This window comes from Sardina pilchardus, chromosome 5, assembly GCF_963854185.1.
Source record: "Sardina pilchardus chromosome 5, fSarPil1.1, whole genome shotgun sequence".
Lineage (NCBI taxonomy): Eukaryota > Metazoa > Chordata > Actinopteri > Clupeiformes > Clupeidae > Sardina > Sardina pilchardus.
Genome location: NC_084998.1, coordinates 28,713,829 through 28,785,917, shown reverse-complemented (window position 1 = coordinate 28,785,917; position 72,089 = coordinate 28,713,829). Strand labels below are relative to the sequence as shown.

General features: G+C 41.8%; 4 protein-coding genes across 4 annotated transcripts; 3 read left to right on the top strand and 1 right to left on the bottom strand.

Annotated features, from left to right (window-relative positions):
- The first annotated feature begins 10,926 nt into the window (after positions 1–10,926).
- On the top strand, positions 10,927–11,895 carry LOC134080877 (odorant receptor 131-2-like). The gene has a single exon (XM_062537488.1). The coding sequence runs from the start codon at positions 10,927–10,929 to the stop codon at positions 11,893–11,895; it is 969 nt and encodes a 322-aa protein (XP_062393472.1).
- A 27,617-nt stretch (positions 11,896–39,512) lies between these two features.
- LOC134080875 (odorant receptor 131-2-like) lies at positions 39,513–40,475 on the top strand. Its single transcript, XM_062537487.1, has one exon. The coding sequence runs from the start codon at positions 39,513–39,515 to the stop codon at positions 40,473–40,475; it is 963 nt and encodes a 320-aa protein (XP_062393471.1).
- A 7,995-nt stretch (positions 40,476–48,470) lies between these two features.
- On the bottom strand, positions 48,471–49,436 carry LOC134079637 (odorant receptor 131-2-like). The gene has a single exon (XM_062535729.1). The coding sequence runs from the start codon at positions 49,434–49,436 to the stop codon at positions 48,471–48,473; it is 966 nt and encodes a 321-aa protein (XP_062391713.1).
- A 17,408-nt stretch (positions 49,437–66,844) lies between these two features.
- On the top strand, positions 66,845–67,810 carry LOC134080874 (odorant receptor 131-2-like). Its single transcript, XM_062537486.1, has one exon. The coding sequence runs from the start codon at positions 66,845–66,847 to the stop codon at positions 67,808–67,810; it is 966 nt and encodes a 321-aa protein (XP_062393470.1).
- Positions 67,811–72,089: the final 4,279 nt, after the last annotated feature.

Here is a 72,089-nt window from a genome sequence, read left to right as displayed (position 1 = left end):
TAAAATATTTCATTTAACTTCTAGGCCTATTTGTATTGGCCAATCAGAATGGATTTGACGTGGTTGAGATTCCGCATTCACGCGTACACTTACACACAGCAACGAATAACACGAACCATAGGCTAGGCTACTTATCTGCACCTAATGTCTACAGTCATCATGAAGCGCGTCTATCTCGCAGTTATGGAAATACCATGCACAATGCCATAGGCTAGGCCTATCTAGCTAGAATAATACATGTTTCTTAAGAAATCATGTTTCTATAGAAAATATTGTTTCACTCTGTTTTACGTGGGCCACCGCACATCAAGTGCCCTTCATGACCACAGGCCAGGCCGCCAGTCATAGGTTATCACAAAACTCTAGGCTGATAACTAACTGATAGCCCCAATTAATTAACATCTTTCTAAAACTGCCGAATGTCTCTGCATAACATATAGTATAAAGACAGATATGAGTGAATTTACTTATTGCCTGGTCGGGACGACAGCTTTAGCCTATTGTCCCGACACATTCATGTTTCTTCTCGCATATTTTTCCTGCCGCCGTGCAGGCATAGACGACAGCTATAGGCCATTTAGTCTATTATAGACTGTGATAGCCTATAAACATTATAGGCAACGAGCAGTGTAGGCTATAACTTTGTTACTTTGTGGCACGGAAGTTTTGTGGTTTATGTAGGCTACTTCGTGGTGTGATTTTTTTTATTTATTGAAAATGGTTACATTGCGTGTTTTTATTATTTTATGTTATCTGGTTGATGTCGAAAATGATGAGGCATTGCATTGCAATAGGCAGCCTATCTAGATGTTGCGTTTATGCGCACCGGCGTCAGATCAGCTGTTCTTCATGCAGGGGAGAGGGAGTGAAAAAAAACGGGGACAGAGCGATCAGTGTAACATCGAACACATAGTAGGCTATCTTCACAATTCTATAAAGTTTACTTGTACTACCCTACGTGGACTGCACCCATACCCCCCCCCCCCCACCCACAGCACCCCCTGCCGAAAACATCTTCCCGCGCCTCTGAATATGATTTGACATTTTAATGTTTGTAGCGCGCCAGTTTACCCAGTGTGTGTGCATTGAGTAGTTCCTTAAAATACGGAACAAAGAGCGTCCCGTAGGCTATCTGTTCAATACAGAAGAAGACTTTAACTATTACTTATATATTTCTTATAACGAAACGCGAAGAAAAAATACGAGGACTGACCATCTCGCCTCTCCGCGTTTCCCCCAATATCATGGCGACAAAGAGAAATACATATGATTTGACATTTTAATGTTTGTAGCGCGCCAGTTTACCCAGTGTGTGTGCATTGAGTAGTTCCTTAAAATACGGAACAAAGAGCGTCCCGTAGGCTATCTGTTTAATACAGAAAAAGACTTTAACTATTACTTATATATTTCTTATAACGAAACGCGAAGAAAAAATACGAGGACTGACCATCTCGCCTCTCCGCGTTTCCCCCAATATCATGGCGACAAAGAGAAATAAATATGATTTGACATTTTAATGTTTGTAGCGCGCCAGTTTACCCAGTGTGTGTGAATTGAGTAGTTCCTTAAAATACGGAACAAAGAGCGTCCCGTAGGCTATCTGTTTAATACAGAAGAAGACTTTCACTATTACTTATATATTTCTTATAACGAAACGCGAAGAACAAATACGAGGACTGACCATCTCGCCTCTCCGCGTTTCCCCCAATATCATGGCGACAAAGAGAAATAAATATGATTTGACATTTTAATGTTTGTAGCGCGCCAGTTTACCCAGTGTGTGTGCATTGAGTAGTTCCTTAAAATACGGAACAAAGAGCGTCCCGTAGGCTATCTGTTTAATACAGAAGAAGACTTTAACTATTACTTATATATTTCTTATAACGAAACGCGAAGAACAAATACGAGGACTGACCATCTCGCCTCTCCGCGTTTCCCCCAATAGCCTATCATGGCGACAAAGAGAAATAAATATGATTTGACATTTTAATGTTTGTAGCGCGCCAGTTTACCCAGTGTGTGTGCATTGAGTAGTTCCTTAAAATAGCCTACGGAACAAAGAGCGTCCCGTAGGCTATCTGTTTAATACGGAAGAAGACTTTAACTATTACTTATATATTTCTTATAACGCTGGCTGTAGGCGATTTCTATAACCATTTTCATTCATTTCAACAATGGTTCATTGAAGTGTCGTTTGAATAATTTCGCCAGTCATCACCTTCATTTTAATGATTCAATGAGATTAAGGAGTCGACTACTGACGGATATGCGGTCTTCATCATTAAATGCAGTTGAAACTTTCTGCCACCTGGTGGTTGTTTGGGTACATTGCCTTAGCCTCGAAAAAAATCGGCTTGACGCACTGCGGGATCTCTTCGGGAGTCCCGCGGGAGAAGGTGCATTCTCAACCCGTACCCACTGTAGTACACAGAGCTGAAATGGAGAGTATGCTCACCTCCTCTCAGGCAACTGTTTGGGAGGGGGGCATGGAATACAACTGTCTTTGATTTGTCTGTTTGAGATTTGTCTGTTTGACTTGATGTTTTATGATTCTATGTTATTTTATGTTCTGATGTTTACTGTATGCTTTGTTACCATGTTCTTTATTAATTGTGCCAATAAATCTGACTAGACTTAAGCGGTGTTAATGAGTTTATGAGTTCCATTACATTTCTAATCAACAAACAGTACATTAACTATAAGTCACACATACTGTACATACAGATACATAAAAGCATTTGTGATGTCACTCTACTGAGCTACTCCAAAGCAAGATCTGCGCTGCCAGCTGACTGTTCCAGAAGTGGACACAAAATAGTCCTTGTAGGCCTCCCTAATCAAGAATGCTTCCCTTGATGGATGGTTCCCGCACTGGGGTAAGTTCACCACTGCTGCCTGTTGTACTGTTGCAGTATTGGCTGGTCGATGCTGGGTTGCTGGGTTTGATGTTTTGATTATGTAGTTGTGCAGAACACAAGTGGCCTTAACGACTTTGTCAACATTTTGTGGATGTAACCTGATCCGTCTTTGATATATCTCCCACTTTGATGCGAGGATGCCGAATGTATTTTCCACCACTCTCCTGGCACTTGACAGCCTGTAGTTGTAGATTCGCCTCGCTTCGTCCAGCTCCCTTCCCGGGAAGGGGCGCATTATGTTTTTCGACAGGGGGAAAGCTTCATCAGCCACAACAACACAGGGAACAGGCTGTGAGGTGCCAGGAAGTGGTCTTGGTGGAGGGATAGCCAGCGTGTCGTTTTTAATGGCTTTGCCTAATGCACTTTGAGCAAAAATGCCCCCATCGCTGCTAGAGCTGTGGCCACCGACATCGATGGTTGTGAAGCATTATTTTGAATCGACCAGGGCCATCAAAACAATGGAAAAACTGCCCTTATAATTAAAAAAAAACAGATCCTGAATTTGGCGGTGCCTGGATGACCACATGTTTTCCATCCAAAGCACCTATACAGTTGGGGAAATGACAATTTCTGTCAAATCCATCTGCAATTTCCAGCCAATCCCTTTCCGTTGGGCATGGCATGTAAAGAGGCTGTAGTCTGTTCCATATAGCACAACACACCTCTGGCAGTATTGCTGCCACAGTAGACTTCCCCACTCTATAATTGAGATAGATTGTTTTGTAAGAATCTCCTGTGGCCAAGTACCTAAACAACAGCAAAAATATGACAATCTGTTGGTACATGTTGTTATCACAAATCTGTTGCACAAATCTGATTTATTTGAGTTAATTAAATAACCATAAATTAAATTATTTGTGGTGTTTGTATTCATTCAATATCATGCTCAGACACAGGTGCCACAAAGTGAAGACGAAAATGTAGCCTATACTTCAATCCAAAAGAGGGCGCTAGCTACAATTGAAATCATGCCAAATTAAACATCACTCTTCGTTACTGTCCTAAAGTAAAGGGTTTAACGGTAGTGCAAGGCCTGCCAGGTAAACAATCGGCGAAATGTAAATGGATAGCAGCTACGGCAAATAAGTAAGTTTTGACTTATTATCACAACGTATTGCCTGTTTGTTAATCCAATTAGCATAGCATACTTGCACATCTACGTGGTGACAGTGTCATTGATGGCTGAAGTTTGTTGAAAGTCACAACTCGATATGGCTAACGTTAGTTTCATCAGTTGGGACCACACAAACACATGAAAAACAAATGGGACCTACCTGAGACATATTGCCAGGCGGTCTTTAGCACTTATGGGGTCTCTGTAGTTGGTTTTGTCCTTACATATGTCGTCTTTTATCATCTCCAGGATGCCATCAAATTGTTCTTCGCTCATGCGAAAGTATTCATAGAATTTATCCTGGTAAGATGACAACTCCCGTAACAAAGTATTGGATTCCCCTAACTCAGCACGGCTTTGTAGTAGGCTATTTCGTGAACCCATACCCTTCTTTTTGTTTTTCTTTTTCTTTGAGCCACATACAGAGCTAACAAGACATCGATTCAATCCATTTTTATTTGCAACGGATTTTTTTTAATAGCAGTCTCGATATCATGCACATCTCGAGCTATTATGTGTCATAGTAGGCCTATGTGTCATAGGACGATATCGTTGGCTGGTGTGAATGCTTTTATTAGAGGGGATGCATCCCCTCTATTGAAATCCGGTCGCTTCTTATTATTATTAGAGGGGATGCATCCCCTCTATTGAAATCCGGTCGCTTCTTATTACAGTGCATGCAAATGCACTGTACTGTTCTTCCTAGGCTTCTTATAGTTATTATTATTCCGCTGACCGATTTTTCTAACCGCAATTTCTCTTCAACCGTTTAACTTAGAAACTTCATTCAAACTTTGTAACGTAGGTATTCTAATGGATCGGGTTGCTATGACTTTTCAACTTTGTAACTTTTATACTTTTTGAACTATTAAATAAAAACTATTCAAAATTTCCCCATAGACTTAACATTGGCCTCTATGACATCACAATCGGGTCGTCAAGCAATTAGAATCTTATGCCAGGTGGCCAGCCCCACCTGCAGCAGCTCTCTCTCTCTCTCAGGCTTTAAGCATACAATCTCTCTGAAGACTACATTATCCTGTTTAACTGTTTCCTCTGTCCACAACTGTTTCAAAATAAAAGTCCTCACTGCAATAATACACTATTAAATCATTTAACCATTGAAACTACTCAACTATTTAACTGTTCAACCATTCCAACTGTCAGTTATCATCAACTATGCCTCCAGTCAACTACATGAAACCTCCATGTACCTAGCAAGCAACATAGCAACCATTAAAATTAAGCGTTTATGACTGTTTCCATAGCAACCAACATGATTATACTGCAGTAACTTCTTGTTTCCTGATAGTGGCCACAATGGATACCCTTGCAACAAATGTTTAAAAATAAAAGTCCTCACTAGCCAGTTAGCTAGTTAACATGGTTAGCATAGTTAGCATTGTTAGCATAGTAAGCATTTTTGGCATAACTGCTAGAAATGATTGGCTAAGTTAGCTAATCAACCTGGTTAGCATTTTAGCATAGTTAGCATTGTTAGCAGAGTTAGCATTTTTAGCATAACTGCAAAAAATCATCAACTAAGTTAGCTAATCAACCTGGTTAGCATTGTTAGCAATTTTAGCATTGTTAGCATAGTTAGCATTTTTAACATTACTGCTAGAAATCATCAGCTAAGTTAGCTTATCAACCTGGTTAGCATTGTTAGCATAGTTAACATTTTAGAATACCTGTTAGAAATCATTAGTTAAGTTATAACAGGAATGTTTAAGGGCAATTCCATATCAGTTGGAACAGGTCCGACACCATGGTCCTCAGTTTTTCCTGATTTTTGGTCCAAATGTTCCTCCATGTCTCATTAGAAGAAAACCAAAATTTTAGCTGGGTATCTTGTTTAGTTTCTGAGATATGGCTCTTCAAATGTGGTTAGACGCGTCCTAAAAAAAGGCTGAAAATTCTGGATTTAATGAGCACCACTTTTTTTTAAACCCCTCTCCTCTCTTAAGGCTACCATATTATTTTCTAAAAATTTGAACACTGGGGCAGTACCCTGTGTTGTTGTCCAAAATCATAAAGGAATTACAGTCCTTCCCACCATTGGAGACTTATTCATCGAAACAAACCCATATTTGTTTTGAAAGCAATGAAAAATAAAACCTGTTTTTGTTCTCTTATGGTCATGAATGGCTAGCACTCACAGTTTTAAAACTCTACATATATATAGTCCATGAGTAAGAGAACATGTTGACAAAAAAATGAGAATGTTAGTTTTCGTATTTCGAGGCTATGAGCCTTCAAAGTTGGCCAAAATGGCGTTTTTTCCTAAAAATGCCACTTTTATTGCCTTTTTCCAAGGACAAGATGAAATGCAAATCCAACATTTCTTTTTTTCTGCAATAGTGTGGCACTTTGTAGATCATGTGAATGTGGTAGATCCAACCTGTCCATTTTAATATCCCCACAGCACATGTCTGAAGTTAGAAAAAATGAAAAAATGTCTTTGCTGAAGGAGGTGTTGGTTTGATTTGTATGAACCTATTAGAAGGACAGTATGGGGTGTAAACCCATTTTGTCTTTTTGAGGGATCAGCATGCCATCCTGTTAACAGGATAAAAATCTTATATCCCATTTTTACTCTTTATTGATCCCTTAGAATATGTCCAAAAGTTGTCATAAATGAAAAAAGGCGACTAAATTGAGGGGCTTAAATGGCCAAGTGGATCAAGTCACACAAGGCTAAAAATGAAATATAAGACAGAAGAGATACTGAGGGAGAACACTGTGAAATGTATAACCCCTGCTATGATGGCCTTTGAACCCACTGTGTCCTTAACTGAGGTTCATTCTTATTAAACAAATTTCTTCTGCATGAAGCATATTGTCTCCTGGTTGCTGTTGGAGTTACCGGATGCAGCTTGCATTGTGATTTGTTCTAATGGTATCCCTGGACAATTAACCCGAGATCCACTTAGATAAACATAACCCTAGGACCAGTGAAAATCCTACACTTTTTGGTCATCCATATCCATCCATAAGTTAAACCCTAAGGGAGGATTTTTTTATGTCACACAAAGTGGGTACCAATCAACTCCAAATGGTCTGAAACATACTCCTACATAATATCTCAAACCATGATTTTGGCCTCAACACTTAAGCAAATTTCATTTTTTTGTTTTTTCCCATTCGTTTCAATGGGACATAGTTTTTTGCGAACAACTCTTGAACGGAAGGTCGTAGACTCAATCTGATTTGCTCCATCAGACATAATTCGACCATGAGGATCAAGCAAGAAGTAAATGTTTATTTCTATGACCTTTCGTTCTCTAGATATAGCCTTTTTAAAGTTTATTTCCTGTTTTAAACCAGCTTCCGGTTATCACAGGATATTAGGGACACAGTGGGTTCAAAGGCCATCGTAACAGGGTTAAACATTTCACAGTGTTCTCCCTCAGTATCTCATCTGTCTTATATTACATTTGTAGCCTTGTGTGACTTGATCCACTTGGCCATTTAAGCCCCTCAATTTAGTTGCCTTTTTCATTTTTGACAACTTTTGGACATATTTTAAGGGATCACTAAAGAGTAAAAATGGGATACAACATTTTTATCCTATTTACAGGATGGCATTCTGATCCCTCAAACAGAAAAAAATGGGTTTACACCCCATATTGTCCTCCTAAGAGGTTCATACAAATCAAACCAACACCTCCTTCAGCCAAGACTATTTTTCATTTTTTCTAACTTCAGACATGTGCTGTGGGGATATTAAAATGGACAGGTTGGATCTACCACATTCACATGATCTACAAAGTGCCACACTATTGCAGAAAAAAAGAAATGTTGGATTTGCATTTCATCTTGTCCTTGGAAAAAGGCAATAAAAGTGGCATTTTTAGGAAAAAACGCCATTTTGGCCAACTTTGAAGGCTCATAGCCTCGAAATACGAAAACTAACATTCTCAATTTTTTGTCAACATGTTCTCTTACTCATGGACTATATATATGTAGAGTTTTAAAACTGTGAGTGCTAGCCATTCATGACCATAAGAGAACAAAAACAGGTTTTTTTTTTCATTGCTTTCAAAACAAATATGGGTTTGTTTCGATGAATACGTCTCCAATGGTGGGAAGGACTGTAATTCCTTTATGATTTTGGACAACAACACAGGGTACTGCCCCAGTGTTCAAATTTTTAGAAAATAATATGGTAGCCTTAAGAGAGGAGAGGGGTTTAAAAAAAAGTGGTGCTCATTAAATCCAGAATTTTCAGCCTTTTTTTAGGACGCGTCTAACCACATTTGAAGAGCCATATCTCAGAAACTAAACAAGATACCCAGCTAAAATTTTGGTTTTCTTCTAATGAGACATGGAGGAACATTTGGACCAAAAATCAGGAAAAACTGAGGACCATGGTGTCGGACCTGTTCCAACTGATATGGAATTGCCCTTAAGCTTTAAAATGTCTACCTTAACACTATCAACTCTCTTTAAACTATGGAACCACCATGTTTACCCTAGCTACACCTTAGTAACCATATCTACATTTTTTTGCATTTTCATGCACTGGTAATTTCTTGGAATTGCATTTCTAGTTATTATTATTATTCTTTTTACCTTTTTGTGCGCGCTATTCAGCCCGAACCGCTTAACGTACAAACTTGGTTGAAACACCGTTCCGTAGATCTTCCAAATATCTACTAGACAATCTATTTGACATTTTTGAGAAGTTTATACTTTTTGAGATATTTGTAATTAAAAGTGTATTTTTCCCCCATAGACTTTAATGGAGAATGTGATGTCATAATGAGCCAGAACTCTCAGTTCCCAGTCTAGTTAGAACACTGCCCTGTGAATCCAACTGTCACTTTTAAGCAAAGATTCTAGAACAGAGCTCCACTATAGAATCTTTGCCTTTATGCATACAATCTGGCTCTCCCTGAACTACACATAGTATAGAAGTGTTTCCTGTGTGTCAAAATAAAAGTCTACCCAGCAGATTGCATCCCCTCGTGTAATTCCTCGGGAATTGCATTTCTAGTTGTTATCGTTATCGTTATCGTTCTTGGTGTGAATGGGCCTTAAAGCATATATGGCTGACATATAGGCTATCATGATCATCTTGCCAACAATGATGTAGAATTATGGATTTTCTCAGTTCATGTTTTGCTTCAACTTAAACCAACATAAAGTTCTAATGTTGACTACATTATTTAGTATAGGCCTATGATAACATTTAGCCTGCCCCCTTACAGTCGTCTAGTCCTGTACAATATAGGCCTATTGATGCTGATTGAAGAGGTTGCTTGAAGGTTATTGATATTCAAGTTTGAAAGAAAATCAAATTGCCACTCCCTCTCCTTCCAAAGTAACATGTCCTCCTCTACTCCTAAAATAAATGGCAGGCCCTACTGGTATAGGCTATAGTTGTTCAAGTGCACACTCTCAATGGAGAGCTAGGATTACAATTCAGACTGTGCCTTTAAATTATTTCATTAATTCATTACGGTTACAAGATGGCATTTCCGTGTCCGAATCTTCCGTGAATCTTGTCAAGGCGAAGACGAACATTTAAGCTGATTGTTGTCAAATTTGATGATTAAATGAGATTAAGGAGTCGACTATTGACGGATATGCGGTCTTCATCATTAAATGCAGCTGAAATGCAGGTTGAAACTTTCTGCCACCTGGTGGTTGTTTGGGTACATTGCCTTAGCCTCGAAAAAAATCGGCTTGACAGCCTGCGGGATCTCTTCGGGAGTCCCGCGGGAGATGGTGCATTCTCAACCCGTACCCACTGTATACAATACAGACTGGAAAAGAAATATGCACACCCACCTTGTTGGGTTTTCACTGCATTTCTGCCTCTGGTTCATTCTTGCCCTGCTACACTGTGTTCCACCTTGGCTATAGGCCCAAGCTATTTCATTGCTGTACCTATAAAAAAAAATAAGCAGTGTACAATCAGTTTTAGAAATACAGGAGACTTTACTAATATTTATAAAGCCTATTAAAAAGAAATTCATTACAATTGGATTTTAGGCTCTGCTGTACAGCATTACCACTAGGAAAGGCTTGTATGCCAGGTGAAAACCTGACTTAGAGATACAGTAAGTACACTTTTCCAAGTAAATTTCTTTATATATAAATCTGAACCTTGGCGTGGATTTGTTCGTACACACACTCTAAGATCAATGTATTTGAATTAAAATGTTTAGGTGAGGCCCCAAGGCTGTTGGACACCATGATGGGCGTTCTCCCTTTATTTTGCTTACATTTTCCTTGACTCTGAGGGAGGAGGGGACGGGGAGGGCATGTTTGAGAAAATGTGACCATGAAGGCTGGAATTGTGACACCAGCCCTTACATCACAGATGCTTATAACAAGCAACCCAAATCTGGAGGTTCACTTCAGTGGAAGGATGACTGGAGTTCTCTTCTTGTCGTAGATTGGGGACAGAGCAGCTCATCTGAGTCATGTTTACCAAATGACATCACTTTTCTGAACTGTTGAATTCACCACCTCAGCACGCACACATACTCACAAGCAAACCGGACTGATGCTCTTTTACTTGTCAAACGTGCCACTGCTATTGGCTATCTTAAGATGTTTTTTTTTTTTTTTTAAACTGCGTTTAAAACGTGCTTGCTTTGAGATACTGTATATAATCTGTAAGATATTTGCATTTTTGTACATGTCTGTGAATAGTGCAATATTGAACGTGTATATTTGTCAACTGCAGTATGCGTCAACATACTGCTGTCTGACATTGACCTGAGTGTTTGTTTTCTTGTTAAAGTCTGTTAAATATGTTGATGCATTTCCAGAATTACTTGAATCAAATTTGTTATATGCCAGACAGCTGTAGCAACAAGCTCTTCACATGTTTATAACCAAAATGTTGATAAATACTAAATAACATATGAATAGCACATGATGGATATTGCTAACCAGTCCAGTGAAGGCTCTGCCCTGGTGCATCAGCAGATGTTTAGGGTGAAACTGAATGAGGGGCCGCTCACTAAACTTGTTGTTGCCACTCTCATGTCCCTGTTTTTCACAGGCATCAACAGCATCATGTTTCACACTCTCTTGAGTAAGCCTATGTTAAGAGAGCTGCCTCGCTATATCCTCTTTGCCCACATGCTCTGTAATGATAGTGTTCAGTTAATGGTCTCCATATTGCTCTATATTTTGTCCTTGAATGCGCAACTGATTCCTAAGGCCGTCTGTGCACTGATCTCGTTGGTGGGAGTGGCAACATTTTGCAATGCTGCATTGAATCTGGCTGTGATGTCGCTTGAGCGCTACGTGGCTATTTGTTTTCCATTAAGACACAGTGAGATGGTGACCCGAAAAACAACAGGTGTTTCTATTGTGGTCATCTGGCACTTCAGTATGTTAAACATGTCGATCGATATAATTTATGGACTGATAGTGAGTCCAGCATCTTTTAAAGATCCCATGTTCTGTTATCGAGAGAGATTTCTTGTGTCACCATGGCAAATAGATGTATTTCAGGGCTTCAACATATTTTTCTTTGTGATGGTAACTGCCATTTTAATTTTCACCTACATTAATGTTGTGGTTGCAGCTCGATCTGCCTCAGCTGAAAAAGAATCTGCCAAGAAGGCTCATAAGACCATACTGCTTCATCTTGTTCAGCTAGTGCTCTGTGTTAACACATTTATTTACGGATCTATAGAGAGAGCCCTGGCTATGACCAGCAGCAGTCGACTGTTTATGGACCTGCGCTACCTGAACTTTCTCTTTGTTCTCATTCTGCCTCGGTGCCTGAGCCCCCTGATCTACGGCCTGAGAGACGATGCTGTTCGGCCCTTATTCCTCTACTATGTCAGGTGTGGAACCCAAAAGGTCAAGCCCTCTATATCTGAAAACTTATAACAAATATACCTTTGAGATTGAGTACAGTGATTTTAGTTTGTTAAAAATGAATGTAATATTCCATGCATGATATGTGAATATAAACATCAGCAATAGGGATTCAAGACTGCACTTCTGTTTTATTCAGCTTTTCACTGTTATGACACTGTTTGTCAGCATCACTTTAATAGTTGGTAAATTAGAATCTTTGACAGTGATATCTGTGCATATTGTGGTGATTTCAGGCATTCAGGATCTAAGTTTTAATCAAAGTGCCACACAGGAGTCTTTTTACCATAACATATGGTACGAGAGGGTACATCAATTCTAAACAGGACTTTTTCTGTGTTATGCCCACATCGCCTTTAACAGCACTGAGTAACTCTGGCTATCGGGTAGGATCACTTAACCCTCCCACCGCTCCCACCATCTTAATTAACGTAAATGTATATTGTTGAATACAAATTATACAATAAATATCTGATTGTGAAAAGTTGCAGATTACTCAATTGGCTGACAATTGGCTGACATTGGCTGACATTGGCTCTGTTCGAAACGGGAAAAATGTGAATAACTGTCAATTTTGAAGGCAGCTTGGATCAAGAGCGTCCTGCTGCAGCCTCCACTGTCAGGCCCGCTCCTCTACTCTCAGGCCCTCCACTGTCAGGACCGGAAGAAGCGGAGTCACGTGCTGTCACGTGACGGAAAGTAAGCGTAGTGTCAGCCCCAAATGAGGAAGTAGGCTAGTTTGTCAATGATCGTTGATAAGAATGTAGCACAAATTAGCAAGTGCATTGTCGGTACGCGATCGGATATGCGCGTGACTGAAAGTAAGCGTAGTGTCAGCCCCAAATGAGGAAGTAGTTTTTCAATGATCGTTGATAAGAATGTAGCACAAATTAGCAAGTGCATTGTCGGTACGCGATCGGATATGCGCATGCGCAGTTGATACTAGGCACCGCGGAGGTTGAGTTTCATTCATTCAAAGTTCATTATAGAAGAAAACGTGACGATGTTTTGTGAAAATATGCGTATTTTTTATTTAATACCAGTATCGTGAGTCATGTAACTACTTGCTTTAACTATTTCTCAGCATAATTATTTTACCTAACAAGAACCGTCTGTGCCAGTGTTAACTCCCTCTTTCCTTCACAACAGCAGCTGGTGAATAACTGCACGGTGGTTTCGATCACAGATTTATTTCGGGTACTCTTCTTTATAACCATATATTTGCTCCGGCCGCTGTGACCTGCCTGTCTCATCTCACACACACACACACACACACACACACACACACACACACACACACACACACACACACACACACACACACACACACACACACACACACACACACACACACACACACACACACACACCTCCCACTCTGCATACGAACCTGCGGCTTAAAGGGCCAGTCCCTAATTTTACAACACCTGTAAGGGGGTCTGGGGACATCCTCCCCCAGCAGATGTTTTTTTTGTTGTTGTGATTTTCACATACAAATCATATGTACACTGAGAGCATGATGCCACCATAGGTTCGCAGAGAAGAATATACATTATGCACACTGAGGGCATGATGCCACCAGTTTGCAGAGAAGAATATACCTACATTATGCACACTGAAAGCACCACCATAGGTTTGCAGAGAACTATATACATTATGCACACTGAGGGCATGATGCCACCATAGGTTTGCAGAGAAGAATATACATTATGCACACTGAGGGCATGATGCCACCATAGGTTTGCAGAGAAGAATATACCTACATTATGCACACTGAAAGCATGATGCCACCATAGGTTTGCAGAGAAGAATATACGTACATTATGCACACTGAAAGCATGATGCCACCATAGGTTTGCAGAGAAGAATATACATTATTCACACTGAAAGCATGATGCCACCATAGGTTTGCAGAGAAGAATATACATTATTCACACTGAAAGCATGATGCCACCATAGGTTTGCAGAGAACTGTAAACTTTATGCACACTCAGGGCATGATGCCACCATAGGTTGGCAGATAACTATATACATTATGCACACTGAGGGCATGATGCCACCATAGGTTTGCAGAGAACTATATACGTACATTATGCGCACTGTAGGCACGATGCCACCATAGGTTTGCAGAGAACTGTAAACTTTATGCACACTGAGGGCATGATGCCACCATATGTTTGCAGAGAACTATACTGTATACAGATGGTACGGGTTGAGAATGCTCCTTTCTTTCCCGCACATCGGGACTCCCGAAGCATCGGGACTTTAATTAAAACTGCAACCGCAAGGGGGCAACATAAGACCGCCTTAATAAAAGGAAGGTTCGGCTCATACCGGAAAACACGGAAAAACCCGAAGACACCGCGCTGGTGACAAGCGGAGAAAAGAGACATCACGCTCGGCATGTCAGATTGCAGTTTCAGAGTTTTCGAATGTTTTACAGCGTAGGCCTACCTCACAGCTGGCTCTCTCACTCGACGTAGCCTATAACTCAGTCAGTCCAGCAGAGATGCCAGAGCAACGTTTTGGTCAATGGAGAGGGAGAGAAATGCTCCGCATATCCGTCTCATTTAATCCGTCTCATTTAATCATTAAAATGAAGGTGATGACTGGCGAAATTATAATCAAACGACGTTTCAATAAACCATTGTTGAAATTAATGAAAATGGTTTTAGAAGCCTTCAATTCAACCTGAAAGACTCGATATAGGCAACCTTAGATTAATTCATTAATTCATTACGGTTACAAGACCGCATTTCCGTGAATAGCCTAGGCTATTATTGTCAAGGCGAAGACGAAAGAGATGGACAAGATGGACATTTAGGCTACATTTATGTTAGGAATACTTAGAAATGTGTAGGCCTATAGGCTATTTTAAAACGGAGGCATGTTCATTTTAACCGGCGACGCTGGGTAGCTTACCCAGCACTTTATCACAGATTTTGTCCCCACCACTTTTGACAACTGAAAATAAAACGTATTTAACAGAAATATATTTAATAGGCCTACATGCCTATCATGTCACTTTACTTATAACCGTAGGCTACATGATTGGAGAAGATCGCGCATTTTGTAACATTATAACAATGGATGGTCAGATATGCGATAGGGCAGTGAGGGTGATTCATTGTAACCATCGACTAGTAGGCCTAGCTCCGCAAAAGAAGTTTCTAGCAACTTAGAATATATGGATCTCGTTATGCATGTTCATGTTGATTCAGAGATAGACATAGACTACCGTGGGCTAGCCTACTGTGCGTCAATATAACAGCATTTTATCATGTGGTGAATTAATGACTAACGTCAGTTTAACATGTCAGAACTTTTGATCGGCGTTTCAAGTGCATGCCGCAAATAGGCTAAATGAACTCGACTGACTGAATCCTTTATATTTCTTGGCTAAGTGCGAAGAAATTGACCCTCGAACTGTGGCGTAAATGGTTGAGGCATCTTAATCATACGTCAGCGACCGGGGTTCAAAACTTACTCTACGAACCTCCGGAACCCATTAAGACAAGAGGCATTATTTTATTAAAAAGTTTTGCGATTTTTTTATGATTGCGATGTCTGCTGAAAAGAAAAGTTAATATGTGAATTCGTGGTTCAGCGCACACACACACACACACACACACACACACACACACACACACACACACACACACACACACACACACACACACACACACATTTTTACATTTACATAATAGGGCTCGGGCACACGCCTTGCATTCTAGGAATATCGCCGCCATTTGGTAGCGCACTGAACGTAATATCCATTCATTCAGATGCACAAGACAAGAAGCAGAAATAGTAGCGATTTATTCTTTTCCTCTTGCGATCGTGGGTTGCACTGTTACACCCCACTACACAGCAACATACTACCAAGAAGGCAAAAACTAAGTAACAGGAACACACTAAAAGGCGGGAGTAAATCCATAGTAATCCATAGTAAACTAAGGAGTGAAGCTGCCAATGTGGCCGTGCCCGCGAAGTTTTGATGTCATGATCCCGAGCCCTAGTGTCAGGAAGTGTCTGTCGAGAGAGAGGGGGGAGGGAGGCAATCGTCCAATGCCGCATACAGGTAGGCTATAATGTCTAGTGAACTGGTCAGACAAGTGTGGGGGAGGGGGAATGATCGCACAAGACAATTGCTCTTCATGAAATGGGTAGTCTCACAGACGTTTGTCGATGTTTAAACGTAGCCTACTAGCCTACATCACTTGCGGAATCGGACGTGGCACATAGAATTATTAGGCTACTGGATTTAATATAGCATAGACTTTGTTCATCCTATATTAGCCTATTAAAATGTAATGTGCTGCGGGGAAGCATTGGGGAAGTCAGTTTAAGTTGTCCTGTAACAATTTGCCTCTTATTATAAGACTATGCAGCCACTACGCACATAATAGTCTAGGTTACGGGCGGATGCGAGCAACCCCATGCAAAGAAGGCCTTAAGTTAACGGACTGAAGGCCTGTTTACATGTCAAACATGCATTAAATCTAAGAAACGAAAAACACAAATATCATGTATTGTGTCGTAAACAGTTAATGACTTCGTGGCCACTATGCGCAACTGCATCGCGCAGTGAGCTGAAGGATAGGAGGACCGACACTTATTAACACAAAGCTTTGTAAAGCACTAACAACCACCCCTCAAAGTTCATTGTCCATAAGTCCAAACAATAAGTATAAAAATCCGACAATCCAAAACGATAACGAGATCTCCCAGAAACGAAAAACAAGTTTGTTGAGTAGCCTAGTCCTTCCAACAATCTCAGCTTTTGCGTTTGTTAGATAAAAGGCATTCTGTCCTGCTGTATTCCAATGAGAAAAAATCACAAGGTAGGCTAAGGGTCACGGTAATGCAGCATGCAGGAATCTATATAGGCCTACGCACAAAACGAATGAATGGATTATATCGGCCAAAACGAATGAATGGGTTGGGAGAGTCGTCTGGCTGTGTCAGCAGACTGCAGTCGGTCTCGAGGGGTTAAATAGCGCACGTACTTGAATTTTAATCTGAAGAAGACCAAATCAAATCAAAAAAGAAGGATTTCAAGTGTGCGAACCTTTTCCCATTTTTTTATGATTTAGCCTACTCTTGTTCTGCACCTTGACCGGGGATGTGCTCAAACTTTTTTACTACACTTGAATTTTAAACCAACTCTTCTCTAGCCTATATCCTATAAAAGAAGGATTTCAAGTGTGCGAACCTTTTTCCATTTTTTTTATGATTTAGCCTACTCTTGTTCTGCACCTTGACCGGGGATGTGCACAAACTTTTTTACTACACTTGAATTTTAAACCAACTCTTCTCTAGCCTATAGCCATACTTTAATAATCAGATGTTATGCTCATTTTTGTAGGCTACACCTCACCGGCAAGCACGCACGCAAATGCTGCTTTTGCACATCTACAATATTGGCCAGGCTATATAGAATAGGCTTTTAGGACTGTATTTTGCCTTCGTGCAACTTTAGTTGTGCTCAATCTAAATTATTGTCAGTAAGGATAGGTCATATTACCAAATGGCGAACCTCGAAAATTATTTAGGATATAGAGCCGTGTCCATTACGCATGCAGTTATTTTTTAGGCTATTGTTTTATTTGAGTGTTTTTGTCTACCATGGCAAACATAGTTGAAACGTTCGCTCTAAACTTAAGTATTTCCAATCGGCTTTCACAAAACCGATGAGGTCCAGATCTCAGTGGCCTCATAGCTGCCTACAGCCATGCATAGTAAGCCTAATGATAGCCTAATAGTTATGACATTAATAGCCTATTAATGACCTCATGTCGGAATGGCACGTTGTTTGAAAAAAAAAAAAAGTTAAATAGGCCTAGGCCTACCACCGAGTGGGGATATGTCGGAATGAACAGCGGATACCAGCTGGGTTGTAAAACATTACTGTATTCGTTGATCTTATCGATGCAGTCCTTGCGGCCACTTCTCCCCATCGTAGGAAACTTTCTGTGCTTGCTTGCCCTTCGATCCATCCCAGTTGGTGGTTTTGCACCTGTCCCTGAGTTATAGTCTATATGAGTAAGTGCTTATATGCTCTAACCGCATAATAAAAGAAGCACCTGCAGCAGTGCTTATGGCAAGGCTATTAACACCTGTCACTGAGCTATGGACAAGCAGTTATGCTCGAAAATTATCATAATAACAGACACACCTAATTGTATGTCTGTATGTTTAAACACATCAAATTAGGAAGCATTTCCGCCGCAACGTTTGCTTTCTTTTTCTGTCGGTCCGCGGTTGCTTGGTCAATTGCGCAGCAAATTATCAGATCACCGGACCTAATTTCACCCCATGTCTCGCGGACCAGCAGCAGTCTCCACGTTTCGCGGCCCATAGTTTGAGAAACGCTGCATTAAAGTGTCATTAGGTTGTAGGCTATATGTTTAGTGATTTCTTTGTGTGTTTTTCATTGTAGTGTGTGTGCATTGAGTAGCCTAGTTCCTTAAAATACGGAACAAAGAGCGTCCCGTAGCCTATCTGTTCAATACGGAAGAAGACTAACTATTACTTATATATTTCTTATAACGAAACGCGAAGAAAAAATACGAGGACTGACCATCTCGTTTCTCCGCGTTTCCCCCAATACCATGGCGACAAAGAGAAATAAATATGATTTGACATTTAAGCTGATTGCTGACAAATTTGCCACACAATTCGGGAGAAGCAGCGGACAGGAGCGCCACCACAAGCAAGCACTTCTAGCCCAAATTAACATGGCAAACGTTGCCTATGACTAAAGTGTCTAAGTAGGCTAGTCCTACTAATATTACATTTGATTGGTAGCATGTTTGTAGCGCGCCAGTTTACCCATCCCCTACATCAAAACAGCTTAGAATCAGTCAAAGAATCAGCTGTGTCGGCGTTAGGCTGTAGGCGATTTTCTATAACCATTTTCATTCATTTCAACAATGGTTCATTGAAACGTTGTTTGAATAATTTCGCCAGTCATCACCTTCATTGTAATGATTAAATGAGATTAATGAGTCGACTATTGACGGATATGCGGTCTTCATCATTTTGAAATGCGGGATGAAACTTTCTGCCACCTGGTGGTTGTTTGGGTACATTGCCTTAGGCTCGAAAAAAATCGGCTTGACGGCCTGCGGGATCTCTTCGGGAGTCCCGCGGGAGAAGGTGCATTCTCAACCCGTACCCACTGTACATTATGCACACTGAGGGCATGATGCCACCATAGGTTTGCAGAGAACTATATATACATTATGTACACTGAAAGTGGTGGGGGGGTGGTGTGGGGTTGTGAGGGCCGCTGAAAACCAGTGTCCATCCTCAGTGTCTCCAAAAACATGCAATTGACCCGTAGGCCCTGTTGGTCAGCACAGGCATCCAGAAAGACATCCATGTCCTCCCGCAGCTGGAACACAAAAAGAAAAAGGTCCTTGGCCTCAGGGTAGTCCGCTTCCCGCGCCGTCTTGACCGCTTCCAGACGGTCCTCTTCGTCCAGCTGTAGAACGCTTGGTTCCGTCACCTGACCACGGAACCGCCACTGGTTGTTCCGCATCCAATTCAGGGCCATGCGTAGGTCCCTCATAATACTCGGTTCCTTCGCCCTGAACAACAACAACAACAAGTGAAATAAAACGAGTCAAAATTAATAATGAACTGACAGTGTAGAACTCAATACACATTAAAATAATCAAAGGTGCCAAAGTGAGAATGCAAAAAAGAATACCCTATTTGGTAACACTTTGCGGTAAGGGTACATGATTTAGTATTAATTCATGCATTATTCATGCCCTAAAATATCATGAATCATCATGATCTAACATGAATTCATTTAAGGAAGCGTGAAATCACTATGGTCATGCTTAATAGACCATTATTCATGATGATGTACCCACTGTACTTTATGCATAAGGTAATGTGTTGTTCATGCCTGAGGTCATTAATGACATACAATGAATTCATGTTAGATTATGATGATTCGTGATATTTTAGTGCATGAGTTCATGCATGAATAATGCATGAATTCATGTTAATTCATGTACCCTTACCGCAAAGTGTTACCAACTAGGCTAATTAATTCATTATTTTTGCATTCAACAAATCTCTCAAGCCCTTTTAAAGGGATATTCCGCCATTTTTGGAAATACGCTCATTTTCCACCTCCCCTCGAGCAAAACAATCGATATTTACCTTGTTCCCGTTCATCCAGCCATTCTGTGAGTCTGGCGATACAACTTTTAGCTCCAGCCTAGCATAGATCATTGAATCGGATTAGACCATTAGCTTCTCGCCTGCTAGCTTCATGTTTAAAAGTGACTAAGATTTCTGGTAATTTTCCCATTTAAAACGTGTCTCCTCTCAAGTTAGAAAGTGCAATAAGACCAACTGAAAATGAAACCTGGCGTTTTTCTAGGCTGATTTGACATGGAACTACACTCTCATCTGGCGTAATAATCAAGGCAACTTGCAACCTACTGGCACTACTACTGCTTGTTGTCTATGGGGACTATTTTCAGATGCTGCGTACGATATCACTGCGCCTTCAGTACGTTTGCAAGTTGCCTTGATTATTACGCCAGATGAGAGTGTAGTTCCATGTCAAATCAGCCTAGAAAAACGCCAGGTTTCATTTTCAGTTGGTCTTATTGCACTTTCTAACTTGAGAGGAGACACGTTTTAAATGGGAAAATTACCAGAAATCTTAGTCACTTTTAAACATGAAGCTAGCAGGCGAGAAGCTAATGGTCTAATCAGATTCAATGATCTATGCTAGGCTGAAGCTAAAAGTTGTATCGCCAGACTCACAGAATGGCTGGATGAACGGGAACAAGGTAAATATCGATTGTTTTGCTCAAGGGGAGGTGGAAAATGAGCGTATTTCCAAAAATGGCGGAATATCCCTTTAAGTCCAGTGTGCTGGCCTCTGTTTTTGATAGTAAAACCCACTAACTAAAACAAATGTGTCTGGGAAAAGTAGTTCTACAAACAATACAGTTCTAGCGATTAAAACATTTAAATTAGCACCGGAAACGAACACAACGCAATGGCAACAGTGGAATAAGCGGGATAATGGACTTCACGCCGTGGGGTTATTCAAAGTTAATGCCGCTTCGCGTCGGGCCGTATCACCGTCTAGAACGTGCATTAACTTTGAATAACCGCACGGCGTGTCGTCCATTATCCCGTACTTGTTTGTGCTGTTTGAGCAGGAACATAGCACGTTCAAAACCCTTTCACGTGCACAAAAAAAGTTTTAACCACATATTATGGGCTCTATGCACAACTCCACCACCAGTAGCCCATTTACCGAGCAGTCATTTTTCATTGTTCGGTTATTTGAACAAAACACGTGCGTTACGTTACATGGACATTAGCCATTAGCCTAACTACACCCACAACGCTGAAAATTAAGTTACCCAAAGGTCCAACAGTCGCTTTTTCCACCTTACTATACGGGGCAATATACCGTGAACATACAACATTCTTGTGGATAAATTAAATTTCTGTTCTTTTGCACGACGAAAACTTATCACGCTAACTTACCTTTACTCCTCGCGAACTCCTGTGGCAAACTCTCGTCGTCTTCACGGAACTGGGGAGTGGGGACGCATGAAAAACACGTCACTTCCGGTCCTGACAGTGGAGGTGCCTGAGAGTAGAGGAGGGGACCTGACAGTGGAGGCTGCAGCTGGACCCCTCTCGCTTGGATGAACACTTCAAGCTGCCTTCTACCCATAATACATTGCGGCAACGTCTGAAATAGCTGTGAAAACAAAAGAAACATGGCTGCCGATATCAGCAAATGATTGCTGAATCTGTTGAAATGTCATTTGTGTGAAGCACAAGACCATAAATACAGTTCTAAATCCTATTCCTTGTACTGGCCCTGAGGCATCATATAAGAACTGTGAAGACTTTTTAAAGTTCTTCACTAGAAAAGTTGAGAATATCAGGTCCAACATCTCCATCTCTGGACCTAGACCCTGCATATACAGTACCCTCCAGAATTATTGGCACCCTTGGTAAATGTTGACTAAAAATAGGTATAAAAAATAATCTTTAGATGATTTATTGTACTCCCACAATGAAAACAATGAGGAAAAATATACCCTGCAAGGCAAGCAAATTTATTCTGAGAAAAAGGAAAATCTCATAAAGAAATAAATATTTTTTAACAAAAACAGCTTGCTCACAATTATTGGCACCCCTGAAACATATAATGTACAACATTTAACAGGAGCATTTTCCTATGTAAATGCAACGTTTTAAAGTAAATCAGAGTGTCTGTGAACTTTCAGAAGTAGTTCATGACGTTCTTTTTCACTATGGTATGAAAATGAAGTCACTCAGAGGCTAACTCCTCTAGTCATTTTTCAACATTGGAGAGACAAGATAATACACTAAATTGAAATAAAAAGAAATTGTGTTGACATTTGTAAGTAAGAGAATGTCTATGGAAACTAGGTATTTTGTTGAAAATGCCTTATATTTCCAGTTAAAATGATGACTAAAAGGTTCTAAACATCTGGAAATGTGGCAAACATGCTTGGACAAAGACCCATGGCTATTTTGCTCCCACGCACAGTATGGAGGATGGTATGATAGGCAAAAAAATCCATAAGAACCACTGTTGAGAGTTACAGACAAAACTATCATCTTGGGGTCACCAAGTCCCCCCCAAAAATCTTCAAAAGTGAACTCACTGCTAATAGATTAATTAGACAGGATGTCAGGTTAAAGGGATAATCCGGAGTGAAATGCATTTTAGATCAATTTTTCGGACTATTGGGAGTACATACGTTGAGTTGACACCAAAATCATGTCATTCGGATGTATTTTGAGAAAGTTCGAGCTCACCGTTTTTAGCCAAAACTCGTTAGCCTGGAGGTGACTCGGGCATGTCATTTCGCCGCTACAAAACGCTATTTTTATACCTCTTCTACTGTTCCAAACAACACTACACTTACGTGGTAGTGAGTAGAGGTTCCCTAAAGCCAAACCGAAGTATCCGCACGTCTTTATGTGGTCGGATAGAGAGTCCAGAATGAATTTAATGGAGTAAGTACCTTTCCGGAAATGTCGCTGTTGCAGCTAGCAACGTTTTCACAACACTTTACTAACATTTCCGGAAAGGTACGGACTCGATTAAATTCATTCTGGACTCTCTATCCGACCACATAAAGACGTGCGGATACTTCGGTTTGGCTTTAGGGAACCTCTACTCACTACCACGTAAGTGTAGTGTTGTTTGGAACAGTAGAAGAGGTATAAAAATAGCGTTTTGTAGCGGCGAAAGGACACGCCCCGGTCACTTCCAGGCTAACGAGTTTTGGCTAAAAACGGTGAGCGCGAACTTTCTCAAAATACATCCGAATGACATGATTTTGGTGTCAACTCAACGTATGTACTCCCAATAGTCCGAAAAATTTATCTAAAGTGCATTTCACTCCGGATTATCCCTTTAAAGCCAGTAGAGTCATTTAATGAACAATGTAAATGGCAGGAGTTACTGAATGGTACCATGACATGTCTGGGAGTGTGGTCTATTGTCAGATGAAAATAAAATTATGCTCTTTTGCTAAAAACACTTAAGGTGTCTTTGGCGTACATAGAAGAATGACTATACTAAAAAGAACCCCATGCCTAATCAGAATTATGGTGGAGGAGCTGTGCTATTGTGGGGCTGTTTTAATTCCCAAAGGCCTTGGGAACCTAATTAAGGTGCATGGCATCATGAACACCAAGAAAAACCTGAACATTTTCAAAGGAAATCAAACAATCTCTGCCAAGGCCCTAAAAGTTGGTCATGATTGGATCATTCATCAGGTCAATGAACCAAAACAAATGCACAGATCAAAACAAATATGGTTTACTGAACACAAAATCAAGCTTCAGACATTGCCATAGCAGTCCCCTGATCTAAACTCCATAGAAAAACAGTGGGATGAGTCAACGAGAAGAATGCACAAGTGTGGACCTAGCAATCTGGACGATCTGGGGAGGTTTTGTAAAGATGAATGGTCTTAAATCCCTTACTTTGTATTCTCAATCTTTATGGGGTGTCAGAGAAGAATATTACATGCTATTTTATTGACAAAGGGAGGTTTAAGAAGGTATTACAAGTAGGGGTGCCAATAATTGTGAGTGACGTGTTTTTATTAAAAACATTTATTTCTTTATGAGATTTTCCTTTTTCTCAGAATAAATTTGCTTCCCTTGCAGGGTGTATTTTTCCTCATTGTTTTCATTGTGGGAGTACAATAAATCACCTTAAGATAATTTTTTAGACCTATTTTTAGTCAACTTTTACCAAGGGTGCCAATAATTCTGGAGGGTACTGTATGTGTCAGCCACTGTGGCCTTTGAACATTTTGCACTGATATCATTTGCTGATCTGTCTGATATTGTCTCACACATGAAAAGCTCTACATCTGCAAATGATGCTATTCCCTCATGTTTTTTTAAGGAGATCTGGGATGTCATTGGCTACGATGCTCTGGCTATAATAAACTCCAGCCTTGCAAATGGCATAATTCCTCAGTGTTTTAAACAGGCCATAGTTCAACCTCTTTTAAAGAAACATAACCTAGAAGCTAGTGTTTTAAGTAACTACCGGCCAATATCAAAACTGCCTTTCTTGAGCAAAGTATTAAAAAAAGTTGTGTCTTCACATACAGCTTTTCTAAATGAGAACAGTATCTATGAGACTTTTCAATCAGGTTTCAGGGCATTTCACAGTACTGAGTCTGCTCTACTAAAAGTGACCAATGACCTGTTGTTGAATGCTGACTCTGGAAACTGTTCTGTTTTGGTTTTGCTAGACTTAAAGGGATATTCCGCCATTTTTGGAAATACGCTCATTTTCCACCTCCCCTCGAGCAAAACAATCGATATTTACCTTGTTCCCGTTCATCCAGCCATTCTGTGAGTCTGGCGATACAACTTTTAGCTTCAGCCTAGCATAGATCATTGAATCGGATTAGACCATTAGCTTCTCGCCTGCTAGCTTCATGTTTAAAAGTGACTAAGATTTCTGGTAATTTTCCCATTTAAAACGTGTCTCCTCTCAAGTTAGAAAGTGCAATAAGACCAACTGAAAATGAAACCTGCCGTTTTTCTAGGCTGATTTGACATGGAACTACACTCTCATCTGGCGTAATAATCAAGGCAACTTGCAAACGTACCATAGGCGCAGTGATATCGTACGCAGCATCTGAAAATAGTCCCCATAGACAACAAGCAGTAGTAGTGCCAGTAGTTGCCTTGATTATTACGCCAGATGAGAGTGTAGTTCCATGTCAAATCAGCCTAGAAAAACGGCAGGTTTCATTTTCAGTTGGTCTTATTGCACTTTCTAACTTGAGAGGAGACACGTTTTAAATGGGAAAATTACCAGAAATCTTAGTCACTTTTAAACACGAAGCTAGCAGGCGAGAAGCTAATGGTCTAATCCGATTCAATGATCTATGCTAGGCTGAAGCTAAAAGTTGTATCGCCAGACTCACAGAATGGCTGGATGAACGGGAACAAGGTAAATATCGATTGTTTTGCTCGAGGGGAGGTGGAAAATGAGCGTATTTCCAAAAATGGCGGAATATCCCTTTAAGTGAGGCTTTTGATACTGTGGACCATGATATACTCATTGAGCGTCTGGAGCACTGTGTTGGAATCAGGGGATTGGCTCTTCATTGGTTTATTTCATACATAAAGCACAGAACTTACGCAGTCAACATTGGTTCATGCTCCTCTGCACCCGCCGCTATGACCTCTGGGGTCCCGCAGGGGTCTATTTTGGGCCCTCTTCTCTTTTCTCTATACATGCTTCCACTAGGTCAAATCATTCGCAAATATAATGTCTCTTTTCACTGCTATGCGGATGATCTGCAATTATATCAACCTCTGTCCACTGGAAACCAGGGTGCTATTGATAAGCTTAGTGACTGTATCAGGGATATAAAAACTTGGATGGCTCACAGTTTCCTGCAGTTAAATGCCAACAAGACTGAGGTTATTCTGATTGGTCCTACCCAGTGTTGCCACAGTTACTTTGAAAAAGTAATCCGATTACTGACTACTGATTACTCCTTTAAAAAGTAACTTAGTTACTTTACTGATTACTTGATTTTAAAAGTAACTAAGTTAGATTACTTCGTTACTTTTTAAACTAAGCCCCCCGCCGCCTCAACATAAAAATGGCAACCAGTTTTGCCAATATTCCCTTTATTGCAGTAAAGTTTACAATATATAGGCTAAGACATCACAACCTGCAAAAAGTCATTTCAGGGAGGTATCTAAAAATACTTTAACCTACTGAGATAGCCTAATAGCCTACAGATTCTTGAATTTCCCCTTCTATCTATCTACAGTATCTATCTATCTATCAGATGAGTATGTTTGTTCAATAATGTCTAGTCAGTAGCCTATACCAAATAAGGAAGGCCTATAGATAGGAACTGGTAATAAAATATCTGTATATCTTTCTACAGCCTTTTAGATAGATAGATAGATAGATAGATAGATACTTTATTCATCCCCAAGGGGAAATTCAATTTTAGAATATGCCAATGAAATTACACTTGTTAAACTCACCTCGACAAGTCTTTTGCAATCATTTAATTCACCATGGGCGATGCTAAAGTCATAGTGCAGTGTGCAAGACTCTGCCATGACGCTACTGTAACATATACATTGAACCAGGGCTGTAGTACACTCGAGTCCGTTTTTTTATGGTCTCGGACTTGTCTCGGACTCGCTGGTATTTGACTTGGACTTGTCTCGGTCTCGGCCACTGGTCTTGCCAAATATGGTTCTTGGTCTCGACCGAGTCCAGGCGTCTTTATTATGTTATAATGTTCAAGGGAAGTAGGAGTACACCAGGGCTCGACATTAACGGTTGCCCAGTAACCTTCTGAAGTAGCCAAACATGCGTGTGCGCAAGGCACCCCCTCCCCTAGAAGCTAGCCTGTGGCTGTGCGTCTTTTTTTCTCTCACACACACGCATGTGTGGCATCACCTTGAATCATTCTATTTTCTTTAGATTAGATTATGTTATATTCAGGGGAATGGTTATACTTACAAAATCCTGGGTGTTGTGACACTTTTTCACAGTTTTTGCTTTTAGATCAGCAAATAATAACCCAAAATGTATTAGGGGTGTAAATCGGAGCCTTCATGGCGATTCGATTCGATATCGATTTCTTAAGCCAACGATTCGATTATTCAGAATTCCCCACGATACGATTCGATACGATTCGATTTGATTATTTTCGATTATTCAGAATTCCCCACGATACGATTCGATTCGATATTTTTACATTAAAGTTATGAAGTTTCAAATAAATCAACAAAAATAGAAATAATTTACCTTTTATTGAAAATATACAGTTACTGTATATAGGAGTACAGTCAGTAAAGTAAAGTGCAAACAGTGCATACTAGCAGGTCTAGTATGGCCAAAAAAGACAAACAAAAAAAAGACAAAACAAAGACTAACCTCTACAGTCTAGTCTACAGCTCAAGTGCATCAATTAGTTACATTTAGAAAATGTAATTTTCATTTTATTAAGAGGTAGTATCACACATCCTCTGAAGTAGATGAACTGGGAATTTAACAAATAAAACCACCAAAAACTAGGCTGACCTGTCCTCTACAGCTCATTATCTCCCTCAACAATGGAATTCTCTTCTCTGATTGGCTAATGGGGTGGCCATTAACTTCGTATAACCTGCTACCTTCGAAGTAGTTCCCGTATCACACTTGAATATTAATTCGCCAAACTCGTTGCGAAGTTTAAATGAACTGTCACGTTGCATCCAAGCTGAAATACAGACGTGCAGAACCATAGTAACATTGTAGCATATCACAGAGGTTGATTGTAGCTAGTTGGATGCCATGTAGGCTATAAAAATAGCGATCTTTCAAAGTTAAAGTTAATCAGAATCCTGGGAAATGCCCGCTTGACAACGGCAGAGATAGAACTAACGACTGGCTTTTGGTCGTAGCAACCAGCCATTTAGAACTAACGACTGGCTTTTAGCCATAGCAACTATCCATTTAGAACTAGTAACGGCAGTTTTGTCCTGCAAGTAGAAAGTTGATATGTGGCGGAAAGTAGTCCCACGGTCAAGACAGTTTTAGCGATGTTAACGGACGCAACGGTGGAATAAAACTATGTTCTAAATATACAGGTTATGAATACAAACGGGAGATAAGCGGGATAACGGCCTTCGAGGTCGACCGGTTCGATGGAAATAATGGCACGGCGGAGGTAACTCCGTCTCCGTGCTTCGCACGTCGCCGGAGTTCTAGACCTCCACCTAGCCATTATTTCCATCGAACCGGTCACCTCGTCGGCCGTTATCCCTTACATATTCTCAGTCGTGCTCCTTGACAGATTTTTCTTCAAGAAAATCAACTGGTCCACATGCTCCGAAGACAATACACTACGCTCTGAACGCACAATGTCCCCGGCGGTGCTAAATACACGCTCTGATGGTACACTTGTACCAGGAATGCATAAATAAGTCTTGGCCAGGTCTGCCAGGAGAGGAAACTCAGTCTGGTGAGCTCTCCACCAGTCTAACACCTTACCATCTAGGCTCAAAGATGCAACATCTCTGTATTTTCTAATTTCATCATGGGCTAGCTCTTTGGATGTTTTCTCTCTGACACTTGGGTCCTCAGTGCAGAAGGCGTCGCCAAAAAGGTCCTCCAATACCTTTGATTTTTTGGAAACCGGAGGGCATTCTAGAATAGCACAGAAATAAAATAAGACTTGACTTTAATTGTGTGTGTGTATATATATAAATAAATAAATAAATAAATAAATAAGAGAGAGAGAGAGAGATGTATAAATACATACCTTCAGTGGTTTCTGCATCACACACCTCATTTGGCTCCATAGGAATCTGGTCAGGAGAAGATTGAGGAGGTGTTTCCTCAGGCTGAGCCGCTGTCTGTGTCTGTGTTACAATGAGTTAAACACACATAAACACAAACTTATTAGTGAACAGGAAGGGAATGGAACAACAGATTCACTAGCATTACTATTAAGTTAAATTAAATTAAAAACCTTCACTATTAAATGAGCCAGTTAAGAGGAGAAACACTTACCCTTTGTTCCTTCAGCTGTGCTGCTTCCTCAGCAAGATATTCAAAGGTAAGGTTTCTTTTCTCATCACCCAGGAAAGGAAGCTTTTTGAACCGGGGGTCCAAGGCAGCTGCTCGAAGTAAAAATGGTTCCTTGTTCACATATCGCTCTCTAAGATCATCAGCCATGTGTCGTTTCATGTCTTTGATTAAGTTTGCGTCATCCGGTGCGTTTTCGAAATGCGTCAACAACTTAATTCGGAGAGGTTCAATGATCGACACAGTGGGCTGCTTCTCCTCGCACATAAGAGTGGTAGCAGCCTTGAGCGGCGCAAGCAGAGTCACCATTTGTTCGGCAGACAAGAGATCACTTTCACTGAGTGTGTGCACGTCACACGAGCCTTTTCTGATTTTCTTGTCGAGAAGTGTTGCCATCACCGCAGCTTGTTGCTCAAGAAATCGCTCCAACATCTCGAAAGAACTATTCCATCGGGTTTTCACGTCTGCTTTGAGCTTGTGGCGTGGAAGCCCTAGCAAACTTTGTTTCTCCTTCAAAACTGCGGTCGCAACTGCGCTGCGGTGAAAAAAACCCACAATTCTTCTCACGCGCCCTAAAAGCCTTTCTGTGGCAGCAATCTTCAGGCCATTTTGTGTTGTCAGATTAAGTGTGTGCGCGAAGCACGTTATGTGTAGTGATATCCCTGCCTCCTCACCGGCTTTGATCATGTTCGAAGCGTTGTCGGTGACGAGAGCCGGTGCTTTGTCCAATAAACCCCACTCTTCACACGCACTTCTTAGAACCTGCCCGATATTGACTCCTGAATGAGTGTCTCCTAAGACACGAGTCTGTAAAACATGATTTTTCATCTGCCACTTGTTGTCAATGAAATGACACGTTATTGTGATGTAGGACTCCGTTGTGCATGAAGTCCATCCATCTGAGGTTATGGCCACTCGCTCCGCACTCATCAGATCCTGAATAACTTCATCACGAACTTTGGTGTAGACTTTCGGTATGTAGGACTCGCTGAAATGTTGTCGTGAGGGGATGGTGTATTTCGGCTCGAGAACCTCGAGCAGGTATCTAAAACCTTCGTTTTCAACTACACAATAAGGCCTCATGTCTTTGCACATAAAGAACGCTATGGCCTTAGTAATTTGCTTGGCTCTTTTCGAAGAGCTCGACAATTTCTGCGGGAAAAAAGTTGTCAATGGCTTAGGAGCCGGTGTTCTGTCTTCCCCATCTATTCCATGGCGCCTTTTCAAGTGTGCAGATAAATTCGAAGTATTGCCGCAATATTTCATCTCACACTCACACCCCTGCTCTTTACAAACAGCAACATCTCTCACCAGCGTTCCTTGTCTTTTTCTAAAGCCGAAATGTTTCCAAACCCACGACTTTGCTCCAACTGGAGAATGTATAGCTTCACTATCTTCTGCTTGTGATTGCTCCTCCATCCTGCTTGACTATCAGACTCAACTTAACAAACAACTGCTGCTGCTGCGAGCGTGAAGAGGTGTATAAATGACGAAAACAACAATGAGGACAGCGCCACCCGCAGATTAGGAGTAGGTAGTACGCATACAAGCGGATGCTGAAAATAGACATGCGAACAACAAGTGGCAAAATAAATGCATTAATCGATTTTCTTGCGGACGCATCGATGCATTGAATCGCCGGCTGCATAATCGATGCATCGATACAAATCGATTAATATTTACACCCCTAAAATGTATACTTTCATGCATACCAATAGTTTTTTTCTGTCCTGAACTCGGTCTTGACTCGGACTCGAGTCTTTTGGACTCGGTCTGTCCTGGACTTAAACCTCTTTGGACTCGGTCTTGACTTGGTCTCGACCGGTCCTGGGGCCTCATTTATAAAACTTTGCGCAGGATGTACGCCAGAAGATGGCGTGCGCTCAAAACTCAGAAAGTGCGTGCGCACAGAAATATTCTGATTTATAAAACCGTGCGCACGCACGTTCCACGCCAATTTCCCTTTATAAATCAAGCTCTACTCTACATTTGCGGCACCTGTGCGTACCTCAAGACACACCCATAATTGCTTATAAATATTCAGTGAAACGCCCTTAATGAATATTGATGTCTGTGGACAACATGCCAAAAAACAGCGGGAAAGACGAAAAACGCAACTTCATTGACTGTTTGTGGGTTCATAAATGGCGTGAGCAGCCACCGTTTCAGCGGATATCCACTGTCACCTACAACATAACTTGAATGAGTAAAGGGTGAATGTTTAGAAATGGTCGAAAAATTGTTACAAATTCTTTTAGGATTTACACACAGGATTTAAACACGATTCGCCCGCACCTACAGTAGAAGCCACCATTGCGCACAGCTCCAGCATTCAGTCTGCGCCCAACGCTGCTACAGTATGTCTCAATATGAATCAGGCCACCGGGCGACAACATTTGTGAGCAACATGTCCGTGTCACATATATAACTTGGACATTGAGGGAATGAAAATGCTTCCTGTTAACAAAGGCACATTTATTTTCACTCGGTGGTCTTATAGCAATATGATTGCAGTCAATAGCACGGATCACATTTGGGAAATTAGACTGCGTTTTTATTTGCCTGTTCACCATGTAAGGAAAGTTGATGTAGTTTGGTGATGAAGCAGTTACACCTCCTAACACGTCTGGCAAAATTCGGCTGAAGGTTGGCTATTCCAGTCCGGTCAGCCAGTTCTCGATTCAGCCAGTGGCAAGAAAGCCGATGCAAGTCAGCACTTACTGTATATAGCCTACCATTTGCAAGCTAACAAGCAACATGTTTGAGCCTTGATTATTGACAAATAGCAAAACATGCATGAAAGCCATAAGTGGATAATTAACAAAACATACATAGGCATAGCCTATCAGCATGTCTTTCTCGCATCAAATAAGATGGAATTTTTGACGGGCGCATGAAACAACAATCAACCACGTTTTAGATTTTAAACAGGATTAGGTTAAGGCAGTTATGTCATTGATGCGCGTCATTGCGCGATGTTATGCTTGTGTTAAACTTCAATTATTGAACCAATTTCGGGTCGTTGTACCTGTTTCCTCCTGAGGTCGCAGTTTCTGCTTTTCCCTTTTTTGTGCGTACGCATGGGTCAGAGCTTGCGTGGAGGTGCGCACATTTTCCCGTCAAGTTCACGTTTTATAAATACCAAAGCTTGCGTAGAACGAGGCGTACGCATTCTTTTGTGCGTACGCATCGTTTATAAATGAGGCCCCAGGTCTTGGACTTGTCTTGGACTCGACAAAGGTGGTCTTGACTATAGCCCTGCATTGAACTAGTTAATTTAGTTCGGGAGAAAAGAGATAAAAGCCCGCCTACACTGACAACGTATCGGTTGATATAGCGAAACAGCCCAGTCAGGGTGCACTCTGTTTTGGATGCGTCTCGGGCACGCACGCACCCCTCTCTCTCCCTCTCCGTTGCGGCCATCGGGGAGTAGGCCTATGCAAACTCGGGATGTCTTGCTAGACAGCACTTTGTCGCCAACACAGAGTGTACAACGTAGCCTACCTTAATGTTGTCATGTGTAGATGACACAACTCAAAATATGTCTACTGACTGTATTTTCATCTAGACAACGCGTATCTCTCTTCTCCCTGCATTGTTGTTTACGTTTGTGTCGCTGCGTGGAGCCTACACATGAGTTGTCCTCATGCTGAAAACATGAGCATACACGACAAGAAGAAAGCTAAATGAAAATGATAAAAATAGTAACGCACATTGACTTGATAAGTAACTTTAATCTGATTACTGGTTTGGAAATAGTAGCGCATTAGATTACTCGTTACCGAAAAAAGTGGTCAAAATACAGTAACGCGTTACTAAGTAACGCGTTACTGGCATCACTGGTCCTACCAAACAGACTGAAGGCCTGAGAGGAACCCTGGGCCCTCTTACCCCATATTTGAAGCCACAAGTCAGAAATCTTGGAGTGATCTTTGATATGATCTAAAATTTGACAAACAGATCAATGCCATTGTAAAGGGCAGCTTCTTTCAGCTTAGAACAATAGCTAAATTAAAATCATTTTTAACTGCAGTAGATCTGGAAAAAGTCATACATGCTTTTATCACCTCCAGATTAGACTATTGCAATGCCCTTTATACTGGAATTAATGAATCATCTCTTTCAAGATTACAATTGGTACAAAACGCAGCAGCTAGACTGCTTACCGGGAAAAGAAAACAACAACACATCACTCCTGTACTGGCAGCCTTGCACTGGCTTCCTGTTAGATTTAGAATCCAGTATAAAGTGGCATTGACTGTTTTTAAATCACTACATGGGCAGGCCCCAGGTTATGTATCAAACATGATAAACTCTTACACTCCATCACGACCACTAAGGTCTGCATCCCACGCGCGCCTGGACTAGGGTGACCAGGTTTCTCTGAACTAAAAGCGGGACACTTTTGTGCGTGATCAAATGTAACGTCAACATGCGACTGGTGCAACTTTTTTTTGTAGCCGTCCTTATCCAAACGGTAGTGGGGTTTCTCGGGTGTAACCCACGAGAAAATTTCTTAAATATTGCTGTGTAAATGCACAAATTCTGTGCACTTTCAGTCAGAGATTAGGGCCTGCACTGTCTGACTCCTAAACATTCCTCACCTGTTAAGCTCTAAGCTGCATTGAAACATTTTTTGAAAACAAAACTCAGCCATATTATTTTCTCAACCTTAGTTTACATTATGTGTAATAACTCTAAACAGCTACTCTTGTCAGATGGCCATTATACATCATTGAAAAGCTGAGATTCCAGGCTTTCAGTAAGGGTATGGTTTGCCCCCTTTTTGATAACGACTAACCCCTCTGGCTCACGGACTAATAGGTTATTGAAAATGATTACTTTCTCTTCAGCATTGTCGTAGCGTAACCTGCTAGCCATTAAAACGAGGCAATGAAACAACGTTGACTGCAAAGATTGTGCAGACTGCGATTGACTGGCACACGATCACACACACACACACACACAAATCGTACATCGGATGCTTTAGGTGCTGTGTCCACCAACCGCGTTTTTTGCGCCGACGGCGACAATTTTCAATGTAAAGTCTATGTAGCTCAGCGTTCACAGCGCTGAGTGCCCTCGGCGGAAAAAAACTCTCGATGCCGACGGTTTTTTGTCACAACGCTCAGAGCGCTCAAAGTTGAAATCTGTTCAACTTTTAGAACAGTGCCAAGCTCGTCAATGGCACTTCTCGTTATAAACCATCTCTGGTTTTGGTAACTTAGCAACAATAAACACTTATCGAAGCGCCGGGAGAAGGAGGTTGAAGGCGCTCTGGCTGTTAAAAACCGCGTTTGGTGGACACAGCACCTTATGCTAGTTTCTACATGGGTTTAGGTAGTGATCGGGCTATATTAAAACCACACTTCAACAGTGGTTGGTGAAAACCGGGACATATTAGCGTCCCCACGGGATTTTGTCGGGACTCGGGACACGCCACTCAAAATCGGGACTGTCAGGAAAACCGGGACGTCTGGTCACCCTAGCCTGGACACACCCCGTTCCCACACCCAGAAGGGTGACTGTGCTTTCAGCATCCATGCACCACGCCTCTGGAACAGTCTACCACATGATCTTAAACCAGCATCATCTGTCACTGCTTCTTAAAACCTATTTATTCAGACTAGCTTTTAACAGTCTTTGAGTTCCTGTGGAACAATTGGATGTTGATGCCACATGTATCCTTGTCTATGTGTGTATATGTCTTTCTCTGTTGTCTTGGTTGTTGTCTGGAGGTGTAACCTGTTGTGTATGTTGAATTGTGTTAATCTGTGTAATTTTACCTGTGAAGCACTTTGCCATGAAATGTGCTATACAAATTAAACTTACTTACTTACTTACCTTACGTTATTTAGCTTGGATTTGTACAAAGTAGATGAGAAATAAACTATTTACTATCTGATTATACTATTTTGTACCCACTAATAATGTCTGGTCTGATATACTGTATTTGATGCCAGTGAAACTAATTTATACCGTTAGCCTGCTAGCAAGCTAGTTTGGTTTATCTTCAGGCTATTGCTAACGTCATACCGTAGTGTTAACCAAAGATTCTAGAGTGCTACGCTCATTTTTAAAAGACACATTTAATCTAAAGTCATGTCTAGTTAGAGAACTCTCTATTTAGGGAGGGAGGCTTTAGGCAGTTGCCTTCCGTTTCGAACAGAGCCCATGTTTGTCACAAACATGTTTTGTAGACATTCAAGTTATCTAGGGTGACCAGATTTGAGTTTGCAAAAAAGAGGACACTTCAGCACTTCAACACGTGCATTCATACAATTGTGTAGCCTACATGGTGATATATGATAATGACCTTTATTGGCCGGCCCAACACTAACAGAAAAACACTGCCTCAAAAGGCTATTTTGTAGTCGAAAGTTTTAAATGTGCAAAAACAAACTATACATTTGCAGGCTATACAATGTAAAGTATAGTCACCACAATGGTAAAACAAAAATAATAACAAATAAAACCTAATTGCACAAAATGAGACATTTTTAAAGTTGAAAAGTTGTCCAATGGCTAATACTTTTCAGTCCTCCTAAACTGCCTGCTTTGCATTGATCTCGACCGAGCCGAAAACATGGAAATTACGTTTCAATTCGTCAGTGAACTTGCACTTGCGTTTCGGCATGGCTGAAGATGCCGGGTAGTTTTGCGCGTTGCCAGTGGTAAACAAGGAAGTGTGCGCTGATGAGGTGAATAACCAATTAAATGTTTAGGCCGAGAATATCGACCAATGACGGTAGCTCCAAGGTCAGGCTCTACACTTCAACTCGATGCAAAGCGAACTATAGGGGGAGGGCGTGATTAGCCTACTATGTGAATGAAAGAGAGAGCAATGCAAACTCGGTGAAAACACGTTAGGCTAGAATAACAAAATCCCGGACGATTCTGAAATTCCTCCCGGACACATTTTTAGGTTTCAAAAAGAGGACATGTCCGGGCAAAAGAGGACGTCTGGTCACCCTAAGTTATCGAGCACTTATGCCGGTTGGTCAGCTAATGTTAGACCTACTGGCTTGGACAGCTAGTATGCTAGTCACTATTCTTACTCTGAGTCGAGTGCAGAGATTGCAATCAATTACGGTCAAACCACAACAAATTTGTCATTCCAAATATAACTTACTTTCATGGTAGCAAGCACAAGATTTAGGGCCAGATGTACTACGTGTGGCAGACCTGAGGGGTTATTTCTGGACGACTACGCCATCTAGGGGATTGCGCCCCAAGAAGTTTAGTTTTAAAATAGGATTCAATCAAGGACACAGATTTGTATACATCAAAAAGGACTGAAGACGTTTTTTCCTAAAATATACAAATACAGAGGTTGACAAGGTACCAATGGAGTGGTCACTCCGTAAAACACTAGCAAGTGTGAGCAGTACGACACAACGATAATGTGCGGACCATGGTAGCACCGGGCCCAGAAAGGTTACTCAAATTTGGGTGTGGGGAAAGCAGGGCTGTAGCTTACCACGGCAAGGGGAAGGCGGACGAGGAGGGGGAGGGGTCCAAAGCCACACCACACGTGAACACGGCAAGATCAAAATATAAGAAAAGCAAAGAAAGCAAACCACTAAGGTGCACAAAGGAAAGGACCATTGAGGGAAGGGTACCACCACCGACCCACTGCTCTAGGTCACAGCTCCTGGCTTCCACACACAGAGAAAGGCAAACTGATTAGTAGGGTCAATGAGCTGATGAATATCAAAGTAGCTAGTTAGATACAATATGGAGGATTGAGGAACACTTATCTTTAACAAGCCCGGCCCTGGGGCTCAGTGCTAGGTGGGCGGCTTCTGCAGTCTGCCCCAATAGTCCACTGTAAAATACAGTCAATGACACAATAGGCCATGCAAACATACAAGTAGATGCACCTCAACCACAAACACACATGCACACGAGCACACAAGCACATACAACCCAACCACAAACGCACAATCACATGCACCCTGACTGTATGCACAAGCACACGCAGACACACTCATGTGCACAAGTACACACGCACAGACATGTTTTGTCAGACAGTGGACGTCAGGGCAGTACACCGTACAAACAATACCCAGCCAAACACAAGACACGACCAGTGGATTCCCCAGGACACAACCGGAGAGGGGAGTTAGCCACCTGACTGATCAGCAGAGAGTAGAGACGGTAATATGACGGTAGAAACAAAGCAGGAGCGGCGAGGCCTATATGTACAGCCACGATCTGCACAGGCTTCAATAAGGCTTTGTTCACACTGGCAGTCGAAATCCGATTTTTTGCTTATCTGGATTGTATCTAGCTTGAATTTTGGGTAGTCTGAACGGCACAAAACCGCATGAAATGCGATTTTTCCAATGCTGATTCGCACTAGCCTAGAAATCTAGACGCACCCTAGCGGCCAAAATATTTTGGCTTCAACTCTGTGAATGGTCCGACCGCAGACTATAGATTTCTGTGTAGTGTAACTGTTACGTTAAGGGTGACGAGATATTTGCGCCGCGGCTACGCATAATGTTAGTTAGAAAATATAAAAAATAAATCCACTTTCATCCATGACGACTTGGTTGTGTACAACTCTACCTAATGAATCCAGGTGTGTGTAATTTATATCGGATCTGAGCATTGCACGCCAAGATCGGATGTGATCACTTGCAATATGCAATGAGAACAGTCAGTCAGATAGATCAGGTTCTGATCGGATATGCAAGACATCCGATTTCGACTGCCAGTGTGAACTAAGCCTAAGCCTTAGATTGAGCTGTCAGTAGACACAGCTCATCCGACGCAGCAACCGGAGAGCTACCGAACAGTGCTTAATGGCACGTTTTCCAAGAACACACGCTCAAGCTGGACATACAAACAGTCCACTGCCACGTGAAGATCCGTTCTTGTAGTCGAATGATACAAGAAACCCGAACACCAACCAAGCTGCAGCAAGGCCCAAACAAGCTGCCTGCCAGTGCCAGCTACCCAACAACAGAGGCTAGCTCCTCCAGTGACGAGGGGAGAACGGAAGATCCAGTCAGCTGATACCTGGCCGTAAATATACTCCAAGCGGGAGATGCCCCCCTCATTACGTGCCTATCTCCAATCTGGCAGCTACCATAGGGAAACAGGAAAAGCACAAGCTACCCTGCTACATACGCTTTTGCACCCACTTCAGGTCTATTTGTTTCGCAACGTGAGTAAAAAAGGAAAGGTATGTACACGCACTGAAGAAAAATCTCAGACTGCCTGTTGTGGGAGCTGAGAAAATCAAATTGCGCTTTTCCGTCTCATGCATATGTATTCATGGGAGGGTCAAAGGAAAGTGGGAGATTTGTTTAAAAGGATGGGAGGCGAAGCGTAAAATGCACCTAATTATTGTAGGTATTCCCCTGTATGTACTACTGTAAATTCACTTCCAGGGAAGGCTAGGGTACGTTATATAGCCTTAGGCCTCATACCTAGCCAACGGGGATATCGTTTATGAATCCTGCTCCCACTCATGTCATATTGCTTTAATGTGCAAACAAGACGTGTCCGTCGGAGTTTCTGTTTACATACTTGACATACACTATATTGCCAAAAATATTTGCTCGCCTGCCTTGACTCACATATGAACTTCGGTCAAATCCCACTCTTAATTCATAGGGTTTAATATGACGTTGGTCCACCCTTTGCAGCTATAACAGCTTCAGCTCTTCTGGGAAGGCTTTCCACAAGGTTTATGAGTATGTTTATGGGAATATTTGACCATTCCTTCAAAAGCGCATTTATGAGGTCATACACTGATGTTGGATGAGGCGACTGGCTCTCAGTCTTCGCTCTAATTCACCCCAAAGGTGTTCTATTGGATTTAAGTTAAGGACACTGTGCAGGCCAGTCAAATTCATCCACACCAAACTCATTTGTGTCTTTATGGACCTTGCTTTGTGCACTGGTGCACAGTCATGTTGGAACAGGAAGGGAGGGGAGGGGGGGGCACCAGCCCTTACATCACAGGTGCTTATAAGAACAGCTGAGACAAAGCAACCCAAATCTGGAGGTTCACTTCATTGGAGGGATGACTAGGGTTCTCTTCTTACTGTGGAACAGAGCAGCTCATCAGAGTCATGTTTACCAAATGACATCACGTTTCTGAACTGTTGAATTCGCCTTCTCAGCACGTACACATACTGTACCCACAGCAAACCAGACTGATGCTCATTTACTGGTCAAACTACTACTGCTGATATTGGCTGTAATCTTTAGATGTTGTTTTGATACTGTTACACATAATTTAGGGAAAAAATGTTGAATCTGTATATTTAATTACCTGACCGTAAACATACTGTAGTCTGGCATTGGTCTGAATGTGCATTTTCTTGTTTAAGTGTGTTCAATATTTTGATGCATTTTCATAATTCATTTCCTTTATTCAAGTATTTGCCAGACAGCTGAAGCAACAACCACTCCACCTGTTTATGACCTAATGCTGCTATATGTTTAACTGCATGGTACTATCTAAATGCTATAGGTTTAGCACACGATGATCATGACTAATCAATCAAATGAAGGCTCTCCACTGGTGCATCAGCAAATGTTTAAGGTGGAACTGAATGAGGGCCCGCTGTCTAAACTTATTGTGGCCATTCTTATGTCCCTGCTGTTCACCTGCATCAACATCATCATGTTTCACATTCTATTGAGTAAGCCTGTGTTTAGAGAGCTGCCTCGCTATATCCTCTTTGCCCACATGCTCTGTAATGATAGTGTTCAGTTAATGGTCTCCATGTTGCTCTATGTTTTGTCCTTGAACGTACAACTGATTCCTAAGGCCACCTGTGCACTGATCTTGTTAGTAGCAGTGACAACATTTTTTAATGCTGCTTTGAATCTGGCTGTGATGTCGCTCGAGCGTTATGTGGCTATTTGTTTTCCACTAAGACACAGTGAGATGGCGACCCAGAGAGCTGCAGGGATTTCTATTGTGTTCATCTGGTTCTTCAGTATAATAAATATTTCAATAGATATGATTTATACATTGATCATCGATCCAGGGTCTTTTAAAGATCCCATGTTTTGTACTCAGCAGAGGTTTTTTTTGTCAGCATGGCAAAAAGATGTGTTTCATGGCTTCAATTTATTTTTCTTTCTGACGGTAACAGCCATTTTAATTTTCACCTACATTAATGTTGTGCTTGCAGCTCGATCTGCCTCAGCTGAAAAGGAATCTGCTAAGAAAGCTCAGAAGACCATACTGCTTCATCTTGTTCAGTTAGTGCTCTGTGTGAACACATTTATTTATGGAACTATAGAGAGAGCCCTGGCTATGACCAGCAGCAGCCGTCTGTTCATGGACCTGCGCTACCTGAACTTTCTCTTTGTTATCATTCTGCCTCGGTGCCTGAGCCCCCTGATCTACGGCCTGAGAGACGATGCTGTACGCCCCTTATTCCTCTACTATGTCAGGTGTGGAACCCAAAAGGTCAAACCCTCTGTAACCAAACACCTATGATGACATACAGTAGCATTGTGCTTACCCATTCCAATTTGTCTGAATAAATGTAAGATTCCATGCATGATCATATGATGCTAAACTTCAGCAATACATTTAGATTCTAGATTCAAGACAACTTCCATTGTATTCTGTCTCACTTTTATGATATGAGAGTTTGTCAGTATCATTTATTTTAATTGTTGGTAAATTAGAATATCTTACAGTGATATTCTTAAGATCATGTAAAATGTATGTCCCCAGCACTTATCAAACCAAGCTGTAAAATAGCGTTTTTGTCCCCTGAAAACTAAACTGATGCCATTGGATAGATAGATAGCTATCCAAAGAGAAATTACAGAAATACATTCATGAGGATTGAGGAAGTCAGATTACGGAACTATTATAATCACGAATCTTGATTAGTGGTTTAGCGAGGTATGTTGCGCTCAAAGCCAGGGTATGCTGTCATACGAAAGTGGATTTGTTTTAGCGTCGCTGTATCACCATGGTATCTTATGCTCGCAACCAAACCTGGTCGGGAGCAGTTATGTGCTAAGTTATAGCTCAAATCGTGAAAAACTATTTTATTATGGGCTTATCGGTGTCTAACCTCTTTTGGAGGAATAGGCCTAATATGGTCACTACGGTCAATGTAGGGGGTCATGATATACAGTAGCCTACCTTTAACCTGTTTCAAAGTTGCTGCACAACCATCATCTTGGTAAACTATCCTACCTTGAGCATACACTGTATGCCATAGCCACTGTATTGCTGTTCTTACTGCATCTTGAAATGTCTTGAAAGTACACACAGTAACCCTCTTTTTGTCCAAAATAAATTGCAAAATCTCTCTAAACCAGCTGTTTAGATACTCAGTAGCCTATATGCCTTTTAAAGTTTTGGTGAATTATTGGCACACCAATAATAATGTAGACAAAACAATGACTGCTGCCAAGTACAAACAAATGCTGGGAATACCATTTTTAAATATAGGCAATTTATTATGTCCAACTAGCTCTTATATTTGATTTGTTGAACTGGGGTTAACCTCATCGGAGTTGGTGCGCGTTCACAGAAAATGGGCGGGTTGCAGCGCAAATCACCACTTTTAATGATGACGCGATCACGTTATTTTACGGATAAGGCCTGCGCAATGATTATAAAAAGTTGTGAGGAATTAAAACCCACTTTACGATACATCAAATACATCGGCAGCAAACAAAGCAAGACAAGGCTGTTGGCACGTAGGCTATTGCAGATCGGATATATGAGAGTAAAGTTTTATTTCATGTTCCTTAAATAGCCTATGTGTTACGGAGGATTAATAGCTTGCGGAATGTCTGAAATGTGTTGAAATAAATACATTTTGAGTTCATAAGAGTCCTACAGATGCAACACAATTCATGCCATGTATATTAATAAATATGAATAAAGGATAATTGAATGTTTAGCCCCATTGACTGATTTAGTGTAGGCTATGCCTATCCTGTGAACATTTTAGATGCAACGGCAGTGCCGCTGGCAGCAGGTGAAAATGAAACTCAAAAACATTCAGAAGGTTTACGGGCCTAGTTATAGCTTGCATTAATATTTCTTAATTATGAAAATATGTTATATTGCCAATGCTTATAGCCTCCACTTTGCCTCGATCAGCTGCAACGAATTCCCTCGGCTGAGAATGTATAGGCTATCTTTCATAGAGAATATTATATGGAGAAAGATTCTGGCGGTCTTTAAAAACCCTCGCCTTGCGAAGAGAGGCGCTTACAATTTGCGCTCCAATAATGTATCTTCAAAGTAGCCTACGTCGACATTGTGGGGTGTGGTTAACCGCAAACCTTGGGTTAACCAAGATCATAACCTGCTCGGAGCAGGTTTGAGATGCAGCAAAAAATTGCCATGGCAGCATACCTCGGTTAAAACCTATCCACCTTTCGTAGTACGGGTTAACCGGGAAGTTACGCCACACGTGATCAATTTACTCTCGAAGTTACCCAGCTAAGCCAGTAACCCCGCTTCGTAGTACAGGCCCCTGATGTGTAATGTATGTTAATGAATGAGTATTATTGTGTACAGTAATGGGCTATTAGTATGATCTAAACAGTTGATGTGTATTAGATGGTTAGTGATTGAAATCTTATCTCTTCTAGAAAATGGAGCCCATTTTCTGCTTTGAGAAGGACTCAACGTCAGAGTTGACCCCTCCATAAAGTTGGTGGTCTCTGCCACTGCCCTGGTAAAGAACCCCGAACTGGTGCGCTCTGAGGCGAGGGCTAGGGTGGCCAAGAAGGGAGGTGACCCCACCAACCACCGGCCAGCGAGCTGCAGCTCGGCCAGTACAGGGGTCAGACATTCCGGTGGCTACTCAGCAACGACGTGGGATACACTGTGACCATCATTGTATCCCACAAGGGAGAGAGAGAAGCAGGGGACAAACCTGAAAAAGTATGTGCTGACCAGGGATGTGGAGAAGGCAGCCCAAGCAGCACAACCGCCCCTGGGCACTGTCGGTCCACCTGTTGACGAGGGTCCATCGGATGCCACTCTTCTCGCTGCCGCCATGGAGGTCGACTCGTGCAGGCATGCCCCACAAGCCGTGACCCCCTTCTCTCTCTCCCAGCCACCAGAACGTCCCCTTGTGGACACACCAGCCTCTGGCGCTCAGGTATGCTCAGCGATGACTTATTGTACTGGAGAGTGTGTGTGTCTGTGTTACCTTCAGGGCACTAAGGCCCTGTTTACACGTCAATGTTTTTGCAAACCGAAGTATCCCCACGTCTTTATGTGGTCGGATAGAGAGTCCAGAATGAATTTAATCGAGTCAGTACCTTCCGGAAATGTCGCTGTGGCAGCTGCGCAACGCTTCAACAACACTTTACTAACATTTCCGGAAAGGTACTGACTCGATTAAATTCATTCTGGACTCTCTATCCGACCACATAAAGACGTGAGGATATGGTTTGGCTTTAGGGACCCTCTACTCACTACCACGTAAGTGTAGCGTTGTTTGGAACAGTAGAAGAGGTATAAAAATAGCGTTTTGTAGTGGCGAAAGGACCTGCCCCGGTCACTTCCAGGCTACCGAGTTTTGGCTAAAAACGGTGAACTCGAACTTTCTCAAAATACATCCGAATGACATGATTTTGGTGTCAACTCAACGTATGTACTCCCAATAGTCCGAAAAATTGATCTAAAGTGCATTTCACTCCGGATTATCCCTTTAACCCTATGAGCCCGACGGACGCAAAGTGCGGCAAAAAACACATCCATTCTTCTCTGTTACATTGCTCCGCGATTATTAGTCACAGCGAGATGAGACCTATATTGCACGAAAGAGCAGAACCGAGGCTTCCCAACGAGACTAGACACTTGTCTGTGCGATCAAGTTTGAAAATAAAATCAAATCATGAAGTTAAATCAAAGTATATCATATTTACAGTCTATATTGCTCTGCGTTCACCCGCGCATCCGGGACTCTCGCTTGAATTACTCACGGCCCCGGCATCGCACAGACATGACACGCATATCAAAAGAAAGAGGAGAATAGAGCTTTCCATTAGAGATGCACCGATCGATCGGCCGCCGATTGGAATCGGCCGATTTTCACGTGATCGGCCACGACCGGCGACCGGCCGGTCAGTCTGAGACATGCCGATTTTATGCCGGTCAAATGCACTCGCACGTACTTGTAACAACATCACACTCACACAGCTGAGTTTGCAAAGTTTGATGAAGCTAGGCCAACAGTCAGGGCTGGATAAAGCGCTAATACTGAGTTTTTCTATGCAGCGAACGCTGTGCTTTGCCATATTGCGTGGAATTTACTATAGCCTACTAAGCTGTCACTTCAGGTTACAGCGCTCATCAAAGCCCGTCCTTGCCGCTAATTGCGTGCCCACAGCTGAACCACAAGCGCTATCAATAAGCAGCGACATAGCACGGCAGGAATAAACATAGTTTTGCTTCGGTTTGCCAACTTATCATGTATTCTTTCACACTACTACAACAACTAAGTCCGATTTACACATTTAGAGGTTTATTTCATTACCTTTTGTCTGATCTCGCCTGTATATTTCTTCTAAATTCGCCAAAAGTTAGCATTCTAACGTGTCATAAACTACCGCGACCGTGATACAAAACATATCATGCGTGGTGTCGTTGGAAAGCTCCTGCATGACGTTATGCCATCCAAATATGGACACTTCCTTAGTATCCGCAAGCAATCGCGAAAGTTCAAAGAAGAGTGTGGACTGAGAATGTAAGTCATTTGCTGTGTTTCAAGGCTTCTCAAAATTATTCTTTTTTGTTGTCATTTTCCAACATCTCAGCCTATGTAGCACTAACTTCAGTTATCAGTATTCTGAAGATATTTACAGTTGGATATTGCATATGGATGTGAGAAGAAAAGAAATAGTGTTCCTAGTGCATTTCTACCAGTGTGAAATGAATGTCCCACACTGGGATTACTGCAGCTGAAGAAGACTTGAAGAAGAATCTGTCTATTCACATTTTTCTACCAGCCATTGATAAGTTGATTACATTTCTAACATGTTGTATTAAAAAAAATATAGGCTAGAAAATAACTCTTTGTTTGTGCTGTAAAGTGGTTAGAAGAAATTAAATCGGAATCGGCTAAAATCGGTATCGGCCGGTCAAACTCAATGAAAAATCGGAAATCGGAATCGGCCAAAAACTTGCAATCGGTGCATCTCTACTTTCCATTGATACCAAAGACATCGATCCTTTTGTGTTATAAAAACAGACAAAGTGACAAACAAATAATAATGTCGTATAGCTTTGGCTACCATTATTCTCGTTTGATTTCCTCGTGAAACCGCCATCAGAAAGATATTGCAGATGAAAGAGGAGAGCTAGAGCTATCCACAGATACCAAATACAACCGTCTAGGCCATAAAACAGAAGTGACAGCAAAATAATTAGCTAAACTTCATTTAGCTCCACTTACCCCATGTTTATGTGTGGCATAATAGCCTATGTTCATAATCATGTTTCTCTATGGCAAGTCACGTTCATAATATGGTTTTGAGATCCTAGCTAACTCCTGTATGGTATCCAATTCAAGACTCATATTGCATCCACATTTGTTTGACAAATAAATACTTTTTGCCTTTACTTTGTTTATTGCAATGCAGTAAAAAAAATATTATAGAGAGTCATCATCTGTACACGTCATGTGTGCTATCACGCAAACAAGTCAGGTCAGATCAGCTAGTTTCACAAATATGGAGCGCAAAAAGTGTCAAAAAGTCATTTCTCATCACTAAATAAAAATTGCCATTTATTTCTGGAAGGCACACACCACATATTTCTGTAAATTGCTCAGCCCCAAAGTATACCTCCACCATGGTTCTTATATTGCAATTTTCAGGATAGTCAGGCCTACACAACCATGCAAGTCATGTCGAGCTGTCAGCTTGCTGTGGTGAGATACATGTCAAAATGTAGTATGCGTTTTAGATTTGTATTATTTAAAAATCTAAATCAAATCAATGCAAGAATGTATACATGTGGTAGATCTGGGTAGCCTAGACTGTGCTGAAAAAAACAATATGTAGCATGTGTGAATGGCACTAACAATGACCAGGATAAATGCTTCTAACTAGAGGTAGTGAAAATGCCCTTAAAACAGCCTGGGGCTCATAGGGCTAGTGCAGGCGCGCACTTTATACATAGGCCTACACACAAGACGGTCCATGTGAGCACACTGAATTTAACTACTGTGTCATTATGGCACAAACAGTCAAGTGAACAGCTGCATTTACATTAAGTAGCCTAGCCTAAATCATCATGATGTCAGACCTGCAAACTTGTCGCTTTTCGGCGACAATCGCCGTTTTCTTGGTCAATTGGGTCATTCACGTGAATCGCTCAGAACCGGAGAGTTTTTATTTGGGGGGGGGGGGGGGGTGAAGGCTGCCCTTAATCTGTATGCAATGCAGGCTAGAATTGCGAAACATTATTGGCTAATTCTTGTAATTGACACTTCTCTGGGCCAATCGGAGTCTTAGCACTTGCTTCAGAATCTTGAACACAGCGCGAAGTTCACGTTTGGACGCCTGGCTACCGCACTAGTCATTTTTGTCAGGGATGACACACCGCGGTCGGTTCACAAATGAACGTAGAGGTAAAACGACCCCTTCTAAGTGCATTTATTTCTTGGACCGAAAGCCGTGGAGTCCTTCATCCCACTTATTCCACTGTTACCATTTGTTTTGTGTTAATTTCCTGTTATGATGTAAACTTTTAAACAGAGAGTGTTACTACTAGACAATCTTTGGTTTAAATCGCTAAAAATATGTTGTCTTGTTAGTAGAACTAGGCTACTTCTTTCCACCACATATCAACTAATTTCTAAACTTGCAGTAGGCTACAAACTGCCGTTACTAGTTTTAAATGGATGATTGCTATGGCCAAAAGCCAGTCAGTTCTATCTCTATGAACCTTAGCTTTGAAACATCGCTATTTTAATTGCCCTATTGCCATCCAACTAGCTAAAATCAACCACCGTCATGTGCGACAACGTTATGTTCTGAACGTCTACAGCTTGGATGCAACGTGACCGTTCATTTAAACTTCACAACGAGTTTGCCAAATTAATAGGCTATTCCAGTGTGATACGGCCAACAAAGTGGATCTGGGTCATAGGTGTGCAAATAACGTTTAATAAACCCTCTGTAGAACGCAGGACGCGCATTGATTTGCATTGAGCTCAATGAGCATCTAACAATAGGCTAACTGGAAAAAACACCATGCAATATCTAGCTATATGGTGAAGAAGAGTATGTGATGATGTGGGGCTATTTTAATTCCTAAGGCCAAGGGAACTTTATCAGGATGCATAGTATCCTGGATCCATGAAATAACTGGCCTTTAACAAAAATAAAAACATAGGCATATAAAAAAACATCCTCCTGCACCTATGGGAATTGACCCCTAGGTCAAAACAGGCCTACTTATGCCCTCTGTATTTAAGGAAGAAAATGTATTTATTTGTTTACATACATCATACATGTATGTATTATATATAATAATATAGTACAGTATAATATATACATAAAAAAACGAGCAGTTTTCTTTATATGCGCCCCCCCCCCCCCCCCCCCCCCCCCGTCGGACACTGTCACCTTTTTTACGCTGAGGGGTTTGCAGGTCTGTGATGTATTTCTAATAAAGGAGCGGCAAATTAGCATGTTACCTTTTGCACAAGAAAATTATTCAGTAAATAAATGAATTGATAAATATGCCCCAAGTTTACCCCATTTGAGCGCATTGTTTAGTAAGATTTTTTTAGTAATATTGAGTTGGGAAACTGGGGGGCTTGGGCCCTTCGTTGCCGCTTGTGGCTATCTTTTGGGCCTAAGCATTGGCGATGCAGGGCCTATTGTTTCTGTGAGGATTATTGTACAGGTGCAGTACCTTCAGTGCACACCCTGTTCAACAGTGGGCACAGTCACTGTTCAATAAGCAGTTAGGTGACCCGTGTCCCTCTCAACGAAATAAACTGGTTAATTCATTTAGCTAAAATGTATAACCAAAACCTGGTCAATATTTATTTTTCAAAGCCCTAGAATTCTTTCTGAATAAAACCCAAAACATTTATCTCTTCTGCAGTCACATTATGGTTATATTACAGATAAATAAATACATTGGTGTATAAAACAATGTTTTGACACTATATAATTAGGACCTGCACCCCGAATCCCAAATCCCTTCCCCTGTCATTAAAATCGCATGACATGAGTGTGAAAACAGAGGTAGAATGAAAGTTTTGGATCTTTATTTCTGAGGTGTCGTATCACACACTTACTCATTCATGGGTTTGAAAAAAACAAAAACATGTCTGTATTCAATCACAATGGCATATTTGTCATTAGTGTGCAGTTGCAGAGGGTTTGCACCCGAACATGGTATGGGTGCTGTAGCCTGTTGTGCCACAGCGCTCACGGTACTCTTAACAGGTTTTAGGCATTGATAGAAGAATGGCCATATATCTTAGTGTGTGGTTACAGAGGGTTTGACCTTTTGGGTTCCACACCTGACATAGTAGAGGAATAAGGGGCGTACAGCATCGTCTCTCAGGCCGTAGATCAGGGGGCTCAGGCACCGAGGCAGAATGAGAACAAAGAGAAAGTTCAGATATCGCAGGTCCATGAACAGACGACTGCTGCTGGCCATAGCCAGGGCTCTCTCTACAGTTCCATAAATAAATGTATTAACACAGAGCACTAACTGAACAAGATGAAGCAGTATGGTCTTATGAGCCTTCTTGGCAGATTCCTTTTCAGCTGAGGCAGATCGAGCTGCAACCACAACATTAACATAGGTGAATATTAAAATGGCTGTAACAGTCACAAAGAAAAATAAATTGAAGCCCTGAAACACATCATTTTGCCATGATGACAAAAAAAACCTCTGTCGAGTACAAAACATGGGATCTTTAAAAGACGCTGGATTCTCCATCAGTGCATAAATAATATCTATTGAAATATTTATTAAACTGAAGAACCAGATGAACACAATAGAAATCCCTACAGCTCTCTGGGTCACCATCTCACTGTGTCTCAGTGGAAAACAAATAGCCACATAACGCTCAAGCGACATCACAGCCAGATTCAATGCAGCGTTGCGGAAAGTTGTCACTGTCAGAAGTATGATAAGTGCACATACAGCCTTCGGAATCAGTTGTACATTCATAGACAAAACATAGAGCAACAGAGAGACCAGTAACTGAGCTGTGTCATTACAAAGCATGTGGGCAAAGAGGATGTAGCGAGGCAGCTCTCTAAACACAGGCTTACTCAAGAGAGTGTGAAACATGATGCTGTTGATGTAGGTGAACAGCAAGGACATGAGAATGGCCACAATAAGTTTAGACAGCGGGCCCTCATTCAGTTCCACCTTAAACATTTGCTGATGCACCAGAGCAGAGCCTTCACTGGACTGGTTAGCAATATCCATCATGTGATACAAACAGAACAGAAAGTGTGCCTTCCTGCTCTTATGTCTTACAGTGTGATCCCTATACCGAGAGGACAGTACATTAAACATACGCTTTGATACAACAGTAGAACAAATTAAAACAAAATAGAATGCAGTACAAAGTAGAAAACAGCATTAGGAATAAGACATGTGGCTTCACGTGAAATATTAAAAGCCACCATATCAAACACTCTGAAACTGTGGAGAAAAAATCAGACAAGAAATCAAAAGTGCTTACAGTAACAATACTGAAATTCACTGCTGTTGCCACAAGCTTGAGAAAGAGAAGAGGTCCACACATCATTCAGACCACCCCTGGTGACGGCTTCTGCGTCCACTCACTTTTATAGACCAGGAAAGCGTCACATCACTTTGGCTAACACACCCCTTCTCAGATTGAATGAGTGGCTGTGCTTCAATAGAAACCAAGATGTTGGGCCGACATGGGCAGAGAATAAGCCTTAAGAAGTTGAAACAACACAGTAGCTTTTAAATAACAACTTCACATTGTTCCACCCTGCCACACCCTAAAGAGAATGGAGTCTTTGACATTGCCAATGCATTACTGGAATGCAGGTACATACAGTGCCTATAGAAAGTTATCATACCCTTTTGAAATAGTTCCTTTTTTTGTCTTACAGCCTGAAATCAAAACCCATTTTTAAAAAAATCTTTTCCAGTTTTATTTACAAATGTAGCTGTACAACATCAAAATAATGAAACAAAAGTCAACAGTTCTGAAAATTAATAAAAAATTAAAAACTAGAATAACAGGGTTGGAAAAGTCATCATACCCCTGACTTAATACTTTGTCAAGCTTCCTTTTGCTTTCATTACAGCCATCAATCTGTTTGGATATGTCTCTATTATAGCTTTGCACACCTAGACAGGGGAATATTTGCCCAATTTTCCGTGCAGAATTGTTAAAATTTAGTCAAATTCTGTAGGGAATGGCGATGGACTGCTCTCTTCAAGTCAATCCACATATTTTCTATAGGATTTAAGTCAGGGCTCTGACTTTGCCACTCAAGGATATTCACCATCCTATCCTTAAGCCACTGCTTTGTTCTTTTGGCAGTATGTTTAGGATTTTTGTCGTGTTGGAAGGCGAATGACCTCCCCATCCTCAGCTGTTTAGGAGAGGGACGCAGGTTTTCCTCAAGAATTTTGGTGTACTTGGCAGCATCCGTTTTCCCTTCTATCCTGACCAATTGCCCAGTCCCCGCTGAAGAGAAACATCCCCAAAACATAATGTTGCCCCCACCATGCTTCAAAGTAGGTATGGTGTGTTTTGGGTGTGTTTGGGTGTGTATACTGTGTTTGGTTAGCGCCTGGAGCTCAGTCCAAAAACTTCAATCTTAGTCTCCAAAAAGTTCGATCTTAGTCTCATCTGACCATATAAGCTTTTTCCACATGGTAGCAGAATATTCCAGATGTGTTTTTGCACTGAACTCCAAGCGCAATGTTTGGCGAAAACCAACACAGTACACCACCCAAAACACACCATACCTAGTGTGAAGCATGGTGGGGGCAACATTATGTTGTGGGGATGTTTCTTTTCAGCGGGAACTGGGCAATTGGTCAGGATAGAAGGGAAAATGGATGCTGCCAAGTACACCCACATTCTTAAGGAAAACCTGCGTCCCTCTCCTAGACAGCTGAGGATGGGGAGGTCATTCGCCTTCCAACACGACAATAATCCTAAACATACTGCCAAAAGAACAAAGCAGTGGCTTAAGGATAGGATGGTGAATATCCTTGAGTGGCAAAGTCAGAGCCCTGACTTAAATCCTATAGAAAATATGTGGATTGACTTGAAGAGAGCAGTCCATCGCCATTCCCTATAGAATTTGACTAAATTTTAACATTTCTTTACGGAAAATTGGGCAAATATTCCCCTATCTAGGTGTGCAAAGCTATAATAGAGACATATCCAAACAGATTAATGGCTGTAATGAAAGCAAAAGGAAGCTTTACAAAGTATTAAGTCAGGGGTATGATGACTTTTCCAACCCTGTTATTCTAGTTTTTCATTTTTTTATTATTTTTCAGAACTGTTTACTTTTTTTTCATTATTTTGATGTTGTACAGCTAAATTTGTTAATAAAACTGGAAAAGATTTTTTTTTAAAATGGGTTTTGATTTCAGGCTGTAAGACAAAAAAAGTAACTATTTCAAAAGGGTATGATGACTTTCTATAGGCACTGTATGCAACATTGGTTTGATGGGTAGTAGCATGACCCTGTCAGTCAGTTTTAGGCCAATTGGATACCCAGTTATTGCTAAATACTGTATATGTTTATACACTGTGTAATCGTAAAATTGATTTTTCACTTTGAAAGGTTAATTATGGTATTTATATTTCCAAGTGTTGAATTTTGTGGACAAAGTTCAATATTTTTTCTTAATATTAATAATTTAAAATGAATTGATAATAACACATCCACAGATTCAGACGCACAGATACACACACGTAGACACACAAGTATGCACATCCACACACAGTCTCATACTCAAAAGCAAACAAACACATGCACAAACATGCTCATTTATATATATGCATCTGCAAGAGTAGGAGATACTGTATATGCATACAAATTGCACAAGGAGTTACAGGAAAAGTTGACAAGCGTCAATTTATTTTTGTGGAGAGAATTTGCAGAACTGAGCGGCGGTCAAATTGTGTACCGCTATGCGGTACATCTAGTTGTAGTGCAGCTACACTGCAGCCAGAGGTCAGGGTAACACCAAAGGCAGAGGAGGGGGAGTAGGGCATTTTTATATAAAATAATTGAGACATAGTAAGAACAATCTGACAATGCACGGCTGTTACAACCGAGGGTTGAGTTAACTAGCGACCCACAACGCCGATACGCGAATGCCAAACGCAACCGCATACACTAGCCAGCTTATCTAAAACATTACAAACTGCGCTCGTAAGTCTAGGGGGAATTCTAATAGCTAGCCAACCTTCAGTGTAACTTACCCTGCGTGTCTGTGTTAACGTGGACGTGAGACTATGTCAATAGTGTGGGTAATGTTGTATGCAACTATTGAAGGCCACAAGAGACAAGCTTACCAGCTCCGAGGGCGAGCGTGCAAACCGGGCCAGCACAGGTGTTGCTCTTCCTCCGAGAGCGGCCAGCTCTCTCTGTTGTTCGGTTGTTTAGTTCAGTTTTCTTAAAAGAATGTCCGGTGCCGGACTTAACGTTCAACATAGAAATAATAACGGTATTGCAAAAGGGGGAATGTCGGCTCGGGTCGAAAACGGCGTCTCTCTTCAGTTGCGACACTCTGGCGTCTTCCCGCTTCTTCCAGGTGTCCACCTGTAATCAATTTTTGAAACTCCGCGCCTGCCCCGCCCAGCAATCAGCTGGTGCTCGAGCAGCCTTCAATCAGTATGTGCTTTTTTCCCTAACCTGACCGTAACATTCCTTCCCCCATCAGACAAAAAAAAACTAATAATATATATTTTTTCCCACCTCTTTTCAAGTTATATTTTTCTTTTTTTTTTTTTTCTTTTTTTTTTTTTTAAACCATGGCACCGGCTATTGAAAATCTAATGGACTATACATAATATATTTTTCCTTCAGTTCATCATCATAAAACCATTATTCTTATTTCTGTCATCTTCCTAACACAAAGTGACACACTTATGTCATAATCTCTCCAGTATTTCTAAGCACGTGATAAAGTGTCTGCAATGATGTTATCCTTGCCAGCTATATGCTGAACCACTAGGCTGTAGGGTTGAAGCACAAGACTCCACCGGAAGACTCGAGCATTGGAAGTCTTGAACTTCGCTACAAAGGTCAGGGGGTTGTGGTCTGTCAGGACCAACAACTCCCCACCCGAGCTTGCGACATAAACCTCAAAGTGGCGCAGTGCTAGCACCAATGCTAGCGCTTCCTTTTCAATTGTAGAGTAAGCCCGCTGATGTTTATTGAGCTTCTTTGAGAAATATGCAACAGGTCTATCAAAACCCTGATCATCTACTTGCAGCAAAACAGCACCGACTCCCACCTCGCACGCATCCACTGCAAGTTTAAAGGGGATGGCAAAGTCGGGTGCCCTCAACACTGGCTCACAAGACAGAACAGCCTTAACCCTATCAAATGCCAGCTGGCAAGTGTCAGACCACCTGAACTTCACATCCTTGCGAAGTAAGTTTGTCAAAGGTTCGGTTACCACAGCAAAGTTTGGGACAAACCTACGATAAAAACCACACATCCCAAGCACTCTCATGAGCTCTCTGCGAGTTCTTGGGACAGGGAGATCCGAGATAGCCTGGATCTTGGCTTGTCTAGGACACACCAAGCCCTGACCCACCTGATGTCCTAAGTAGGTCACCTGACCTTGGCCAAACTCACACTTTGGCAAGTTCACAATCAACTGGGCCTGCTGTAACCTCACAAACAGTTCTCTCAGATGTCTCATGTGCTCAACCCATGAGGCACTGAATGCCACCAGATCATCAATGTAGGTGACCACATTGGTCAGCTCTGCTGTAACTGTATTCATCGCCCTCTGGAAAGTGGCCGGGGCATTCTTCATCCCAAAAGGGAGTACTTGGCACTGATAGAGGCCGAGAGGAGTGACAAATGCTGACACCTGCTGGGCGCGAGGTGTTAGAGGCACTTGCCAGTAGCCCTTTAAAAGATCTAACTTGGACACATACTGGGCGCTACCAATGCGGTCAATACAGTCATCTAGACGCGGGATGGGAAAAGCATCTGTCTTTGTGACTTGATTTACCTTCCGGTAATCAATGCAGAACCGCATTGTACCGTCTGCTTTCGGGACCAGTACCACTGGCGAACTCCATTCACTATGACTGGGCTGGACCACCCCAATCTTAGTCATGTACTCAAGCTCTTCCTGCACCTGTTTTAGCTTGGCTGGACCCAACCTATAAGGGTGTTGCTTTATAGGCAGAGCCTCACCAGTGTCTACATCGTGCACTGCTAGATTTGTGCGACCAGGGACGTCACGGAACAACTCCGGATAATCCCCCACCAAAGCTCTTAGGTCAGCTTGCTGACTCTCACTCAAGTGACCGAGATGTTTATCAAATGCTCGCAGAGCCTCGGAATTGCTAACGCGCACCCCAACAGGTTCAACAGCCTCAACGCCATCTTCACCATGATCAAGCTCATCTTTAGCAGACACACAAGCTACAGGAACAGAATCTGCTCTCCCCACATATGCCTTCAATAAGTTCACATGACACAGACGTGACTTCGTTCTCCGGTCTGGAGTTTCAACGACATAATTGCGGTCTCCCACTCTCTTCTCAATCACGTAAGGACCACAAAAACGCGTGCTCAAACTGTCTCCCCTCATGGGCAAAAGCATCAAGACTCTGTCTCCAGGCTTAAAAATTCGCTCTACAGCCCTCTTGTCATAATGCATTTTCATGCGCTCCTGAGCTCCTTTCAGATGTTCTTGAGCCACCTGACAAGCAGATGACAGTCGGTCACGGAACATGGCTACGTACTGCAAAACAGTCCCCTCACTAGACTGCTTCACCAGTCGCTCTTTGATCATTTTCAATGGACCCCTGACATCATGACCAAAAACCAATTCAAAGGGGGTAAACCCGGTAGACTCATTCATAGCGTCTCTGAGCGCAAACAACAAGAACGGGAGAGCCACATCCCAATCCCCAGGATGTTGAACAGAGTAGGTCTTAATTGCAGTCTTCAAGGTTTGATGGTACCGCTCAATGGCTCCCTGAGACTGAGGATGGTACGCCGAAGAAGTAATCTGCTCGATCCCTAGGTCACACATTACCTCCTGAAACACATTGGACACAAAATTGGTGCCCCGGTCAGACTGAATTTGCCTTGGGAGGCCAAAACGAGAGAAGAAACCTATTAAAGCATCAAGAACCGGTTTTGCCTTAATATCTCTCAGAGGCAAAGCCTCAGGAAAGCGAGTAGTAACATCCATGATTGTTAACAGATACTGATTACCTTTTTTCGTCTTAGGCAACGGCCCAACACAGTCAATAAGGACCCGAGAAAAAGGCTCATCAACAACAGGGAGAGGACATAAAGGTGCAAGGGGGATTTTCTGATTGGGTTTCCCCACCATCTGACATGAATGACAAGACCTACAGACAGCCACCACATCGCGATGTAACCGAGGCCAGTAGAAATGCCGGAGGATTTTTGCCTGGGTTTTCCTAATGCCCAAATGGCCAGCCAACGGTGTTTCATGGGCCAGACGCAAAACTTCAGGGCGGAAACTCTCTGGCAACACAACCTGCTCCACAGTACTCCAGACCTCAGTGGCCGGACGATCAGACGGCCTCCACTTTCGCATCAACACATCATCACGCACATAAAATCCCTCAGCCATATCTCTACTTTCTTCTGAGCTAACAGCACTCTCTCTTATTGATGCTAACACAGGGTCCGCCTTCTGACCAGCAATAAGCGCTGCCCTGCTATACTGCTGAGCATCAGGCAGACCATCCAATGTTGCAAGAAAGGTATCAGACAAAGCTACAGGTTCTACTTCTGTCGGTGTGGCGCTCAGTGTTCTCTTTGACTGAGAGCGTGTGACCACACAGGCTGGGAAAATCGCAGGACACTCTCGTTCCAGAGCTAAGGTCTCTGGCGACTCACAAGGCTCCAAACTTACAACAGGAGTAAGACAGACTTGACTACCAGCCAAGTCGTTGCCTAAGAGCAAACCAACGCCATCTATGGGCAAAGACTGTACTACACCCACAGTAACATAACCAGTAATAAGGTTAGATTTCAGAAACACTCTATGCAGAGGGACAGCACCATACTCACCTCCCAGACCTTTAAGGAGGACAGAGGCTTTCAGGGAAGTTTTATCCGTCCAAGACATTAGCCCAGCTAACAAAAGAGACTGAGCTGCCCCTGTATCCCTTAATACATTTACTGGTACCTCAGGCTCTCCTTCAGAGGGCGCAACCGCACCCTGAGAGACAAAGCTTTTATACACCTCAGACGTTACTCCTATAGGTGTGTTCACTGGGGACAGTGGCTCGTGAGAGACAGGACTTTCTCCATTCTCAGCCATCACACAGGCTATAGGCCGTCGAGCATCATCATAACGGCCTCTACTCTCCAGCAGCCGACAGCGAGACTTCATATGACCAGGTTTCTTACAGTAGTGGCAAATGATCTCACTGGACTGGTTAGATTGACGAAAAGGCTTGGTACTAGAAAAAGGTTTAGGACCAGCTCTGCTGCTCTGATCTGCTCTGATCTGACTCGGTGGATCCACCTCCTTCTTACTTTCAAATCCCTGCTTCCGGCCCATTACTGAGGATCTACCTTTCCAAGGATCTTGGTGAACCAACACATAATTATCAACCTTTTCAGCAGCTTTCCTCGGCTCAGTCACTTGCTGTTCATTCAAATGCACTTCAATATGACGAGGCACACTAGATTTAAACTGCTCTAAGAGAAGCAATTTTCTCAGGTCTTGAAAAGTGTGAACCTCACAAGCCCGCAGCCACTTGTCGAACGCCAGCTCCTGCTGCCTAGCGAGATCGACATATGTCTGGTCAGACTTTAACTTTAAAGTGCGGAATTCCAACCGATAAGCTTCAGGAACCCGTTCATAAGCTCTGAGGACTGCTTTCTTAACCGCCTCATATTCACCACTATCCGCAAACCCGAGGGCAACGTACGCTTCCTGTGCCTTCCCTGTAAATTCTCTTCGAACCAAAGTCACCCACTCAGACTGAGGCCAAGACCTCTCAGTTGCAGTACGCTCAAAAGCCTCAAAAAATATCTCTGGAGCCTCTACACAAAACCGCGGCATGATCTTCAAACACCTACCGATATCAAAACGTCCCTGATGTTCCCGCTGACGCTGATTATCTTGACTTTCTCTCTTTATCTGTTCCAGTTTTGTGTTAGCTACCTGTAATTCAAGCTGCAGATCCTTCTCTCTTTTCTCACGCTGTTCCTCTTCATACTGCCTGTCTTTCACTCTGCGTATTTCTTTAGTGCGCTCATCTGTACACCCAAGCTGCAAAGCTAATTTATCCACAAGTGAGATTTTCTTCATGTCTTCTGCATATTCAATCTCCATGAAACCAAACAGCTCCACTAGCTGTGGCTTAGTGAGCTTCACAAGCCGACATCGAGTCACCTCTTCTTCCATGAACTCTTCAGCAAATTCAGTCATTTTGCCTGATACAAAGTTAAACCCAAAATAGTCAAATGCCAGAACAGGCTAAACAAAAAAAGCATTCAAAATACTCTACTTGCCAAAGCTGAAAATATTTGCAATGGTCAATGCACAAAACTTCCCAGCATACACTGGACCTAAACAAACAAAAGGGCTGTTAGACCTCCTATACTGTACCAATCGCGCTAAAGGCAGCGCTACAAAACCATTCAAATACAAGTTTAGGACTTGGCAAACAAAATAACTAGGCCTAGCCTACTTCAAACAGGCACCCTAGTACACAGACCATAGGCTACAACAGAAAAGTCCACAGGAGCAAATAAAGCTACACAAATTGGTTGGTTACCACCAACACTTTACACTTGAAAACTGCAAAGCGAGAGCAAATAAACGTCGGCGTTACTTTCGCAGAGCGACACAAAACCCTTATGAAATCGCTAAACAATTGTTTACACAACTGTGCAAACACGTCTGCACACAAACACTTCGTAACCGAACTACTTACCACAATACACTACAGGGAACAAACACTAAATCCCGGACGAGCTCTCCACTTGTTACAACCGAGGGTTGAGTTAACTAGCGACCCACAACGCCGATACGCGAATGCCAAACGCAACCGCATACACTAGCCAGCTTATCTAAAACATTACAAACTGCGCTCGTAAGTCTAGGGGGAATTCTAATAGCTAGCCAACCTTCAGTGTAACTTACCCTGCGTGTCTGTGTTAACGTGGACGTGAGACTATGTCAATAGTGTGGGTAATGTTGTATGCAACTATTGAAGGCCACAAGAGACAAGCTTACCAGCTCCGAGGGCGAGCGTGCAAACCGGGCCAGCACAGGTGTTGCTCTTCCTCCGAGAGCGGCCAGCTCTCTCTGTTGTTCGGTTGTTTAGTTCAGTTTTCTTAAAAGAATGTCCGGTGCCGGACTTAACGTTCAACATAGAAATAATAACGGTATTGCAAAAGGGGGAATGTCGGCTCGGGTCGAAAACGGCGTCTCTCTTCAGTTGCGACACTCTGGCGTCTTCCCGCTTCTTCCAGGTGTCCACCTGTAATCAATTTTTGAAACTCCGCGCCTGCCCCGCCCAGCAATCAGCTGGTGCTCGAGCAGCCTTCAATCAGTATGTGCTTTTTTCCCTAACCTGACCGTAACAACGGCACTACACAGATTGTAGATGAAAAATGTCATGTTTGGATTCCCAAGAGTCCAACCTTTCAAATGGTGTACTTTACTTTGCTGCATAGCAATATGATGCATACAATTGGTAGGTACACTGTTCCATTAGCTCCCTCAACGTAGCCAAATCTCTTCTCAAAATCTATATTCATAATAAATTATTTGCACTTGAGATAATGAAATTAGGCGAATAAGCCATTAGTCTGTGCATTTTATTTTAAAAGTTTATCTGACTTTGATGAATTGGTTGAAATATCTGACCAGTGTAGGTAAAAATATCAGTCACAAAACAATCCGACAACATTGTGCAACCGCTTGTTTATTGCAATATTTTACTTAAGCAAATTCTGTTATACAGGTCATTAAGAGTGACACAGTTAATGTTTATGTTTACCCATTGCCTAGTGTAGTGGTTCCACACAATGTTGACTGGGCTGAGGTTGTGAGGTTACCACAATTATAGTTGTGCACAGTGCACATTAAATGTATAAAATCCCAATAACACACCCAGTTGGATAATCAAAACTCTGTGTAATGCACAAAAAAACATATTTTTGTTCCACATGTAAATTCATGCAGTTATTTATTACCTCTGACCTTGTGTAAGCACCCTTCAGGTCGGGCTAGGCTAGACATTGGTAATTCATCCCCGGACCCCGATTGTTGAGTAAAACCATGTCTTGTGTATGCGGGTAGGAGTTCGGGTAGGGGGCCCTGGTTTATCTTAGACATAGGCAAGGGGTAACCTGACTTTCGCCAGATCCTGTAGTTCGCTGTCTGCTTCACACAAGGATCTGGGACTTCTCGATAGGAGATGTATTTCTGAAGGCGGGTCCTTGTAAAACATCCTCGCATGTGATTCGATAAACCACTTGCCTGTTATCTTGAATGACGTGCTAGGCTTCTTCAAGCTCTTGCCAAACCCGGTCGGAAGAAGAGTAAAAACATCCTTGCCACCAATAAATGTCTTCAAAACTATTCTCTGTTAATCTTTTAAAGAATGAATACTCGATAGATTCGACAAAACGGTTGAAATAGCAGAATCAATGTCAGCACAAGACTCCTCGCTGCGTGCCGCCATTGTTATTTGAATCAAACACTCGCTTCGGCGCTCCTGATTGGTTGCTTATTTTTTTATCACTGGCCCAGGGGTTTGGATTGCCCTCGCGTCCAGACCCTTGCGTGGAGCTCAGCGAAACGCCTCTGGTGGAGCATGGCGGAACTACAAGGGTCTGGCGAGAGTCAGGCTAGGCAAGGGGGCCTTCAAGGAAAAAAGGTTGGGAAACATTGGCCTAGTGCTAACAGCAGGTGTAGGGCTACATGAGTCCTAGGGTTAATAGTAGGATCCAGTTGATTTACCTGAATGTACAGTGGGTACGGGTTGAGAATGCACCTTCTCCCGCGGGACTCCCGAAGAGATCCCGCAGTGCGTCAAGCCGATTTTTTTCGAGGCTAAGGCAATGTACCCAAACAACCACCAGGTGGCAGAAAGTTTCAACTGCATTTAATGATGAAGACCGCATATCCGTCAATAGTCGACTCCTTAATCTCATTGAATCATTAAAATGAAGGTGATGACTGGCGAAATCATTCAAACGACACTTCAATGAACCATTGTTGAAATGAATGAAAATGGTTATAGAAATCGCCTACAGCCAGCGTTATAAGAAATATATAAGTAATAGTTAGTCTTCTTCCGTATTAAACAGATAGTCTACGGGACGCTCGTTCCGTAGGCTATTTTAAGGAACTACTCAATGCAGCGTTTCGTTATAAGAAATATATAAGTAATAGTTAAAGTCTTTTTCTTTATTGAACAGATAGCCTACGGGACGCTCTTTGATCCATATTTTAAGGAACTACTCAATGCACACACACTGGGTAAACTAGCGCGCTACAAACATTAAAATGTCAAATCATATTTATTTCTCTTTGTCGCCATGGTATTGGGGGAAACGCGGAGAGGCGAGATGGTCAGTCCTCGTATTTTTTCTTCGCGTTTCGTTATAAGAAATATATAAGTAATAGTTAAAGTCTTTTTCTTTATTGAACAGATAGCCTATGGGACGCTCTTTGTTCCGTATTTTAAGGAACTACTCAATGCACACACACTGGGTAAACTGGCGCGCTACAAACATTAAAATGTCCAATCATATTTATTTCTCTTTGTCGCCATGATATTGGGGGAAACGCGGAGAGGCGAGATGGTCAGTCCTCGTATTTTTTCTTCGCGTTTCGTTATAAGAAATATATAAGTAAAAGTCTTCTTCTGTATTGAACAGATAGCCTACGGGACGCTCTTTGTTCCGTATTTTAAAGAACTACTCAATGCAAACACACTACAATGCAAAACACACAAAGAAAACACTAAACATATAGCCTACAACTTAATGACACTTTAATGCAGCGTTTCTCAAACTATGGGCCGCGAAACGTGGAGACTGCTGCTGGTCCGCGAGACATGGAGTGAAATTAGGTCCGCTTCATCTGATAATTTGCTGCGCAATTGACCAAGCAACCGCGGACCGACAGAAAAAAAAGCAAACGTTGCTGCTATCGGGAGGAAATGCTTGCTAATTTGATGTGTTCAAACATAGAGCCATACAATTAGGTGTGTCTGTTATTATGATAATTTTCGAGCATAACTGCTTGTCCATAGCTCAGTGACAGGTGTTAATAGCCTTGCCATAAGCACTGCTGCAGGTGCTTCTTTTATTATGCGGTTAGAGCATAAGCGCTTACTCATATAGACTATAACTCAGGGACAGGTGCAAAACCACCAACTGGGATGGATCGAAGGGCAAGCAAGCACTGCCACACAACGTGAAGGCCTTTGTGTTGTCAACACTAAACAGAAAGTTAAACACTAAACATTAATAGGCTATTAATGTCATAACTATTAGGCTATCATTAGGCTTACTATGCATGGCTGTAGGCAGCTTTGAGTCCACTGAGATCTGGACCTCATCGGTTTTGAGAGCTGGAAATGCATGTGTTTGCTAAATATCGGTTGTTGTGCATGTTGCGTTCGCGACTCGGGGAAGTGAAAGCAGTTCTGTAAAGACATTGCAAGTTTTCATGCGCAGCTGTAGCTGATTGTGAAAGCCGATTGGAAATACATAAGTTTAGAGCGAACGTTTCAACTATGTTTGCCATGGTAGACAAAAATACTCAAATAAAACAATAGCCTAAAAAATATCTGCATGCGTAATGGACACGGCTCTATATCCTAAATAATTTTCGAGGTTCGCCATTTGGTAATATGACCTATTCTTACTGACAATAATTTAGATTGAGCACAACTAAAGTTGCACGAAGGCAAAATACAGTCCTAAAAGCCTATTCTATATAGCCTGGCCAATATTGTAGATGTGCAATAAAAGCAGCATTTGCGTGCGTGCTTGCCGGTGAGGTGTAGCCTACAAAAATGAGCATAACATCTGATTATTAAAGTATGGCTATAGGATGGTTGGTTTAAAATTCAAGTGTAGTAAAAAAGTTTGTGCACATCCCCGGTCAAGGTGCAGAACAAGAGTAGGCTAAATCATAAAAAAATGGAAAAAGGTTCGCACACTTGAAATCCTTCTTTTTTGATTTTATTTTATTTTCTTTATCACAAAGGAATGACGTTTCGACCGTGTGGTCTTCTTCAGATTAAAATTCAAGTACGTGCGTTATTTAACCCCTCGAGACCGACTGCAGTCTGCTGACACAGCCAGACGACTCTCCCAACCCATTCATTCGTTTTGGCCGATATAACCCATTCATTCGTTTTGTGCGTATATAGATTCCTGCATGCTGCATTACCGTGACCCTTAGCCTACCTTGTGGATGATTTTTTCTCATTGGAATACAGCAGGACAGAATGCCTTTTATCTAACAAACGCAAAAGCTGAGATTGTTGGAAGGACTAGGCTACTCAACAAACTTGTTTTTCGTTTCTGGGAGATCTCGTTATCGTTTTGGATTGTCGAATTTTTATACTTATTGTTTGGACTTATGGACAATGAACTTTGAGGGGTGGTTGTTAGTGCTTTACAAAGCTCTGTGTTAATAAGTGTCGGTCCTCCTATCCTTCAGCTCACTGCGCGATGCAGTTGCGCATAGTGGCCACGAAGTCATTAACTGTTTACGACACAATACATGATATTTGTGTTTTTCGTGTTACTCTTGATTATAATAAGAGGCAAATTGTTACAGGACAACTTAAACTGACTTCCCCAATGCTTCCCCGCAGCACATTACATTTTAATATAGGATGAACAAAGTATATGGACTTGCTATATTACATCCAGTAGCCTAATAATTCTATGTGCCACGTCCGATTTCGCAAATGATGTAGTAGGCTACGTTTAAACATCGACAAACGTCTGTGAGACTACCCATTTCATGAAGAGCAATTGTCTTGTGCGATCATTCCCCCTCCCCCACACTTGTCTAACCAGTTCACTAGACATTATAGCCTACCTATATGCTGCATTGAGGACGATTGCCTCCCTCCCCCCTCTCTCTCGACAGACACTTCCTGACACTAGGGCTCGGGATCATGACATCAAAACTTCGCGGGCACAGCCACATTGGCAGCTTCACTCCTTAGTTTACTATGGATTACTATGGATTTACTCCCGCCTTTTAGTGTGTTCCTGTTACTTAGTTTTTGCCTTCTTGGTCGTATGTTGCTGTGTAGTGGGGTGTAACAGTGCAACCCACGATCGCAAGAGGAAAATAATAAATCGCTACTATATTTCTGCTTCTTGTCTTGTGCATCTGAATGAATGGATATTACGTTCAGTGCGCTACCAAATGGCGGCGATATTCCTAGAGTTCAAGGCGTGTGCCCGAGCCCTATTATGTAAATGTAAAAATGTGTGTGTGTGTGTGTGTGTGTGTGTGTGTGTGTGTGTGTGTGTGTGTGTGTGTGTGTGTGTGTGCGCGCGCGCTGAACCACGAATTCACATATTAACTTTTCTTTTCAGCAAACATCGCAATCATAAAAAAAATTGCAAAACTTTTTAATAAAATAATGCCTCTTGTCTTAATGGGTTCCGGAGGTAGTAAGTTTTGAACCCCGGTCGCTGACGTGTGATTAAGATGCCTCATCCAGTTACGCCACCGTTCGAGTATCAATATCTTCGCACTTAGCCAAGAAATATAAAGGATTCAGTCAGTCGAGTTCATTTATTCGCAGCTTGCACTTGAAACGCCGATCAAAAGTTCTGACATGTTAAACTGACGTAGTCATTAATTCACCACATGATAAAATGCTGTTATATTGACGCACAGTAGTAGCCCACGGTAGTCTATGTCTATCTCTGAATCAACATGAACATGCATAACGAGATCCATATATTCTAAGTTGTTAGAAACTTCTTTTGCGGAACTAGGCCTACTAGTCGATGGTTACAATGAATCACCCTCACTGCCCTATCGCATATCTGACCATCCATACAATGTTACAAAATGCGCGATCTTCTCCATGCATGTAGCCTACGGTTATAAGTAAAGTGACATGATAGGCATGTATGCCTATTGAAGATATTTCTGTTAAATACATTTTATTTTCAGTTGTCAAAAGTGGTGGGGACAAAATCTGTGATAAAGTGCTGGGTAAGCTACCCAGCGTCGCCGGTTAAATGAACATGCCTCCGTTTTAAAATAGCCTATAGGCCTACACATTTCTAAGTATTCCTAGCATAAATGTAGCCTAAATGTCCATCTTGTCCATCTCTTTCGTCTTCGCCTTGACAATAATAGCCTATTCACGGAAATGCGGTTTGTAACCGTAATGAATTAATGAATTAATCTAAGGTTGCCTATCGAGTCTTTCAGGTTGAATTGAAGGCTTCTAAAACCATTTTCATTAATTTCAACAATGGTTTATTGAAACGTCGTTTGATTATAATTTCGCCAGTCATCACCTTCATTTTAATGATTAAATGAGACGGATTAAATGAGACGGATATGCGGAGCATTTCTCTCCCTCTCCATTGACCAAAACGTTGCTCTGGCATCTCTGCTGGACTGACTGAGTTATAGGCTACGTCGAGTGAGAGAGCCAGCTGTGAGGTAGGCTGTAAAACATTCGAAAACTCTGAAACTGCAATCTGACATGCCGAGCGTGATGTCTCTTTTCTCCGCTCGTCACCAGCGCGGTGTCCTCGGGTTTTTCCATGAGCCGAACCTTCATATTATTAGGGCGGTCTATGTTGCCCCCTTGCGGTTGCAGTTTTCCCGATGCTTCGGGAGTCCCGATGTGCGGGAAAGAAAGGAGCATTCTCAACCCGTACCATCTGTACCCACAATCCCTTTTGTTTGCCCTATCTTTTAGGCGTGACAGCCCATGAAGCCCTGACGCTGGGACATACCCACAATGACATCATAGCTGCTTATAAAACAACTATTTGGACACAGCAACTCACAGCCAGTGGGATGACTCCCCTTAATGTAAGGATTATTACTAGAGGATGACTTGGGAGAAGCCATTGCATTATACCTCAACATACAGAGTTACTTGACTGTTGTACTGCTATTCTGAAAGCTTTTGCATCACTTACACTTAAATTGTTGTAACTGGATTTTTTTGTTCATGAAGGCTGCATTCAAACATTCTCTTCTCAAACTAATCTCTGTTAATTGATCATTGTTGTATGTGTAACAAGATGGATGCTATCTCCCAAGGTCTCCCTGCCACAGAGTTTACTTAAAGAATGACTGAGGCTGATTTTATCAAAAAATACAAAATTCAGTTTATTATACCACAAATGCAAGTTTAAAATATGAAGGACCAGTCAAATACAACATATCCGAAGACATGACCCAGGTAGGCCAGTAGCCAGTATCACACTGTGGAATAACACACTGCACCCTTTATAAGAAAGGCAAGCACAGCAACTAGGAAATACTGCACCACTCGTAAGAAAGGTATACACAGCAACCAATAGTCACCACACACTTCTATAAGAAAGGCAAACACAGCTACTAGTGAAACTATGGGGCTCAGTCAGGGCTTGGCCTGTCCTGGGTTCTGTATGGAGTGCTGAATAAGGCTAGTCTCCCAATGCACAATTAAACAAAACGAAAATAATAAAAGAAAACAAAACCATCAAATGTTCTTTGGAGGTGTGACCTTACTCTACAAAATAATACTAGGGGAAAAACGGCAATTATCTGCCCACTGGTTGTCTGTAGCAGCTAAGGGGGGACATAAGCATACAACCATCACTTTTCAATATGCAGTTGATATTTACACCATTAAAGAATACACAGGCATATAAAAATCACTAGACAGTCATAAATATTAACACTTTACGTTTTTTATCCATCAGATGTACCCAATATATTAACATTCAAAATGGCATGGTTTATTCTTTAATGTTCGCCATAGAGACTGAATAAGTACCCCACTAGATACCCATCCCATATTCATAAATAGTATTTCCATTCTTAGTACCACACACACACGCACACACACGCACACACACGCACATCAATTTACCTTTTGTGCTATGTAGGTAACCATAAGTTAGCTTACCAATGTAACGCCGAGCTGATCACGGCCCACCTCATAAGGCCCAAGGCAAACGTAGACAAGTGTTTTACCCGCTTGCCACTACGAGTGAGAAGAAACTGTTTTGAGACAAACTATTAACTATTTGCCATACGTCAAGGTCAATTAAGAGCGCTTACCAGCCGATAAAGTTGTTACCCAGCCGATAAAGTGGTTACCCGCTTGCAGCAGCCGTCCTGTTAGTAGGCTATTTAGTTTATTCCACGGTTAGTTTAACAAACTTTCCTGCGACTCCACTCACACGCTGTACAGACAAAAGAATGGCGACTCACGTACAGGTGCTTCCACCTGCTACCTTGAACTACTCTGATTGAATCTGTTAATCAGCTTCTTCCTCTTACCCACTCCAGTCCCTGAAGGGCTGAGATCTATATCGGCTCCCTCTATAGGGATGGAGTAAATAACACCCTGTTACACATGGAAGTTATTTTCTCGTATGTTTGTTTGTTTATAAATGATGGAAACCTTCAATCAATCCAGTGTAGTAGTACCACTAGTACATCAGCAAGTATTTACGGTTGAAATGAATGAGGGGCGAATTACTAAAACTGTTGTGGCCATTGTCATGTGCCTGCTTTTCATCTGCATCAACAGCATCATGTTTCACACTCTCTTGAGTAAGCCGGTGTTTAGAGAGCTGCCTCGCTATATCCTCTTTGCCCACATGCTCTGCAGCGACACAGTTCAGCTGATGCTAGCCTCGTTGCTCTATATGTTGGCTTTAAGTTTGCAGAAGATTCCTAAGGCTGTGTGTTCACTGATCATTCTCATGTCCTCAGCCACAGCTCGTGTTTCTGCTCTGAACCTGGGTGTGATGTCTCTGGAACGTTATGCGGCTATTTGTTTCCCTTTACGCCACAGTGAGTTGGCCACTCAGAAAATGACTGCTCTATCGATTGCCATACTTTGGTCCTTAGCTTGTCTAAGTCCTGCAATAGATATCTTATATGCACTGATACTGAGTCCTGTTTCCTTTAGAAATCTCATATTCTGTACTAGAGAGAGATTTATTTTGGCACCATGGCAGAGAGATATGTTTCAAGGTCTCAATGGGTTTTTCTTTGTGGCTGTAACAGCCATTATCATCTTCACATATATCAGTGTTATACTTGCGGCTCGATCTGCTTCAGCGGATAAAGACTCTGCTAAGAAAGCTTTGAGAACAGTCCTCCTGCACCTTGGTCAGTTAGTTCTTTGTCTGAACAGCCTGTTGTATGGAACCATAGAGAGGGCATTGGCTATGACCAGCAGTAGTCGCCTGTTTCGTGACCTTCGATACGCAAATTTTCTCTTTGTCTATATTCTGCCTCGGTGCCTGAGCCCCCTGATCTATGGCCTGAGAGACGATGCTGTTCGATCCTTATTCCTTTACTATGTCAGGTGTGGAACTCAAAAGGTCCAGCCCTCTGTAACTGCACACTGAAAGACTGAGAAGAGTTGGGCTGAGTTAGACTACATTCTTAAGTCAGCAGCCAGAGCCATAAAAACTTAAAAATGACTTGAAGTTGACCTGAAGTGATTGTGCTTAATAGTTTTAGAAATTGTGTTAAAGCACTGTTAACATTTAAGCATTCAGAAAAAAACTGTAATCTACAAGAATATGGTCACTGGACAAAATTCACCACACCATGGCCACATAATTTCCTCTTGATATGAATTGCAATCTATGGGCTGCGCTTGGTGAAAACAAAACAGAACAGCAAACATGTTATAGTATGAAGTTGGGAACAGCTGCATTAAGTGAATTCTGCAACATGACTGTCATCTTAATTCACTGTAGTTATCCATGTGTTTGTTTCCACAGAGTTGTCCCAGACTAAAACTGGGTGTACTTGTTTTTATTATACTGTAGTATCCCTTTAAACTACTGAAAACAGAAAAAGCAAGATTTCCAATAAACTACTAAAATCATTGTTAGCTTGAAAGGCACAATGCACTGACACTTACAAAAGCAGGAAACTCAGCTGTGTATAGGAAGGAAAGTCCAAGAGAAGTCACCAAACCAATTAGACTTTATTTAGCTGATGTATTTCTGTAAAACAAGGTTAGGGGCCTTTTGAGGATCCGAATGCACATAATACAAGCGAGGATACGGAAATCTGTTCTTCAATATAGATGTATTTGACAGTTGGAGGTCCGGGGCCTTTTCAGGCACTTTGAGGCAGTCCGCTATACCTTGAGATTTTTAAGTTTGTCATCTAACTAAAAACATCTACAGTATGCAAAAGTGGCACATGGTTATATTATAGAGGTCCTCCACAATAATTATATGAGAGTAAAGTGGATGTAATGAAATTACTTTTTATTATAATTCAGTGTAAACACAACTATTTAAAAAATGATTTTCAAAGGTTAAAGGTTTAGACTCCAGAGGGTTAACAACAGACCCTACATTTTTATAAATGTTATCAGATCTCAGGGCCGGAGTGGGGCCTCTTCTCAGCCCGTGAATTTCAGGCCCAATACCAGCCCACTTTTTCCATGGTAGTGGAAATTGGATAAATTAAGCAATAGTTTAGCTCTTACTATCTTGTATTTTTTCTTATCAATACCATGGTTCAACAAATAATGTAGGTTAAATAATAATCTGAGAAGTTAACAAACATATTCCACTATCCCAAGGTTGATAAATTAACAAAAGCAGAAATAAATTATTTGAAATGTATTCCACTCTTAAGCATAAAGGCATATTGAACTAATATTTACAGTTCAAATCACAGTACATAAAGTTACACTGTGAATAGCAACAGCAGATAGGAGCGGCCATCCATGTGACCGATGGACGTAAATGTATCCAAATTCACATTCTCTGTTTAGCCTAATTGCACACAGAGTACTTATCACGCATAAATCACAGATGTCGTGGAAGAGCTGGAGTTGAGCTTTCAAACGATATTAGCAGCTAGGTGCACGAGGATATGAAGCATTCCTCCGTACAATACGCTGATCCCGAGTAATCTGGTTTTGAATTTGCAGCAAATTTCTACATGTTATCCAACTTCGGGGTAAATTATTATATTAAGCTTCCAATAACAGCCCAAAAGAATGAACTTGCTTTCTGAATCAAATAATCAAAAGATGGTCATGGCATGCACAGATCAACTGTGCTTTGCAATAGATATTTCTAGCATGCTTCAGGTGACACGGATGCTGACAGTAGGTTTAGGCTATAGCCTTAAGCCTACCTTACATTGCCAGACTTTGCAAAGATTTGGAAAAGATTTTTGAAAAACTACAGTCTCAGACCCTCTCACATCTAAAGACAATTCATTGAGGTTTTAGTCACAGTCTAGTCACAGGCCAGTCTCAGATTAGGATTTTGCAAAGACTGTGGGTCACTATTTACAAGACTGCTGCTAGATTCCTTCAAATTATTTCCATCGTGCAATAGGCTACACGTCATCATTCACAGGAAATCACATGATAGCCTACTCATATCAAAGTATTTTTTTCGCGTTTCTGCAGCATTGTTTGATGTGTGACATCACTAACAGATATAGAGCTGTTCTGTCACGTAGAACAACCGACTAATAAATTATAAGAAATGAAATAACAAATAATCATAAAGGCTACAGCTGTCGCCTATTTTGCCCCTTCCTGTTTCATGTTCGCGCAAGGTTACTATTGGTTTTTAATGTTCACGTCACTATTTGCATGAGCCACGACTGAAAAGACTTCCGATAATATCAAACATGTTTGATATTGTCGTAACGGCAAAACTAGAAAAAGACTGCCTCCGACGGACTTAAAACCGCTAAGATTGGCACCTTACACTAAACGATTTAGATGACGGGAGCGCGCTGCGATTTCAGTACAACTCCCAAGATTTCCGCCCGATTTTGGAAATTTAGTCGCGGACTGTTAAAACAGACCAAAATCGTGCAATGTAAGCCAGCCTTAAGTTAAAAGTGTAATGGGCATAAATCATGACTTGCTGTAACAGAGGTAAATATCGTAGCAAATAGCCTGGTGATGAGACAGCTTAAAAAATGTATTTCACACTTGTCGGAGACCCTGGCGGTAGTTGCGGTAGGGCCGGCCCTGCTATCTGAGAAAATATATTTTGGAAAAGACGTGCTATGGACCTAACCAACTCTATTTTGGGAGGAGAGAACTCCCTCGCATGTTAGGCTACAGCCCATCAAAGGCTGCTGTGTCAAAATGTGGAACGTCTGTAGCCTATTTTAAAAAAAGATGGACTAACGTGACAAATGTAAAAAAATGAAATTCTCGACCGGCCCAAAAGTGAAGCGGCCCACAGGGAAATCTCCCGATTCTCCCGATTACCCATCCCGGGGCTGTCAGATCTGTTATATGCTATGCTCATTATACAGATCTAGGCCCGTATTCACAAAGTATTTTATCTTACCACTAAGAGTACTCCTAAATCGCACTAGAAGATTTTAGTTAGGAGTTTTCCCTTAAAGGGATATTCCGCCATTTTTGGAAATAAGCTCATTTCTCACCTCCCCTCGAGCAAAACAATCAATATTTACCTTTTTCCCGTTCATCCAGCCATTCTGTGAGTCTGGCGATACAACTTTTAGCTTCAGCCTAGCATAGATCATTGAATCGGATTAGACCGTTAGCTTCTCGCCTGCTAGCATCACGCTTACAAGTGACTAAGATTTCTGGTAATTTTCCCATTTAAAACGTGTCTCTTCTCAAGTGTCACGACCCTGTCATTGTCAGACCTGCACCCCGCCCATTCTTCTATTATTTTTCTATTTGTTTCATTGTTCCAGCAGGGGGCGGTAGACGTGCCAGCGCAAACAGGTGTGAGAGATTTGGGCCTGATGTGGGGCAGTGGATAAAATGGCCACTTTCCATGATGCGGGCGGACTCCCTCTCCTCTAGACCGTCGTCATTATGTTGTAGTTTGATTCTGTTGATACAGTGGCCCTCATTTATCAAACGAGCGTACGACAAAAAACGAGTGTAAAACAGGCGTACGCTTGTTTCCACACAAAGTATGGCATTTATCAATGTGAACGTGATCGGCGGCTTCGCTCAAATCTCACGTCTAGTCTCAACTCGTGTACGCAAGTTTTTCAGGCGGCATAGCACTGTGCAGCAGTAAATTTCCGGTAGATTACAAAGTTGATTAGTTGAATTTATGGACTATCTCGGACATAACACCTTTCCTGTACATGTGCAGCCTATTTGCTGTAATGTAGCATATTATATTGACACATTTGATGGCTTAGAATAGCCATAGGAGATGTACTTTCTCTTTGACAAACGCAACATTTATGAATTATAGATTTTAAACTAGAAATGCAATTCCAAGGAATTACCAGTGCATGAAAATGCCAAAAATGAAATGTACAATATAATTTGTAGTTAACACAAATAATATAAAAAAAGAGAGATGGGGTAAAACTGAGCGAATGAGGATTTACCACTGATCTATAAATAGGTAGGCCTAATTGAGAGTTAGGTGTTGCTAAGACATATATGGTTGCTAGGTTGACGTGGTTTAATAAATGTTGATAGGCAGATAGTTTAATAGACGCGTAGTTTAAGGGCTGTGTAGAGGTAGACAGTTTAATGGATGTTGATAAGACAGATAGGTTAAAGGAGTCCTAGAATTCAAAACCACATTCACCTTGTTACTGTTGAATTTAGGCTGCGAGCAGTGTCCAAAGGACAACACCAAAGACTTTACCGCGTCCCCCGCCTGCTTTCGTATGCAAATTGGG

Bases quoted from the DNA above. Each gene is read 5' to 3' on its own strand.
- LOC134080877 (XM_062537488.1), top strand. From the start codon at position 10,927: ATGGATATTGCTAACCAGTCCAGTGAAGGCTCTGCCCTGGTGCATCAG.
- LOC134080875 (XM_062537487.1), top strand. From the start codon at position 39,513: ATGACTAATCAATCAAATGAAGGCTCTCCACTGGTGCATCAGCAAATG.
- LOC134079637 (XM_062535729.1), bottom strand. From the start codon at position 49,436: ATGGATATTGCTAACCAGTCCAGTGAAGGCTCTGCTCTGGTGCATCAG.
- LOC134080874 (XM_062537486.1), top strand. From the start codon at position 66,845: ATGGAAACCTTCAATCAATCCAGTGTAGTAGTACCACTAGTACATCAG.